The following is a 72,089-nucleotide window of genomic DNA, read 5'->3' on the forward strand; positions in this document are numbered from 1 at the left end:
GAGAAACGGTTGTAAACTGTAAGGTTACGACGGTAGTTGAATATGTTTATACCCGTAGGATTCGAGGGAAAATAGTAGTTTTGTGGGTTGTTTGAAATTTGATGGGTGCGACGGTTTGGATGTTTCTTTTGAATGTGAAACGCAACCCATGTGACTAATGGTTTATAGATTTAACTGCTTTAACTTAACGGGTGCTTTGAGAAGACACAACTGTTCAATTAGCGAATCGTGACCCAAGTTACTTTTTGTATATAGATATAATTTGGGTATTAACATCAAAGTTAGTTAATTTTATCAATATAATGACTAAAATACCCTTCCACTTTTTTTAAATTTTATCAATGTAACACCTTTGGGTACTAACACCTAATTTTATTTAAGTTTAAATCAATTTTACAAAATCTATTTATTATTATTTTTTATTATATCTCTTAACTAGGTTAGAACCCCGTGTATTACACGGGTTAAATAAATATAATTTTATATATTAAATAATAAAAAGTTATATCTTTATGAACCCCGTGTATTGTACGGGTTAAATAAATATAATTTTATATATCAAATAATAAAAAAAAGTTATATCTTTAAAAACCATGTGTATTACACAGATTAAATAAATGTAATTTTGTATACTAAATACTAAAAACGTCGTATCTTTAAAAACCCGTGTATAATCGGGTTGAATAAATCTACCAAATAATAAAAATTACATCATTAAAAACCCCGTATATTACACGTGTTGAATATATCTTAAAAAGAGTTATATCTTTAAAAACCATGTGTCTTACACAGATTAAATAAATATAATTTATATATTAAATACTAAAAACGTCGTATCCTTAAAAACCGTGTATAGTCAGGTTGAAAATCTACCAAATAATAAAAAAGTATATACTTAAAAAAACCACGTGTTGAATAAATCTAATTTTACATAGCAAATGATAAAAAAATACGTATATCTTTAAAAACTTCGTGTATTACACGAGTTATATAAATGTAACTTTGTATAGTAAATAATAAAAAATATATTTTTAAAAACCCCGCGTTTTACACGATTTGAATAAATATAATTTTCTATACCAAATAATAAAAAAGTTATATTTTTAATAAATTAAAATAACATTTAATATTAAGAGTAGGGTTCGCACGGAAAGTGTGTTTTCCTAGAAAGTCTAGGAAGCGATCTGGTCCATCCGATTGGTGTGTTTAAGGGTTGAGATTAAATCAATGGCAATCTTGTAATATTTGAGTTTAATTAATTGATTGTTTTAAATGAATAAGGGCAATTTTGTCAAATGGCCGTTTTTTTAAATCAATTAGATAACTGCAATCCCTACTTTCATGGGATTTTCCCTCTCTCTCTCTATTATTGATTTGATTTTCTCTCTTTCTCTCTCCAATCCAACCCTAAACATAATAAAACCTGCGATCTCTACTCCCCCTTGCTATTGGCGACGCAAACAGGACCCCAAAAGCATTCAGATTTCGGTTCCAAGGCTTGTTGATACCCCTTTTCTTCACTAGGTATTCATATCTTGTGTTGTGATTAACGTTCTTGAAGTGCATATACGTTTTCGGTCTTAATCTGCTTGTAACTTGGCTGTGTTTTTTCTGTTTTAATTGATGATTGTAGAGAGGCATGTAAAACACAGCGTCAAGAATCTGCTTGCTGTTAAAACACAGCGTCAAGAATCTGCTTGCTGTTAAAACACAGCGTCAAGAATCTGCTTGCTGTTAAAACACAGCGTCAAGAATCTGCTTGCTGTTAAAACACAGCGTCAAGAATCTGCTTGCTGTTAAAACACAGCGTCAAGAATCTGCTTGCTGTTAAAACACAGCGTCAAGAATCTGCTTGCTGTTAAAACACATTTGTATGAATCTGCTTGCTGTTAAAACACAGCTGTATGAATCTGAATTGCTGTTAAAACACAGTTGTATGAATCTGAATGATAAAACACATTTGTATGAATCTGCTTGCTGTTAAAACACAGTTGTATGAATCTGAATGCTAAAACACAACTGTATGAATCTGCTTGCTGTTAAAACACAACTGTATGAATCTGAATGCTAAAACACAACTGTATGCATCTGCTTGCTGTTAAAACACAACTGTATGAATCTGAATGCTAAAACACAACTGTATGAATCTGCTTGCTGTTAAAACACAGTTGTATGAATCTGAATGTTAAAACACAGTACCAAGAACATGCTGATAGATTCCAGCAAGAAATCGAAGGAATGATTGATATTAAGTGAGATCAAAAATCGAAAACAAAAAATTCCGAAATTTATGGATAGTTAGTTATTGAAGATAATTTCCTAAAATAAAAATAGATTGTGAAAGTACATAAATGCCCTTTTAGATAAAATCCTTCAATGTCACATGTCGCGTTCTTATTGCTTCCTAGACTTTCTAGGAAAAACACACTTTCCACCCAACTCGAGTAGGGTTCGCACGGAAAGTGTGTTTTTCCTAGAAAGTCTAGGAAGCGATCTGGTCCATCTGATTGGTGTGTTTAAGGGTTGAGATTAAATCAATGGCAATCTTGTAATATTTGAGTTTAATTAATTGATTGTTTTAAATGAATAAGGGCAATTTTGTCAAATGGCCGTTTTTTTAAATCAATTAGATAACTGCAATCCCTACTTTCATGGGATTTTCCCTCTCTCTCTCTATTATTGATTTGATTTTCTCTCTTTCTCTCTCCAATCCAACCCTAAACATAATAAAACCTGCGATCTCTACTCCCCCTTGCTATTGGCGACGCAAACAGGACCCCAAAAGCATTCAGATTTCGGTTCCAAGGCTTGTTGATACCCCTTTTCTTCACTAGGTATTCATATCTTGTGTTGTGATTAACGTTCTTGAAGTGCATATACGTTTTCGGTCTTAATCTGCTTGTAACTTGGCTGTGTTTTTTCTGTTTTAATTGATGATTGTAGAGAGGCATGTAAAACACAGCGTCAAGAATCTGCTTGCTGTTAAAACACAGCGTCAAGAATCTGCTTGCTGTTAAAACACAGCGTCAAGAATCTGCTTGCTGTTAAAACACAGCGTCAAGAATCTGCTTGCTGTTAAAACACAGCGTCAAGAATCTGCTTGCTGTTAAAACACAGCGTCAAGAATCTGCTTGCTGTTAAAACACAGCGTCAAGAATCTGCTTGCTGTTAAAACACATTTGTATGAATCTGCTTGCTGTTAAAACACAGCTGTATGAATCTGAATTGCTGTTAAAACACAGTTGTATGAATCTGAATGATAAAACACATTTGTATGAATCTGCTTGCTGTTAAAACACAGTTGTATGAATCTGAATGCTAAAACACAACTGTATGAATCTGCTTGCTGTTAAAACACAACTGTATGAATCTGAATGCTAAAACACAACTGTATGCATCTGCTTGCTGTTAAAACACAACTGTATGAATCTGAATGCTAAAACACAACTGTATGAATCTGCTTGCTGTTAAAACACAGTTGTATGAATCTGAATGTTAAAACACAGTACCAAGAACATGCTGATAGATTCCAGCAAGAAATCGAAGGAATGATTGATATTAAGTGAGATCAAAAATCGAAAACAAAAAATTCCGAAATTTATGGATAGTTAGTTATTGAAGATAATTTCCTAAAATAAAAATAGATTGTGAAAGTACATAAATGCCCTTTTAGATAAAATCCTTCAATGTCACATGTCGCGTTCTTATTGCTTCCTAGACTTTCTAGGAAAAACACACTTTCCACCCAACTCGAGTAGGGTTCGCACGGAAAGTGTGTTTTTCCTAGAAAGTCTAGGAAGCGACCTGGTCCATCTGATTGGTGTGTTTAAGGGTTGAGATTAAATCAATGGCAATCTTGTAATATTTGAGTTTAATTAATTGATTGTTTTAAATGAATAAGGGCAATTTTGTCAAATGGCCGTTTTTTTAAATCAATTAGATAACTGCAATCCCTACTTTCATGGGATTTTCCCTCTCTCTCTATTATTGATTTGATTTTCTCTCTTTCTCTCTCCAATCCAACCCTAAACATAATAAAACCTGCGATCTCTACTCCCCCTTGCTATTGGCGACGCAAACAGGACCCCAAAAGCATTCAGATTTCGGTTCCAAGGCTTGTTGATACCCCTTTTCTTCACTAGGTATTCATATCTTGTGTTGTGATTAACGTTCTTGAAGTGCATATACGTTTTCGGTCTTAATCTGCTTGTAACTTGGCTGTGTTTTTTCTGTTTTAATTGATGATTGTAGAGAGGCATGTAAAACACAGCGTCAAGAATCTGCTTGCTGTTAAAACACAGCGTCAAGAATCTGCTTGCTGTTAAAACACAGCGTCAAGAATCTGCTTGCTGTTAAAACACAGCTGTATGAATCTGAATGATAAAACACATTTGTATGAATCTGCTTGCTGTTAAAACACAGCTGTATGAATCTGAATTGCTGTTAAAACACAGTTGTATGAATCTGAATGATAAAACACATTTGTATGAATCTGCTTGCTGTTAAAACACAGTTGTATGAATCTGAATGCTAAAACACAACTGTATGAATCTGCTTGCTGTTAAAACACAACTGTATGAATCTGAATGCTAAAACACAACTGTATGCATCTGCTTGCTGTTAAAACACAACTGTATGAATCTGAATGCTAAAACACAACTGTATGAATCTGCTTGCTGTTAAAACACAGTTGTATGAATCTGAATGTTAAAACACAGTACCAAGAACATGCTGATAGATTCCAGCAAGAAATCGAAGGAATGATTGATATTAAGTGAGATCAAAAATCGAAAACAAAAAATTCCGAAATTTATGGATAGTTAGTTATTGAAGATAATTTCCTAAAATAAAAATAGATTGTGAAAGTACATAAATGCCCTTTTAGATAAAATCCTTCAATGTCACATGTCGCGTTCTTATTGCTTCCTAGACTTTCTAGGAAAAACACACTTTCCACCCAACTCCTACTCTTAATATTAATTTATTATTTATATATCTATACTATAAGATAAATAGGAAATAAAGGTAATTGTTTTAAAAATATATTAAATTAATATTTTAGATTTGAGAATAATATTTTATTAAAGTATGATAAGATTTAATATTAATTTATTTTTTATTATTTAGTTAATACCATTTGGTTATTGAGATAATTAGCCGTTACTATCTTTTGGTTCTAGGTGTTTATAATTGTGTTTATAATAGTTGGTTTACTAAGATTTAATAATAGTTGGTTTAATAGTAAGATTTAAAAGATCAGAGCTGGCTGGTTATATCTTATAATATAATATTAAATTAACAAAAATAATCAATAATTTGGTGTTTCGCTCAGTTACTTAAATATTTAAAAGAAGTCTCTTAACTATTTTATATATATATATATATATATATATATATAATTTAAGGTTGATAAGATTTATATTAATTTAATTGATATTTCATAATTTAAATTAAATAATAATTATCTACTATTAAGGATGGTTTAGAATAATGACAAGTGTCCCAAAGTTGCTTTCTTTTATTATATAGTATAGATTAACATAAAATCTATTTATTTTTTTATTTTCATATTTTTATTAAATTTCTTATTTAACATAAAATCTACTAGTTACACCAGTATTTTTTAAAGTAATTATTTAAAAAAAATACTGGTGTAACTAATTATTTAAAAAAATAATGTGTATTTAAAACTTTTTCCTATAATTTAAACCATTTTGACACCTACCTTATTACGTCACAAGGTTTTTAGTAGACCGTGTATTTAAAACTTTTTCCTATAATTTAAACCAATTTGACAATTACCTATAATTTTATTGAAGTTATATTTACGTGCTTTAATCAATATTTAAAGAAGGTTGGGTGAGTCACTAATTAATTTGGATATGTACCTCAATTCTTCAATAGTCTTATTCACGGCTTTGAGTTTAAACTTTTTATTTTACTCCGGTTATTAATTGTTACTTTATAAATAACCAGATATTAATTTTTTAGAATAACGGTTTAAAATTGATTAACTATCTGTTTTATGATTTCTGCTTCTATAAATAACTATCCACGTGTGTTTATTCCATGAAAATTTCATAGAATCCTATATAGTTGAAATTTGAATTTTAGTATGTAAAAAGTGTAATTAAACCTGGTTTAAATTATAGGAAAAAGTTTTTTTTTTTTTTAAATACTGCTTGACTTTAAACTAATTATTTAAAAAAATATTGGTGTAACTAGTAGATTTTATATTAAATAATAAATTTAATAAAAAAGTTCAAAATAAAAAAATAAATAGATTTTATGTTAATTAAGAAATATAATAAAAAATGAAAAAACTAGATAATCCTAAAGAAAACCGGAGGAAGTTGACATTAAGGCAACAAAGACACTGGTCTTGTCAGAAAACAGAACTACAACTCTACAAGTGCATAAGTGAATTCATCATCTGTTGTGTTCAATTAACACGACATCTAATATTCCTGTTAGAGAACCAATATAAAGAAAAAAATGAACGATATCATCAGATAGACGTTCCAGCTTCTTCGGTTTTCTTTGATAAACCACATTGTTCCTAAGTCTCCAAATTGCCCATCAACCAACAAAAATGATCGTACCCACCATGCCTTACTGATAGTTTTGAACAGTTCCGTTAAAAGGCAGGATTGTGAGTGACCAAAAAAGCAAGATTCAACCAATAAGGGTGAGCGGGGCACTTCTCGGGGAGGGTTGCGGTGAGGTGAGTCCCCGAGCGGGAACACCGTCGCCATCAACTCAGGGAGCCTAATCGGGGAATGGGAGCGGTGGGAGGTTACCGCATGAAGGGAGGGAGGGAGAGGGTGACCCACAAGCTTTTCAACCAATCAAATTATTTTCCTTTTTTTTTCTTTTTGAATAAAAAAACAAGTCCCCCAAGAGAGGAGTGTCGCCATCAAATTGAGGGTGTGGGGGGAGTTGACGTGACGCGTGTTGATTGAGTGTGTGTAAGAGAGGTCACTCCCCTAAGAGATGAGTGCCCCTCTCACCCTAAGCAATTCTATAACAAATACGACAAGTAGCATGAAATTCACTAAAGCTAGGCTATAGCTTAGTGGTAAAGAGAAATTATCTCTTGTGGGGACACTAAGGTTCAATCCTTGTGAGGTGTAAATGAGGTGTAAGTATTTAAGGGGAACGACAAAAAGAGAAGACACAACTGTTGTCTTTATATTAGGTTTCATCATTTTTTAATGGGTTATTGGATTTTAATAATTCTAAATTTTACTTATTGGCCAATAATAATCCAAACTTTAATAATCCCAAATAGGATCATTGGAGAGAATTTTTAAAGTTGAGATTATAATCGGTCAACAGATGAAACTTAGGATTACTAAAATCCTACCGTTTTTTAATTGTACATAACTTTTAAATAAACTAGTTATTTTCCGCCCACGCGTTGCGGCGGGACCCAATGACTACAAAAGGCGTGTCTGCAACGACAAACAGATACCGAATATCAAAACATAAATAAAATGACGTGGTAAAGATAGTCACTCCGTCATAAAAAAAAACGATTTTAAATAACCTAATATATAATAATAGGACCCACACGTCCTATACGTTGGAAATTCGGTTGTTTTCAGTTCAGTTATTACGGTGCTAACACGTTAAAATACGGATGAGCTCGGTACCAGTAACGGCAACGAAAGTACCGATCCGGAAAATCATCGATATTAGGTACCGGCACCGAAAATGCTCGGTACAATACGGTATGGTATTTGAAGGTAAAAATCAATAAATACAGGTATGGTGCTAGACCGGTGTCGAACCGAAAGTAACGATTTTGAAAACGCCAAAAGGTGGGTACCAAATTGGTACCGAAAATGATTTGTTATAGTAAATTTGGTACCGATACGATACCGGTTCGTTTACAGGATTTGATACGATTTGCTCATCAATATTCTAAATATCCAAGTTAATTTTACATGCTACAATTCATTCATTACAGCAAAAGACCAAAAAGAAAGCAAAATAAGTTGTGTATATAAAACCTCATTCAAACGAAATACAGTTTACTTACTGTGTGTATGAAAACTAATCTAAACGGTGCAATTACTTGCATTGTTGCGTTGCTACAGGATTTGATGAGTTCGGTACCAACCGGTACCGAAAATACCGTTACTGAAATCTCCAAAAGTGGGTACAGGTACCAAATATACCTAGTATGGTACGGTTCGGTACCGGTCGGTATCGGTACAGCACCGGTATTTGAGGGTAAAAACCGGTGAATACCTATGCAGAACCGGTACCGAAAATACACCGGTTTGGTAAATTTGAGACCGGTACCTATACCCGATACCATCTAATTTTAATTTAATAATAAATCACTGTTAATTCTAGATAACGGTTCGGTACCGGTCGGTACTGGTACAGCACCGGTATTTAAGGGTAAAAACCGGTGAATACATGTGTAGAACCAGTACCGAAAATACACCAATTTGGTAAATTTGAGACCGGTACCTATACCCGATACCATCTAATTTTAATTTAATAATAAATCACTGTTAATTCTAAATAATTATATTTCTAATTTTAATTTAATAATAATAAATCACTATTCATTCCCTTTTCTTTTTATCATATATAAATTCAATTTCACCCTCATATATACGTTAAATGTTATATCTTATTAACTTATTCAGTATTTTTCAATAATTTAATTTAATTTTCTCTAATAGTTTTCGCTCGTTAACGTTTATGAAAAAGTTTAATACGCATGTGTGTTTGATTTTTTCTCTCCACAATTTGGTATAAGTTATATTGAGAACGGGGTTATATTTAGAAAAAAAATTGGTGTCGTAAGTTATAGCGATTGTCGTTACCATACCGACATTGATATTATCAGAACTGGTACCAACATTCGTTTTTATGGTTTTCGATCAATTCAGGACTTTATTTTTTTGGTTTCATCTCTTAGTTGTTGCACTGACTACCAATACCGTAACAAACCAAATCGATACTGAATTCTCATGACATCCCAGAGTAATTCCAATGGTTTTAATTTATTGATGATGTTACAACATTATGAATTAATATCTGGTTAAAGCTCTACTTAGACTGTGTGTAACTGGATCACGCCCCTGCCATGATGGCGATGATCCGACGTTAAACACCGTTATGGTTGTCTGTTAAAGGGCGTTAAAGCATCTGGGTGTTTGCCCCTTAACCGTGCAACGCAACCATCGTTAAAGGGGACAGTGGGTGGGCCTCATACCCTAATGACCAATCAGATACTTTGTTTTTTTAATTTATTTGATTTATATATTATTTTAAAACTTATGAAATCATTACACACTAAGGGCATGTTTGGCTAAGCTTTTCAAAACAACTTATTAGCTTATTGACTTATCAAAAAGCCAATAAGTTGTTTTTGTATTTGGCTAAGCCAAAAGTCCTTTTAGAAATGGCTTTTTGCAAAGAAGAAAAATGAGGTTTCAAGAAGTCTTTTTGGCCAGCTTTTAACTTTTCAAACTACAAATTACCAATATACCCCTTCTTTACCCCATTATATCTAAAAGAATGTCCATTTTAGTCATTTTACATCAATAAGCTAATCAAAACACTTTTTTTAAAAACTCCTTTTCAAAAAGTCATTTTTTTCAAAAGTCCTTTTCTAAAAGTCCTTTTTAACTATAATAAGCTTAGCCAAATATGTGCTAAGAGTAAAAATGAAAAAAAATGAGTAAAAGCTTATAACTAGTGATTATGATCTTATTAGATAGATAGTAATCATAGTATTTTGAATTTTAATAGAAAAAACACTTAGGGGCTGTTTGGTAGCCTCTTAATGACCATTCAGATGCTACCTTTTAATGGTTTAAAACCTTTGAATGAATAAGAGGTAACCTCAAGTCTGAATGGTTAAGAGGTAACCTCTGAATGGCAAATCATCACATGTCACATTCTTCTACCTTCTCATTGGTAAAATTCTTAATGGTTCCATTAAGATGTAGCCTCTTAATGACCATTCAAAGGCTACCAAACAGCCCCTTATATGGATGTGATGGCAAAAATCTAAATTGTCGAAAAACGCGTGGATAGAAGCAAAGATCGTGGACCGTGGTTCTTCACTTGTTTATTCGCACGTTTCTGATGTTTTCTTTTTCAACTATTCAAGAGTGAGTACGTGTACTCCCCCACTATCCATTTTCTATACAACACTACTTACTATATTTAATAGGGCTGGCAATTTCATGACAAAAAATATGACACCACACTTAAGAGGTTTGTATTTGACGCTTAAAAAGTTTTGTATCTTAAACAGGTTGATACGATAAGATCTGTTAGTTTTCGGGTAGTGTTTACCTATTTTGTGTCCGTGTCTTATCGTGTTCATGTCTTAATAGGTTATGTTTATGTTTGTGTCTTAGCAGGTCGTGTTTGACACAATATGCCAGCCCTAGACTCCACAAACCGCCCCTCTAGGGAGAGTTCGTGTCTTAACAAATCATGCTCGTGTCTTAACAAGTCATATAATACGCTTGAAATTTTTTTCGTGTCTAAACAGGTCGTGTTCGTGTAACCTTTTTATTATCAGGTTCGTGTTCGTGTTTGGAAAAACTAACACGATAAGCTTTTGTGACGTGTTCGTGTTTACCTATTTTGTGTTCGTGTCTTAACAGGTTGTGCCTGACATGATATGTGAGCCTAATATTTACCTTCACTAAATACAATGGCTGGCTGTAGTTAATAATTTATTATTATATGTAATTAACGAGTCATTGGAGTTAAGGTGTTACTCTTTTTGAAACCAAATGTTTAAGTCCCGCTGAAAACGAATTTAATGTAATTTAAGCGATTAAAAAAAAAGTTACGGTTGTTGTTAGCAATATATTGATACATAAGGCTAGAGGGTGTGGGGGCTCCATCCCCACCACGTCACCACGTATAGATCCCATATGGGCTCCATCAATGTTTTAAAAACCGGTTTTTAGATCAAATAGGATTAGGCTAAAAAATGGTTCAACCGGTTGAACCAGGTTGTACCGAGCGGTTCAACCGGGTTGACTAGCTAACTCTATAATTTCATAAATTACAACATCAACTCAAAAGTTAATCCAAAAATGAATGATTACGTATTAAAAGATGATCCAAAAGTATATCAATAATAAAAAATAATCCAAAAGATAATCGAGAATCATTCAATTTTCCAAAAAGCTCTTTTAAATGAAAGTGTACGATATGTTTAAGCCATTTGAGTGTTGAATACATCGACTATTTTCGTTTCATACAATATTAAATAAGAACTTTTAGTTACGAATAATCATGATATATAAAAATCACATAAGATAAGTAACATATATATTGAAAATAAATATCAACTCAAACTAAAATAACCCTGTGCCGGTAACGGTATTACGTTTCAAACCGGTATAACGGATTTTACCGCCGGTACAAACCTTATGCCGTTTCACTTATTTACCGGGGTGTTTCGTACCGGATTTACATCTGGAAACGATAATACCGGTATAACCGGCCGGTATTTACCGGTTTTTAAAACATTGGGCTCCATCACCACACCCCCCAAGTGAAGAGGGGGGGGGGGGCCCATTGATGGGGCTCCATCATGGTAACACTCGGTAACGCCATGGCTTGGAGTTTGGACCAATCAAATGTTTTTTTTTAATTTTGTTTAATAGGGGCTCCATCCACACCATGTAAATTAAAGGAGAGCTCCATAGGTGAGGTGGATCCTAGGTGGACTTAATAAAATCCCATGAAACTCCATCCACACCTCATAGCCTAAGACCATGTGTAGTGGTGGAATAAAATAATGCCCCCACCATGGGGCATTATTCGACACGTGTCATCCCATTTAGCATGGGGCATTATTGCAAAAGTGGCGTAGTGGGGCATTATTCCAATAACGCCCATTCCAATCAATAAACAATTATTTTTTTATAGAGAAAAAGAAAAGAAATGGCACCTTACACTTGGACCACTCCCATTGGCCACATCCAATTTGCATTTGACCACTTTAGCGTTTTTTTAAAAAACGCCGGCTTGCAACATATTCAAATATTACGCCGGATAACGCCCGGTGTAATGGGGGGGAGGGGAGGGGTTTTGTGGCGTTTTTTTTCAATATTTTTTTTAAAAACCACGCCCCACTACAGTGATCTAAGAGTTATAGAGTAATTGTATATCTTACACATGTTAAACCTTCTAAATAAAAAACTATATCACTAAAGCACTTTTTCATTCCTTTTAATTATATATTGATCTAGGCATCTAGCTATGATTATAATAATATACAGATAGATGCACAGAAAACTATATTTGAGAGACCAAGAGGTTTGAAAAAAATAAGGGTTAAATCGTATTTTAGTTCATGTGGTTCGTGTTATTTTACCAGTTTAGTCTAAATGTTTTATTTTTTGCATGTGGGTTTAAAAAGGTTTCACTGCTGCCATTTTAGTCCACTGGGTTAACTTCATCCATTATTTCTGTTAATGAGAAGGGTGATTCGGTCATTTTATATGGCTGAATTGTCATTCTAGCTAACAGAATTACATATAAAATGACCGAATCGCCCTTCTAGTAAAAAAAAAAAATAGATGAAGTTAATCCAGTGGACTAAAATGGCAACGGTAAAACTTTTTGAACTCACAGGAGAAAAATGAAATCTTTGGACTATGATAAAATGACCCAAACCACAGGGACTAAAATGATATTTAACTCAAAAAGAAATTTTATTGGTGCTACGAGTTATGATATTCATTACTAAACATGCTTATAGTTATGTATATTTGTAAGTGGCGATTATTACCAAGCTGGCGAGAAGAGCAAAGATGATTGCTATTGCTACTTATATTAATGAGTAAACAAAAAGGTGATGAGAAGCTTATGGTGATTCCTTCAATATTGTAATAAGAAAGAAGTTATGGCGATCTCTAATCTTTTAGAAAGAAGTTTTTAGATGATAATATCTATTAAATTAGATAGAGGAATAGTAAAGAAGAACTATTGGTGTGAGACGTTTTCCAACTAGGGCTGTAAAAGAACCGAACGAACACAAACAAGTTGTTCATGTTCGTTCATTAAGAAAGGAATCTGTTCATGAATGCTTACCGAACGAGATTTCTTGTTCGTATTCGTTCATTAAGAAAATGGATGTGTTCATGAACACTTACCAAACGTAAACGAATACAAATGAACACAAGCAAATGTTGTTATGAACATACAGAAACACAAACGAACGTTTATGCACACAAACAAATACAAACGAAAATATATTCATTTAGAATAAATTCTCCATTTCTCATTACATAGATCATAAAGAATCCACCAAAAACATATAAGTACTTAATATAATTATCCAAACATAGTTGTCATAACCGACATAACTAATTAACAAAAAAATTAAGATGTTTCTCAAACTTTAACACAAACTAAAAGTGAAAAGGTTAAATGAGAGATATTGACAAAGACATATAATATAACTAAGATTTCAAAAATTTTTAAAAACTAAAATCAATAAAAGATATAAAATATAAAAACTTCTAAATGAATAAACACAAGAAGATAAATGAATACCACAAGACCAAACTTACAATACATACCACAAGACCATACGTGGACTTTTCTTTTCAATTAATCAACTAGTTATAAAAACTGTTGGCGCGTTGCGGGAAACTTATTTTGTTATTTAGTATGTGTTTACATGTGTTTGAAATCAATACAAGCGCGTTACACACGGAACCGCTGACAAGAATAAAAAGAAAATGTAGAAAAAACACTAAAAAATAACCGAAAGAAAATCTGCTAAAAAGTTGTATGGTAATGATGTTGTTCAGTAGAAACCCGTAGTCAGAGATAAGCAAATAGTAATGAGTACCGGTACCGAATTTCCTGAACCGAAAGATCCTAAGTACCAGTTCGGTACTGACGTTTGGCGTTCCTGGTACCGGTTCGCTACCAGTTTTTACATTCATAGACCGATACCGTAACCGGGGTATCAGTTGGAACCGAGCTCATCTCTACCCCTGAAACTAAAAAAAGGTGTACGATACCGTTGTTCGTACGGTACCGGTGATCAGGGATGAGCAAATGGTACTGGGTAGCAGTACCAGATTTCTCGAACTAAAAGACTATCAAACTCAATCCGGGACCAACTTTTAGCGTTGAGCCGGTATTTTCGATACAAGTATCGGTTGACACCAAACTTATCAAACTTAAAAAGTAAAGAGAATAACAATTATTATAATATATTATTATAATATAATATATAAAAAATACTGTTCAAAGCATTCCTTGTAGGAACCGTTCGCGTAAATAATTAAAATAAAACAAATTTTATTTAATTGATTACAATACAAAGAAATAAGAAAGCTGGAAAAACTATTACTATTACAACTGAAATAAGCAAAATACAAGAATGGGGTAGAAGCAGAGTTGGACTGAGGCACGTGTTCAACACGCTTCCCTTAAAACAAATTCCGAGTCTCCCAAGAGTACTCGTTTTGTTTCCCAGGGTACAACAGCCGGAGCAGTGGTACTGCCGGAATTCGCCTACAACCCGAAGGTTACCTTGAAAGCTGCAAGGAGAAGATGATTAGAAGTAGGAGGAATGTAGTTTTCATAAGCTGTTGTTGCTGGTGTACTTCTGAAGTGGGTACGGAGCTGTATTTATACAGCTCCTAGGTTGAAACAGTCAAAACGAATTAAATGAGAGGTTTAAATTGCATTAAACGTCTTCAATGCAATTTAATACGTCATTTAATTCTCAGTCAAAGCCTATTAACTCGTCAGTTACGAAGCTGGACTGAAACTGCCTAGTCATTCAATGCTGGAAGCTTCTGCGCGCGCGCCCATGCGCGGTGCGGCATCTTGGCTCACTGCCATGCGGCGTACGCCACGTCACCTGTGAGCCTATACGTGCGCGCCACACAGTCGCGCCGCATTGGCTCACTCTGGTGCGCCGCGCACGACACAGCAGGACCCATGCACCATGCGCCCAACCGCGCGCCTCGTGTACCCGCGCGCGCATGCGCCGCATCACCTACCACTTGGTCCTTGCAACCCTTGTGCTTTACCACGCGCGCGCGGTCAAAAATACAAAGGCGGCTCTCAAGCGGCTCGCGGCGATGCGAGCGTGCAAAGTGCGTCATCAAAGCGCCACATTGCGCCTCATCGCCCACGCCACGCGCGCGCGCGCGCGCGCGCGAGCGTGTGCGAGTGCGAGTGCGAGTTAGGGTGCTCCGCACCCTTCGCGAGGACACTAGTGTGTGCTTCCATGAAACAATAAGGATGGAGAGTTCCACCTTAAATACCCATTTAAGTTCCATCTCTCCTCCTATGTGGGACAAGGTGCTACTTTCCCTTTAGTTTCAACATTGAATGTTCCAAACACCCAACTTTGAGCATCGATATCTCATTCATCTTAGCTCGGTTTTGGACGTGGTTTAGTTCGTTGCGAAGCTCTTCCAACATAGAACACAAACCCATAAATAAATACATAAAACCCGCTCATTTTATTATATTTATTTCTAGTCCAAAATAGGAAAAAATCATTTTCCTATATTTGTGAAAATGCTATTTTCACTTATTTTCCAACAATCCCCCACATGAAAAATGCTATTTTCATCAAATTTCCAACAATCCCCCACATGTATGGAAATGGATCTTTTCCTTACACTTTTCAACGATAAACTTCGACAGTTGAGTATTGCAAGATAGGTAGGTTGAAGCCTTTGAACCTTCTTTTGTGAAGCGCACTTAGCTTACTAGCGGTGTGTAGACGCGATGTCCTTGAACATACCCCCATTTGTGTAAAAGACAATACACTTCACACAATACTCTCCCTGGTTTGGCCAACTTCTCATTGTCGTGTCCTATTATGGTCCTGGAACACTGGCCTGGTTCTGCGAGAGCTCTAGGATTTGCGCACCCCACAAATCCATTTGAAGCGACCCCACTTCTCTCTAACATAGGTGATTCCCATGAATCATTAAAAGCATCATGGTTAGTTGATTTTCCGAAATCATTAACCTTAATATGCTTAACCTCACTTCATGTCACTGATTGGAATGGACTAGGAAGTATATGTAACTCCCTTTTATTTAGTTTGGGGTACTCCCCCACAGTGACTCCGTTTTGGTAATATGATTAAGTTGTCCTATTGAACTTAGATCTTGGGATCTCCAGTCAACTAAGTTAGGTTTCCCTCATATTCCCATTTACCACGGGCTTTAGTCCCATTCCTCTTGACGACGTTTCTACTAACTCTCTGCTTAAGCCTTTTGTAAACGGGTCCGCAATGTTATCCGCTGATCTCACATAATCAATTGTGATAACACCCGTTGAGAGTAGTTGTCGTATCGTGTTATGTCTACGTCGCATATGCCTTGATCTGCCATTGTACATCAAGCTTTGAGCTCTACCAATCGCTGATTGGCTGTCACAATGTACACATATGGCTGGCAAAGGCTTTGGCCATCTTGGAATATCTTCCACGAATTGACGTAGCCATTCCGCCTCCTCGCCTGACTTATCCAAGGCGATAAATTCAGATTCCATTGTGGATCTCGCTATGACCGTTTGCTTAGAAGACTTCCAAGCAATAGCAGCTCCTCCAAGTGTAAACACGTAACCACTTGTTGATTTGGAATCTTTATCATCCGATATCCAGTTTGCATCAGTGTATCCTTCGATCACTGCTGGTTGTCGGGTATAATGCAGTCCATAGTCTCTTGTGTATCTTATGTATCTAAGCACCCTCGTGATAGCCTTCCAATGATCTGCGCACGGATTGCTGGTGTATCTACTTAGCCTACTCACCGCGTAAGCCAAGTCGGGTCTAGTACATGTCATTAGATACATTAGACTGCCTATAATTCTTGAATACTCTAACTGAGCAACTCCATCTCCTTTATTCTTCTTGAGATGTTGGGAGGTATCAACCGGAGTTCGAGCGACACTCGTATCTCCCGAGTTGAATTTTTCAAGAATTTTATCCACATAGTGAGATTGACTTAACACAAGACCTTCTTGGGTTCTTATGATCTTTACTCCAAGAATCACATCCGCTAAACCCATGTCTTTCATGTCAAATCTCGCTTTCAACATGCTTTTAGTAGCTTTGATAATTTTATCATTACTCCCAATGATAAGCATATCGTCTACATAAAGGCATAAAATGACATAACCTTCATTTGTGTCTTTGAACCTCGCAAGTTGGGGAGCGGATTCAGTTAAGAACCTCGCAAGGTTCATGGTGGTCAGGTAGAAGAACATCTTCTGCTGCCACCTCTTAAAGTGTTGACCCGAAAACTTCTCGGGTCGTTCAGCGTGATTGGCCACTGTGGACGCTCCCACAGTGGTGGCGTTAAGGGGGTTTCCCGTCACAACATTTGTGGTGTTGTTGACGTTGACAGTTTCGTTTGACATGCTGAAAAAATTAAAATATTAAAAGTTTAGTCAAAAAAATTCTGATTTACGCAAAAACCAGAAGTAAACAATTAAATTTTAATTTTTACCGCAAATTTACTGTTTAGGCTTCTAAGTCCAACTTTGAAGACCAAAACAGAAAATTTTAACAATTAGAACTTACTGATTGGCTTCTAAGTCCAACTTTGAAGACCAAGTCAGAAAGTTTTAGCAAATTTATAGGACAATTCTGATGTAAGCAAAATTGTTTTCAACCAAAGTCGCTCCTTTGAAGAAGAAAACAAAAAAAAAATCTGTTTTTAAAACACAAACTGAGTGAAATCAAAACTGGTTTGAATCACAAACAGAATGGTTTTGATTACACGAACGGTTTTTAAAAATTTGTTTTAAGATTGTAGGAACCGTTCGCGTAAATAATTAAAATAAAACAAATTTTATTTAATTGATTACAATACAAAGAAATAAGAAAGCTGGAAAAACTATTACTATTACAACTGAAATAAGCAAAATACAAGAATGGGGTAGAAGCAGAGTTGGACTGAGGCACGTGTTCAACACGCTTCCCTTAAAACAAATTCCGAGTCTCCCAAGAGTACTCGTTTTGTTTCCCAGGGTACAACAGCCGGAGCAGTGGTACTGCCGGAATTCGCCTACAACCCGAAGGTTACCTTGAAAGCTGCAAGGAGAAGATGATTAGAAGTAGGAGGAATGTAGTTTTCATAAGCTGTTGTTGCTGGTGTACTTCTGAAGTGGGTACGGAGCTGTATTTATACAGCTCCTAGGTTGAAACAGTCAAAACGAATTAAATGAGAGGTTTAAATTGCATTAAACGTCTTCAATGCAATTTAATACGTCATTTAATTCTCAGTCAAAGCCTATTAACTCGTCAGTTACGAAGCTGGACTGAAACTGCCTAGTCATTCAACGCTGGAAGCTTCTGCGCGCGCGCCCATGCGCGGTGCGGCATCTTGGCTCACTGCCATGCGGCGTGCGGCCTCTTGGCTCACTGCCATGCGGCGTGCGCCACGTCACCTGTGAGCCTATACGTGCGCGCCACACAGTCGCGCCGCATTGGCTCACTCTGTGCGCCGCGCACGACACAGCAGGACCCATGCACCATGCGCCCAACCGCGCGCCTCGTGTACCCGCGCGCGCATGCGCATGACTGCCACGTCATGCGCCGCATCACCTACCACTTGGTCCTTGCAACCCTTGTGCTTTACCACGCGCGCGCGGTCAAAAATACAAAGCCGCGCACGACACAGCAGGACCCATGCACCATGCGCCCAACCGCGCGCCTCGTGTACCCGCGCGCGCATGCGCATGACTGCCACGTCATGCGCCGCATCACCTACCACTTGGTCCTTGCAACCCTTGTGCTTTACCACGCTCGCGCGATCAATAATACAAAGGCGGCTCTCGGCGATGCGAGCGTGCGAAGTGCAAAGTGCGCCACATTGCGCCTCATCGCCCACGCCACGCGCGCGCGAGCGAGCGAGCGAGCGTGGGCGAGTGCGAGTGCGAGTTAGGGTGCTCCGCACCCTTCGCGAGGACACTAGTGTGTGCTTCCATGAAACAATAAGGATGGAGAGTTCCACCTTAAATACCCATTTAAGTTCCATCTCTCCTCCTATGTGGGACAAGGTGCTACTTTCCCTTTAGTTTCAACATTGAATGTTCCAAACACCCAACTTTGAGCATCGATATCTCATTCATCTTAGCTCGGTTTTGGACGTGGTTTAGTTCGTTGCGAAGCTCTTCCAACATAGAACACAAACCCATAAATAAATACATAAAACCCGCTCATTTTATTATATTTATTTCTAGTCCAAAATAGGAAAAAATCATTTTCCTATATTTGTGAAAATGCTATTTTCACTTATTTTCCAACATTCCTTTATTAATATATAGGGTGTAAAGAGAAAAACAATTATTATAATATTTTATTATAATATAATACAGTATATATAAAATATTGTTCAAAGCATTCCTTTATTAATATATAGGGTAATATATAGGGTAATGACACATGATTCACTTCACCATTCTCGTTTAAAATAAAATAGTAAAACAAAAAAGAAATGGTTGTTTATATTCATTATTTAATTTAGATTAAACTCACTGTATAGGGAGGTTTTGCATTATGTTTATCAAACTTTTATTATAATGCATATCATTAACAATTTCGCATCGTCAAAAAACGTGTCTTACTACCAAACATGTGTCATTATTTTAATATTATATTTTTGGAACAATTTCACTAAACGTCAAATTGGTGCGAACCTTTTGAGAATTTTAAAGTCAAACGCAGTTGGTAACTTAAAAAGATAAATTTATCAGTACGAATTTTAAAGAAAAGTTCAAATTATAACACTATTAATTTTCTGGCTAAACTTTTATCAAAATTACCGGAAAACTTTTCATTCAAGAAAAACAGTTTGTTCAAAGTTCAGTTAATTCCTATGCGTGTACCTGGATAATATTTGGTTTGTAAACGAGAAAATAAGTTATTCAAGATTGGTTCATTAAAAGTTGATTAATCATTACGAGTTTAAACAAACTCGAACCTAAATTGAAGTTAATATAATAAACAAACCCGAGCTTCACATTCTGAATTTGACTAACCTCGCGAGCTTAAACGAGTCTTGTATTTATATAAATATAATTGTTTTTATTTCATATGATAAAGTTATGTTAAAAATATCTTATAATGCATATGTTGTTATAAATGACTAATATCATTACCAATGCAAGGTGATAAATGCATTCACAAATGTGTCTACTCAGCTGTTATATCAGATTTTCACAAATATACTACATATTTTCTTCCCAATCCTACAAACATCTTTCCTAATTCTTATATTTCCACATCATCACCACTTTTAATTTATTTTTGATAATTAAGTTATTTCTATCAATTTACATTTTTTTATTTTCGCATTATTTATATCGAAAGTTATAAAAACAAAAAATTAAACTTCTAAACACGAACATTAATTTATACATATCTTAAACTTTTGTATTATTTTTTATTAAAGTCACCATCATCATACTCAGTAAATCCTACCAATAGCAAAGCAAAGGTAGGGTCTGAGAAGGGTAAGATGTAGACAGCCTTACCTCTACCCCGTAGGAATAGAGAGACTGCTTCCAGTGAGACCCCCGGCTCGATAGTAGTTTTGCATCAAGCCTTGGACATAAGGCACATAACACTCAGCAATTAGGACAAAGACCGATTAGAGCATGTACCCTTTTGTCTTTCAGCTATCAACACTACCACATGATGCATGATTAACCGTCCTCGGCTTTTAATGTTATTTTCACGAAATTAGTAAAATGACGTTAAAATTAGTGCACTTTCACTTTTGCCCCCCGATGGCCCACACATATATACATTATATGCGCATACCGCAAGCGGGGCGTTTTATTTTTTATTAAAGTAGCATAAATAAACTTATGTTTTAAAATATTTTTTTTTTGTTATTTTGCCCAATTACTGTATTTGAAATGAAAAAAAACGATATAAAAATCACTAAAGCTTACAGTGTACAGTTTATTTATGCATATTGAAATAAATTAAAACTAGAAAAGAATAAAATAAATACAAAACAAACATAGTGACCACCATCCCACCAAATACATCTTTCTTCTCTAAAATCGTTCCACTCAAATGCAAATCACTCTAATGCATTCCCCCTCAAATGCTAAATCCACAAAAGCCAAATATAAGCTAAATGCTTTGCATTGGCTATGGTCTAATAGACATTTAATAAATCACAAACGAGTCCAGCTTAATAATTAAAATTATTAACAAGTTAAGCTTAAACTTTATACATTAAGACTTGGTATTATTTAGTTATTTTGCATATTAAAATATCATCTATATGTTTTTCTTTGTCGAAAAACAACATACGATGAAAGTTCGATAACAAAAAGGCAAATTTATCATCATTTAAGATACTGCCAAATCTTAAACTAGGAAGGTGGCAAATTTTGATTTAACAATGATATAATGATCCTAGTGACGTTACCACTTATGGAATGAGATAAGTATACAAGCAAAATGCCTGATATATGGTGTAAGTGTAAACTACAAAATTATTTTCAAATGCTTTAGCCATAAAGAACAGTGTAGCTAGCCGTAATCACTAGAGTTTATGCAAAATTAAATGTGCACCAAATTGAGGTTGAAGACTGATGATAGTATACGGAGCATGTGAATACGAAGGCGAGAGCTCAAATGAGAAGCGTGACAGAATCATAACGAGCGACATTTTTGCTTCCAACATAGCAAAATTTTGTCCTATACATACACGTGGACCCCCTCCAAACGGGATAAACGCAGTTTGTCCCTTGGTCACCTTTGACACGCCTTGTGAAAATCTTTCTGGTTTGAACTCCTTTACATCGTCGCCCCATATAGTAGGATCATAATGTGTAAGCATTGTGTGCACTTGCATGAGTGTTCCGGCAGGTAAAGTGATGTTTCCTAGTTTGGTTTCTTTATGAATCATTCGGGCCATTCCTACCACCGGAGAGTATAACCTAAGAACCTCGAGGAAGATTATGTTGATCTATAAAACAAAATAGTAACATATTAAGGAAAGGAACATGCATGACATGAGAGTGTTTATTTTTCTACAAAAGGAAAAACTTACAATTTTAAGTTGATTCAACCCCTCAATATCTGGTTTTCTATCTCCAAAAACCTTTAAAACTTCTTCCCTAGCGCGATCTTGCCAATTTATGTGTTGGCCTAACAAAATCATAGTCCAAACAAGCAAATTTGCTGTAGTTTCTTGGCCTGCAAAATAGAAGAGTTTACATTCTTCAATGACATCATCAATACTGAGTCCAAATTTGTTATGTCCATGTTGCTTTATTTCTTTATTATTAGAGTCCAAGAGTATGCCCAAGAGGTCGTCCTTGCTATTTCCCCCCTCCGCCACTCGCTTATCAATAATATTCTTTACCAAACCCTTTACTTCGCGGGCAATTGCTTTCATCCTCTTGTTGCTTTTCGTTGGTAGAAATCTACATATAATTGTAAAGATGAAGAAAGAAACATTAGATGTGTTTTTTAAACTAAAAAAACTTTTTGGAAAAAATGTATATATACTAACCGTGATCCTGGAATATAAATAGACTGAAAAGCGGTTATAACTAGCTCGGATTGTTCATGTTGAAGTTCAAAAATCTTTCTTCCTTCTACATAGCTACTACCAAACGCTGTGCGTGAAATTACATCAGCGGCCATTGTTTGAAGATGCGGCCACACATCCATTTCACACGATCTTTTTCCGTTTAATGTTTCTTCCCATTTGCTAATCATCTCATCACAACTCACATAAAAAGCCGGCACCATATGCTATTATAACAAAACAATGAGATTAATCATCTAAGTTACTCTAACAATGAATATATAACAAAATAAGCAAAACCTTAAGCTTTTCGACATGAAAGGCGGGATTAATGATCTTTCTGTGTTTCACCCATTGATCACCCTCAACGTCCACCAGTCCTTTTGCTAGCAAACTCGTTAATGGGTTTCCGCCTCTTTGCTTTTGAAAGGCTTCATAGTTTCCTAAAATCTCCTTTATCATTGTTGGATCGGATATGTGTAGTATAGGCCTTGGTCCCATCCATGTAAAGCAATTCTTACCTATCCATAACATATTGACAAGTGAAATATAACCTTGGTTGGTTAACATAAAAGAATGATCAACTGAACTAACTTCCATGAGTGGTAACAACACTATGAAAAAATGACAAAACTCGGGGCACGATATCATCATTCAAGTTTATGGGCTTGCGATATGCTTCGGTTATCATTTTCACCATCTCCTTAACATCTCCATATAACAACTTGTAGGAGGTTCCCTTGAGTCCTTGGTCTCTTAGACACTTCTCCATCTTCTTTGGTTTCAACCACACCATATCGAAAACCCTCCATGAAAACACACCCACCACCACCACCACCGTTGCCACCGCCATCCCAACACCACTACACAGTCCAAACATGCTGCTTAGGCTTTTGAAAGATATAAGAATTTGTGGTTGTAATGAAGAATGGAATGACACTCTTTAATCTTTATTGATGGGTAATTTTCACTTTAAGTCCCTATGGTTTGAGGAATTAAGTTTTCTCATATTTTTGTTCGTTACTCAAAATTACCCAAACACCTAATGGTTTCGTATAAGGATTGGGACAGGGAAACCATGGTTGAGTACTGGAAAAAAAGTTTATGTTTTTTTTATCAACGGTAAATCTTACTTCTACACTACTTTAAACAATTTATTTAAATATCACTTATTGTCCCGATTTGAACCTAGGATCTCCCTTTAATTAAGCCATCCATCATATCGGCGTTATAGCATTATGACGCCCTTAAAAATCGTGCAATGGTTAAAACCTTTTAATGTCATTTCAACCATTACATTCTAATTTTATTTCTCTCTATTGAGCATTATACTAGAAACGCCCCTTCCCACTTCATGCCCCTATAACGCCCATGAGGGCGGTGTAGGGGGCGTTATCAATCCCCTCACGGCCCTATAATGCTCATTACGCATGGTCTTAAGGCCATGTGTAATGGGAAATTATAAGGGCGTGAAGAGGGTTGATAACGCCCCCAACACCAACCCTCCGGTTTGATTTTTAACACATTGGTTTTAACAATAAAAAGGTTCACTTCACTAAGCAACCGGCCTAGAAGATAACCTACAAAAAAGGTGACGACTGACGATCAATACGAAGCTAATAATATATACGCCGGAAAGAATCCACTAGTTCATCGAAGACAACCTACGTGGTTTAATTACAGGCATTTTCAAATATATATTCATACATCCACAGTGGCCAATTACATATTCCAAATGAAAGTATTTCAGTTTGCTATATTATATAAACAATCATTTATAGCTAGCAGTACAAACGACTATTATTTGTTTCCTGTAATTTGTTCGACATGTTTGTTTTATACCGGCCATTTAGTTTCGAATTTATTTAACTTGGATGTAATGATATAACTATTATTATATGAGTATAACTAGGTTATAATCCGTGTGTTAAAAGCTTAGACCATTTATTTTACACAAGTCATAAGGTTGAGTAATAAAGTCACGTACAACTACAATTGACAATGTGAAAAGACTGTTTGTTTCAAAAACAATATTCTTGTATCAATAAAGAGTGTTTGCTTTCATGGTGGGTCAGACTGTTTTAAAGGTTGCTTCGGACAAAGTGATCAAACACGAGAAGTGTGACTTGACCACCAGCATGTGTTTATCTTATTTGCTTTTGATACTTTTGGTTTCCTTGCATCAGAGGTTGTGGACTTACTTAGGCGAGTTCAAAAGGTCATGCATAGTAATGTTATGACCCCTAGATCTATGGACGTAGTTTTTAAAAGACTTAGTTTTGCTATTAAAAAATGGGAAGCGTCGTAGCGGCGCAGGTTGTTATCCATTTACCTTCTATCTTGATGTAAATTGACAAGGAAAAGTTGATCTATAGTTAAACTAATTAATAATTCCATTGGGTGTTAAGAAAATCAAAGAATTATAAAGTTAATGCAAATTATATGTCAATAAAGTATTTTTGTTTAAATACGTAATCAGTATAGTAACGATTAAAAATGCGAACATGTATGATGTACCATGTTAAACTTTTTATTTCTCAATCCTTTTGTCATACATCTACCGTCTTTTACTATAAATATGAAAAGTATTTTATTTTTTAATAAAACCTTTTATCTTTTTATACGAAGATGACAATGAAAATGAGTGATTGATGACCACCAAGAAAAATATTGCATTGTTTTTGCTATTCTTGATCACGTCATATGAGAAGAAAATTATAATGCTTGTTTAAGGTGAATGTGAGAAGAAAATTATAAGGCTTGCTTAAGGTGAAATATGATGAATCAATAAAAACATATTTGATGTAAAAGTAAACTTGAAGATGTAGCCTCTGATTTGGCTGACCCAATATGTTTGGGTCCAGCTCATGAATTTACAATGGGTTTAGTCCACCCCATCTCTTAAGGGAACCCAATTCCCGTTAGGAGGGCTTTTTTTTTTTTTTTTTAAATTATTTTTGCTTGTTCATTCTCACAAAAGAATTACTCCATGTACTTGTACTCTTCTACGACCTAAACTATCCGGTGAATGAGCGGGCGCACACCTTGAAGGAAGAATATTAGTGTATTTTTTGGACAAAAATCTTGATCGCACCCCTTGAAAATTCAGCTAAGCACCTCTGTTGCCTCTGATCCCCACTAATAGTGGGGAGCAGGGGCAACACTAAAAAATTGCATTATAAAAAATTTTCCGGTTAGCCAGTGATTGAAAGTTATACGCTTTAAGGGTTATTTTAACTTCCATGGAAAATTGAAGATAAACATGTAGTTTTAACTTCTGCTTTTCTTTATATAAAACAAAATGATACTCTCCTATCTACGTGTGTAAACCCATTAAAAAATGTACCATGTTTTTTCTTTAACTCAATTATATATAACTATACATAATAAGTGCAATTATTTGTTTATTAGTTGGTTTGATTAATAAGTTATATACAAGCTTTATTTTATAAATAGGTTTTTTTTTGTTATATTTCGGAATTTTTATACATAACTTTGTTTTATGCATAATAATTTCAACATTTCACTTGGGTGTTATCTTTCTTTTTGTATGTGACCCGAATCGATTCGACTCGACTCGACACGACTAAACCCGACCCGAAATGGATCAGAAGTTTTTATTAATATTTAACTATAGACAAACGACCCTTAAATGTTTTCGCCCCCTATAAAAAAAATTATGGGGGCGCCACTGCTCTCCAACCTCTCTATTTACTCTAAAATACTATGTATGTATGTTTATATTGATTATGATAAATGATGTATTGACTTGAGTGTCAGATGGTGGTCCAAAGACTCCGATCTCTGACCCCTTCTGATGAGTTCTCATTGACGTGTTCAGGTTCATGCAGATTGAAGAAGACTAAGTGTGCTCAGTCCATCTCCTAGGTTGCTATGATGCTCCAGGTAAACCTCTCAGTGGATTTTTGCAACTTCAAAACCAAAGAACGATATTTGGGGAACAAGCACCTAAGACTTCGCAACCTTAAATACTTCTTTAATATGTACATCGACGATGTGTAAAGTGCACACAGATCGAACATATGGTAACAAAATGTTGGGGAATTTTCAGATTACCGGATGATCAGTGAGGCGTGTCATCACTCTCAGATCAAATTATTTCGGTGGTTCACCCAAATAATTCAATTGGATACAACTCTGATTTTCGAGAATTAAACAAGGGTATGTTTTTGTCTGTGAATTGTCTGAACCAGGAATGCAACCAAAAAACTGTCTACGAATTTTGGGTTTTTTGGGATGTAAACTGGCTAATGGCAATTATCTCTATTTTCAGACAAAACTTGCCAAAAACTGCCATTTTTAATCATTTCGAAAATGTGACAATTTCCATAAAATAAATTTTTCTGATGCAGCTCGACCCCAGCCAAGGGCTCTGCCCCTTGGACCCCGCTAGGGGCTGCCGCCCCTTGGACCCTGCTCTCAGTGGCGCTGTCCCCGGACCCCCGCCAAGGGGCGTTGCCCCCTTAGAACCCCCGTAGAGTACGGGCTTCGCTCGTACACTTCGAATTATAATAACTCAAACAAACGTGCACTCCCATACCTCCTAACTTGCTTGATGTGTATTATTATTAGCTTTGATCACCAAGTCAATCCCGATTACACTAAAATATCTAACACAAAATGGATGTCAACCAATTACTATGTTGATTGGTGTGGCCAAAAAATATTTTATTAAATGAGTGTGGTTTTAAGAGTATCTACCAAAATTAGTTTTTTTTTTACAACTTATCATACTTTTTATTATGTTTTTATTTTCATTAGTCAACTCGTCATATATATTGTAGAAAGTGGAAGATAGGGGATGGTGAATAGGGTTTCTTTAAATTCCCTTGATTAAGAGCTAACTTTGAAGGATTAACACTTGTTTGAAACCCAACAATCAATTAACGCAAGTAAGCAAAGAGTTTAAGGAATGGATTATATAATGTTGCTCAACTAAACGTGTGTCTTGAACGAAAGATATCACCGATTTACAAACATTTCACTTAGCATGATTGTGATCATCTAACAGTGTTTAACTAATCCAAGGTAGTGATCACCTTCTTCATTTCACTAATCAAAGGTAGTGATCACCTTCTACGTTTCACTAAGTTTCACTAATCTGAAGAAGTAGTGATCACCTCTCTCACAAAATCACTAACTATAGTAATTACCGCTCACACATTACTTACTAATACAGTTGTATTGTTCACCAAACTATTACAAAACAAAGCTTGGATATTGGAAGTTGTAGCACAACTCTTCTATTTTGCTATTGATATTTGATCATGAACTAGCAGTAAGACACGCGCGCGTTGCGGCGCGATACATCATAAACATCGAATAGATTAGTACAAACGTTATGTGATGCGTTAACCATATGAAAACACGTGTTTCGACGTATTTGATTGAACTCAACGCCACCTATAAAAATAGGCACGTAAAAATGTTTTTTTTAAACGAAAACATATTATATTTGACCTAACTCGTTTCCAGAAAAAGTTTACGTCAACACGTAGAGAAAATCGAATTTATATAGGCATGTACATCAAACTATGCACGTGAAAAAAAAATAGTTTTCTTAAGTAAAGGAGGTATAACGGTAAACTCGAAACAAATTATTAGTAAAAAAACTTAATAGGTTAAATACGTTAGTAAAATTGTGCCAAGTAGCACTAATGCAAAACCACTGCCAACGAACACCAACATCAGAAGAGCTTGTAAATAAAATAAAAAAAAAGTAAAAAATAACACCGAACAAAAAACATACGTAAAATCGTTGCACCACGCACCTCAATCGCGGCGTGTTAATGCGAAGAAATTATATAGAAACGTAAAACGTAAAAAAAATAACTAAGTCGATCTAGGATTCGCGCGTTGTGATGAACTTTTAAACGTGGGAAAAATAGACGCGCTGCGACTGGACTGTCAAACAGGGAAAACAGACGACAAAACGTTACACCCTACACGCACGTTGTTGCGTGTTGACTCGCAAAATTTAGAACGAAACGTAAAACGAAAAACTTGCGAAAGATAAAAAGTATAAGAGACCAAAGTTGAAAATAAGAAAGTGTTGGGGTTATATTGAAAAGTTGAAAAACTTTGGGTTAAAACTAAAAATGTCAAAGGGTTTAAAATGAGAAACACAAAAACTTTTGGGTTAAAAGTTAAAAATGCAAAATTTTTTTTGAAAAACACCCAATACACATCTTACAACTATTAAAGCAACAAAACTTTGGTAATTTATAGTTTGGAAATTTCTCTTCAATTTGATGTTTGAATATCAAGGGAACTAAAGAAATACGTACTAGGTATGTATATGAAAGTGTTTAGAGCAAAACGAGTTAGTTACAATGGATTGAGAGGCTTCTATTTGTAGGCACAACACAAAAACAAGACAAGGGTCTTTTGACCTCTAGACGGTTGTTCCCATGGTTGATTAATCGTTGTCGAATGCCAAGGCAACCTTGTTTTGTTTGTTTGTTTGTTTGTATTGTGATAGTTATGTATAGCCATATTCATCCATCCTAACCCGTTTTCTCACTTTTCCATTAGATTTTGAAGCTCAACAAAAGTCCAATTGACTTGGTTGCTTTGGATTAAGTTTAGCATGGTAAAATTTACTTTTGTAATTTGTAAAGGGTGTATATGTTTTCCCAGATTGTTTTGTCTTTAACCATTTAAAATCTATTTTTGTTTTCAATGAGGATTCAATTGAAAGCACTCTCCATTTAATACATTCCATCAACTAGATTTCAAAATTCAAAAGCATTTTATAAAACTTTGTGACATTTTGCTTTTTGTAAAAATACAATCAAGGTTTATAAAATATCTTCGGAAATCATCATGAATATTTTTCAATCCAATCTCATATTATTTAAAAACCAAATTTATGATCACTTTAGATTCTCAATTAATCTGATTTACAATTAGGCTTTAATCTTCATGTTTCATTGTCGGTTTTCACAACTCCAGACATGTAGGCTTGATTTTTACCATTATTGTTGTATGTGATTTTTAATCTTTATTCGTAGTGACCCAGTAAGTGTATTGGGATATGTATATGGTACATGTACATCCTTAATCAACAATTTAATTTCACAACACATTAATTTCAATAAGTATCAAAACTAGGGAGTTAGAAATGATTATATTTTACAATTAACACTAACCCATTGTTATCCCAACATTTATCTTTTAACTAATTCATTATACATTTTTATTTTAAAATAATTCTTCAACCAACTGATTATACTCGTATTTTCTTAACTAACTCATTATCTTCGTTTTTATTTTTTTTTCACACCCTTTGAACTACATAAGAACACGTAAAATACAAACTAAAAGAATTTTTCCAAATAACTTATAAAGGGAATAAGAAATTTGAAAATATAAAAAAACATTAAAAACTTGCCCTATTTCCGATCTTAATAACAAATATGAACCAAGAAAAATGTTAAATAAACTCAACTTGCTGCCGATCTAAATATCAAATACAAACCATGTCAAACAAACTTATTCCGTTACACGTCTCAATATCAAATACAAATTAAAATAAGAATACTAAAATAAAAATTTTAAGATGCAATCGTTTTAGTTTACAAGCCTAATTCTTGCCTCATACAATATCCCTAGAGCTTATCTGGAAAGTAATCGATTCGGATTTTGATGAATATTTTTTCAATCACACTCATTTGGCTAAAGCCTTTGCCGTGCTTACTTGGTTGTATCATAGGTTTATAACGATGATGAGGAAACATCATCTAAAGTGTAATCAGTTTTGAACAACCTGATATTTATATTATCTTTATATAATCAAGGCTGTAGAGTGATATAGCTCAACATAAATAGTTGTTGATTGACATTGTTTTCAATATCGAGATAAAGACCATATCCCTTCTAGCAATAAGGGTGTAAGGGGTGCTCACCTAATAGGTGAGTCCCCCCTCTTACACACAACCAATCACATGGTGCCATGTCAACTCCCCTAATACACTCCCCTAATACCGATTTTTAATGGCGGCACTCCCCTATTAGGTGAGTTCAAAATTAATTTTTTTTTTTGGTAAAATTATGGATGTTTAAAAATTATATAAAAGACATTTCATTAAATTTAAAAAAAAAAAATACATCGTCACTAGAAAAAAAAAACACATTCAAACTAGAAAAAAAACACATTCAAAGTAGAAAATAAAAATTACATTAAAACTAGAAAATTAAAATTTTAGAAATCGCATGGCCACCCGTACTTGTTAGCGATTTCTCGCTTTCGGGCGAGGATGATCGGCAACATACTTGGCGGAACATCGTCGTGCGGCTTAAGGAAGGTTTTCATATCTCGATCGTAATTGTAGTTTTTCATCGTCTCGAGTTGTGCCGATATGAGCTCGCGAGCCTTCGACTCTCTTTTTTTCCTCAATTCGATCGCCTCCAATTCTACCGCTTGCTTCGCTTCTTTCATGGCGGTGTACACTTTGAATTGTGCCGCCAACTCGGCCGAGCTTCCCTCGGACGATGTAGCTTGACGCTTGTCTCGCCGTTGTGCTCTTTGTGGCGAGGGATCTTCGTTCATATCCGGTATTGAAAAGTCTACGTCAACGGGCTTTCTTTTATGTGCCGAACCTTCACCTTCCTCGCCCATCAATGGGACTTGGGCCCATTTCTCGTGTTTTCGAACGACCTCCCACGCCTCGATGTGTTGAAAACCGCTTGGAAATCTTTCCTTAAATTCTTTTAACGCGATTTTCATCACGTCGAGATCTTGACATCCGCTTGCTCGTGTGCGATCCTACATGTTATAAAATAAAAAAAATTATAAAGTGTTAAAAAAGTATGAACTTAGAAAAAAAATAAAAAATATGCAATGTTAAAAAAAATATAATTTTTACCGCTTGTTGGTATAGGCCGTTGAAAAAGTTTATTTTCGAATGCATCGGGTTCCATTTAGACCGTACTTGATGAACGGTCCGGTTACTTCCACCGATAGTTTTGTTAAAGTGCTCTAAAATTTTACCCCAAAAACTTTCGCGACTTTGTTGATTGCCCTTTTTTTTGTTGGTAGAACAATGTACCCACGCCTTCGCCAACGCCTCTTCTTGTTCTTTTGTCCATTTTTCGCTCACCGTTTTCCCTTTTTTTTCTCGAGCCTCGTCTTCTTCGTTACCCGCGTCTTCGTCCACATTATATTCATATTCCTCGTCGTCGTCGCCCAAATTTTGAGTTTCGGGCACTACCTCATCGTCCTCGTCAATAGGTAGAGGACGTTCGACATTTCCTCGTGTAGAAGGAACTTGTGGAGAACGATAAGCATATGGGTCGAAGGCGGGGGATTGAGGAGGAGCGTCCATTGATAGCAAATTTTGAAAATAGCCGAAATTGGGTTGTTGGGTGTTGTAAAACGAGGGGTGTGGAGGTTGTGGGAAAAAAAACGGGGGTTGTGAAGTGTATCCGAAAGGGGGTTGTGGTTGAGCATTTGCACCGCTCGAACCATCTCGAGACGGTTTCGAGACCTGTCCCTTAGTTTTTTTCTTGGCCTCGCGGGGTCGGTTCTCCATTGCTCGGTGTATAAAAAATAAAAAGTGGAGGGGGTTTGGTTGGAGAGTATAAAAAATAAAAAGTGAAATGGTTGTGGTTGGAGAGTTTAAAAAAATATAGAGAATGAGATGGGTTGTGTATAAAAAAAGGGTGAGAATGAGTTGGGTATTTATATTAGTTTAAAAAAAGTGATTTTTTTTTATTAAAAAGTCGACCGTTCAACGGTCATCTCCTCGATCCACGCAAAATTTACATCGGTGAACCACCACCCAAAATCAACCCCGATTCGGGACCCCGCAGGGATGGCGGCGGTGTTCCCGATCGGGGAAAGCCTTCACCGAACACCCTCACCGAAGACGCCCCGTACACCCTAAGTATAGTGTCAGCAAGTCTAAGGGTGTAAGGGGTGCTCACCTCTTAGGTGAGTCCCCCCTCTTACACACAACCAACCACAAAGTGCCATGTCAACTCCCCTCTAACACTCCCCTAATACCCATTTTTGATGGCGGCACTCCCCTATTAGACAATGTGTAGTGGGGCATTATGGGGCATTATAACAAAAAAAAAAAACGCCCACTCTTCCATTACATAGGGCATTATGGGGCATTATGGGGGAAAAAAATTTGCTTGGGCATTATAATTATAACGCCATTTTGCACTTGTTAGAGGTATGACTTGAGTTGACCCACCAATGAGAAATCACTTTGTTTTTTTGTTTTTTTTTTAAGGATTGAAAGGGGCATTATCCCCACTACACCACTTTATGCTATAATGCCCCATGCTGACTGGGTTGCCACGTGTCGGATAATGCCCCATGGTGTGGGCATTATAACAAGTTACCACTACACATGGTCTTAGGTGAATTGGTTTTTTTAAAAAAAAAAAAAAAGAAAGAAAAGCTGTGATTGGACCGCTCCTCTCTCTCTCCTCCCTCTCTCTTCGGTGAGCCGCCACCGTTCCTCTCTCCTCTCTCTACTCACCGCGTCGATGGCGGTGTTCTCGCCGACCGGGATCTTGGGTCACCGATGGGGGTCACCGATGACACCCCGTATACCCTAACCACTTATAATCATTATCTTCTAATATTCCGATATGTGTAAGTCGTTTATAAAGTAACATGACTAAAATATAAGATGTTGATTGGCGTTATCTAAAGTGGATATAAATTTGCATGCATTATTTTCATGTAACTTTGAAAATTTGTTTAGAATAAAATGCCTAGATGGTCTATGTGGTTTTGTAAAGTAACACCTATAGTCCCCAACTGTTGGAAATTACACCGGTGGTCCATGTGGTTTGACAGTTTGTTACTCGGGTAGTCCCTGGAGTGGATGGAGGTTAGTTTTCTCTGTTAAGTCCATCTGAAATTACTTATTTACCCCTAGATGTAAAAAATAAAAAAAACCAATATGGATTATTAAAAATATGGGCCCACTTTATTCACCCATCCCTTATAAACAACCGGCCACCACCATCGTTTCCCCTCCACCACCGAACACCCACCACCATTTCTTTATGATGTAATGTGGCACGCGAACTAAACACGGACAAAAATGCCACAAATTCCTTAAAATTCAACACACCCCATCAATCATCCTTAGCAACTGATGAGAGAACAAACATACAAACCAAATCATTAACAGACTTAGCTTTTGATGATCATACATGATTCAAGATGAAAACCAACAACTATATAGTGTAATAATGCACAATTGTTAGGCTTAGAATTGAAAGGAAAAAAAAACTAGATAGAAAAGTTAAACGAATAAAGCCTTTGAAAAATTCCTTATCTGTACATAAAACCAAATAGTTGTGCATCCCACATCACCACCACCTCCATCAAACGCTGCCATCACTACCTGCCTCCACCCCCCGTAACCACACCAGTTGTCACCATCCCCAACGCCACAATACCAACCACCATCAAACCGACAACGAATCCCTATTTCCTTCCATGAAATCAAACCAACGAAACCCTAGTTTTTAAAAATCAAATCGATTTGGGGCAACAAACAAAACCCGGTGGTTAACAGTGACACACAACAAGATAAGCCAATGAATCTGCATTGTTTAGGTTCCACCCCACATATCTCTTCTCTACGGTAGTGACGGTGGGTGGCGAAGGTAGGGAAGGGGAGGTGGATGACGATGGTGGAGAAGGGGATGTGGTAAACGGTGGTAGTTGTGGTGGGAGGTGGTTGTAACGGTGGTGGTGGAAGGTGGTGATGACAGTGGTTGGTGGAGGTGATGGTGATGCCACGGTGGTGTTGGCAGTGGTAATGGCTTTCTGTAAATAAAGAAAGGGAGAGAGAAAAATGCGTAAGTGTGTATATTTTATGTGTGTGTGAGGGTAATTTTGTCATTTAACATAGATTTAACGAAGAAAACTAACGGGCATCCACTCCAGGGACTATCCGAGTAACAAACTGTCAAACCACATGGAACGCCGGTGTAATTTCCAAAAGTTGGGGACTATAGGTGCATTTTACTCATTTGTTTAATTTTTAATCAAACACTAGGGGTGTGCAATAACCGAACCGTTAACCGAAACCGAACCGAAAACCGACAAAACCGAACCGAAATTAACCGAAACCCAATTAACCGAAAGTCGGTTAACGAATATTTTTTTACCATCGGTTAACCGAAATTAACCGAACCAAACCGAATCATTTATTTTTTTCTATATTTCTAGCTTTTATACCTCTATTTCATGTATTTCATGGTTTATACTTTCATTTCATGTAATAATACCTCTATTTCATTTATTTATGCTTCAATTTCATTTATTTATACCTTCATTTCATTTATTTATATCTCCATTTTATGTATTTAAACATCTATTCATGCATTTATACCTCCATTTCATTTATTTATACATCCATTTCATGTATTTATACATCTATTTCATGTATTTATACCTCAATTACATGTATTTCTAAGCAAGAAAACTAGCCCTTCTTTGAATTGGTTATTAACCGAAATTAACCGAACCGAACCGAAAACCAAAAAATTAACCGAATTAACCGAACCGATTAATAGATGACTTCGGTTACGGTTACGATAATGCTAATAACCGAACCGAATTGAACCGTGCACACCCCTATCAAACACTATGAAAAAATAATTTCATACATAATTAAATTGGAAAACATTGTATGAATGTAACGGTACGTGTGTAAAATGCAAGCTATAAAATTAATGGGCTATAGACCTTATTCATAGTAACATGTTCAACTTCTATTTTTAGCTTAGCCAAATTCTCCATGATTGTACAAAAACAAACCATATGTATTACCATGATTCCTTAATAAAAGGGCAGGACATATGTTGACATGCGAACAAAAGGGTCACACTCTAGTGAATGTCGTATTAAACATGCATTTACATGTGTATTAATGTAAAAAGGTATATTAGAGAAGTAAAATTAGATACATGACCAAGGGTTCGTGTGTCCCATGATCATAGACGTGGTTGTTGCCACATAGGAACATTACACATAAGAAAATGACTATTTTGACGAGTTTCTATTGATAATGATATCCCCAAAATGATATTTTGATATAAATTAATTGTACACATTTGTTTAGATTTACAACATATATACTTAACCATACGTTATTTTTAGGATATCATGTTGTGTAATCAAATATCTTTTACACAATGTATAATGAGTGTATATACAAACACATACATCTAAAATCTACACGAGATTAGACTCGCATGAAGCCCTACCTTGCTTTCAAATATCAACAACAAACATCTTAGCACATGTCTATTTTGTCACTGTCTTGTCGTTTAAACGTCCCATAGACATCCCTAACTTAAAAACGACACGCCAAACACAAATTCAAGATCTTCTTAAACAACTTACTCAAAACCTAAAACACCCATATAAACATATCACACAATTGGATATATCATGCAATAAGTAGATCCCTATTCTTAGGTCACAACTTTAGTTTGTACATTTAAATCCTTCCTATATTTGGTATAGACAAAAGAAATGTTTTCTCAAACAACAAAAGGTATACAAAACCACCCCAAACTATGAAAGCAATCAATGCAATGAATTGATATTTCTATCAAACAACATAGGGTAAACAAACGTAACTATGTGATATTAAAAGGGCGTAAAGTGAAACATATTCACGAAGCAATGATATGAAAGAGGCGCCGGCCGGAACCATCTAGGGCAAACTTCTGCAACAACAATTTCTGGTGTTGACACAACATGCAATTAACACTCTAACTCAACAACAGTGATTCAATCAAGCTCATACGCCGTCGTATTATGCCATCAATGGCTGCCGAAAACAACTCTAACGTTTCATTGGCTGAACAAATCAAACAACAAGCTAATGAAGCCTTCAAAGGTAATCCATCCATAACTTATTAATCGATCTATACATACATACATATATACATACACTTAGTTCGTTAGTTAGTTACATGTGGACTCATATATGTGTAATCGACCTATACATACAGTTAGTTAGTTTACATGTAGACTCACTCGTATATTTGTAATCGATCTATATATATACATACGGTTAGTTAGTTAGTTACATGTGTGTTGTAATTGATTTTAACAGCTAATAGGTTTTCACAAGCGATTGATTTGTATACAAAAGCGATTGAATTGAACGGTGAGAATGCGGTATATTGGGCGAATCGTGCGTTTTCGCATACGAAGTTGGAGGAATATGGAAGTGCGATACAGGATGCGTCTAAGGCTGTTGAGATTGATCCTAAGTATTCAAAGGCATGTTGATTTGTGTTTGTTGTAAGTAGAGCGGTTAGAGGTGTGTTTTTTGAATGTTTTTGATGAAGTTTTTGGTGGTTTTTAGGGCTATTATCGGCGCGGTGCTGCTTATCTTGCAATGGGGAAGTTTAAAGAAGCACTCAAGGATTTTCAACAGGTTTGTGTTGTTTTTGATTGTTTTGATTATGATGGAGAATGTTGTAACGTGTATGTAGGTATGTATGATTTTTACGGAAATAGTGTTTGTGATCGCTTGAAGATGATTTTTTTTTACTGCTGGTTGAGTAGTTAAGTTATTTTTGTTAGTGATGTTTGAGTCGCACCGGTTTGTATTTGTGCTTTTGCTGGGCAGATAGTGTTTTCTTGGTTAGTTTACATTATTAGGCCACTTTACTCTTTTAATTGTGAATGAATATTATAAATACCTTCTTAAGTTTACTTGGTTGTTTACTTGGTTTAACTTAAATGGTTAATTACATAATCTTTATGTTATTTTCTTTTCTGAGAAGTTTCTGTGTAGTACCTTAGAAAATAATTTAGGATTAATTTTATAGAAAACGCTGTCTGTTTGTTTTGAAGTCTATTATTAGGAGACGGTATCTAGATAAAAATCAGGATTTTACATATTAGAGTCATATTAGAATTATGGTTTAAGTCTGTTATCTAATTAGTAAAGACACGTTTGTATGCAACTCTGTTTAATAGTTATGTTCCTTTTCTTTTTTATCAACACAGAAACACATCTGTTGTTCGCTTTCGTGACCAACTGTTGCTAACCTCAGGTTCACTAGCATTTGCTAATAATCTGTTCACAAGATGCGCTGGGAGATTGTGAATGAATTACAGCTGTGGTTCATCCCACCGAAGAAATCGTTGTTATTTATTTATTTTTTTTAAATTATGAGTGAATGAGAGCTCCATATCTATGTGCTCAAAAGGCAAGCATGAAGCATGCAAGAGATTGGATTAAACTAACGAACATAAGTTTTACAATCATTTGTTTTGCAAGAAAAGTTCTAATAATGGTATGGTTATTAACAATGATCAGTATAATCAACCAAACTAATCTCTTTGGCTTTTGGTGTGTGTTCATGACGGTAAAAGTAAAGAAAAAATATACAAGTCCTCACTAGCAGTGGAAATTATTTGGTATAACTTAGATAATCTGTCATCATTTTGTTACCCTTGTCTTTTAATTTTTAAAGGCTTTCTTTTGGCGCTAAAAATGTATGCAAGTATATTGTACCCATTTATTTTATGCAGAAAGTATTCTCAGTTGACAACTAACCAATGTTGCTTTTGCTGTATATGTTATATATGAAACTAGGTGAAAAGAATATGTCCAAATGATCCAGATGCTTCAAAAAAATTAAAGGAATGCGAAAAGGCTGTTATGAAGCTCAAGTTTGAAGAAGCGATTTCTGCACCTACTTCTAAACAACAGTCAGTAGCTGAGACCATCGATCTCCGAACCATAGGTATCATTTTTCTTACAATTATCGAATATCGGTCTTTTATAAAGGTTTACGGTTTTCCTATTTTAATTTAGGTGTTTTTCTTTCAACGTTTTTAATTTTCACAAATGTATGGTTCTTTTCTATGGTATATCAGTTGTGGCCATCAGCAGATTAATAACTGTTTTGTATAATATTATAGTATTATACCCTTGTGAAGAGATTGATGCATCTGACATTGATATGAAAGCTTCTTCTTGAATAAATTCTACAACATAATAGTTCGTAGGTGCACCGCAGCGTTCACCATAATCATTTCACAATTGAATAAAAAGTAATAGAACATATAATTCAAAGTACAATAACAAGAAGTTTACAATATCCCATGACTAATGAAATCTAAGATAATGTACAATCCTTGTGTCAAAAGTTAATGGTGCTCTCCCTATTTTTATCGTTTTAGGGACGGGCACAGACTCATCTTATCATTCCCCTCGGTTTACTGCTACATCAGTGGCAGTTGCAGTAGCATTAGTGGCTATATTGATGATGGTGGTGGGGCCCATTGTAGCCATCGTAGTGGCATCTGCAGCATCGGCATTGTTTTTCGTGGTCAAAAAGACTGGTTGGTTGGCTGGTTACACTGGTGGTTTCTTTACCAAGGGTCAATAGCTAACATAGGTTTGAACTTAGTAACGACCATAAGAAATCACACAACTAATTAAATTGTAACATAGAAGTTATTAGACCATGAAAAATTACATTGTTACAAGTTAAGAACAAGCAAGCAAACATAATTTGTTTTTGAGGTACGAGTTGTGGTAAAATTGTGTGCATTTTGGTGCTTCAGCTGAATGTACTTATGCATTGCATACATTAAAAGATGTGCTATGATGAGGTTTTTTATATGTTTTTATTTAAATACAGACGTGGAGCCACAATATGCTGGTGCAAGAATAGAGGGAGATGTAGTAACTTTAGAGTTTGTGAAGAAAATGATGGATGACTTCAAGAATCAGAAAATGTTACATAAACGGTATGTGTAGCTAGGAGGTTCTTTAATCAATGCCTTATTTTGTGTTGTTATTATTGTTAGAGTAATATGCCATTTTTGTCCCTGAGATTTGGCCACTTTTACGACTTTTGTTGAAAGGTTTGTTTTTCTGCATCTGGATCCAAAAGGTTTGAAATCATGCCATTTTCATCCGGCTCATTAACTCCATCCATTTTTCTCCGTTAAATGAGGGGCATTTCCGTCTTTTTAGACATTTTTATTAAAATAAAAATAATTAATACTATAATAAATAAAGATCCACCTTTGTTGACTTTCTTTCCACCCAAACCCTTTAATCATCACAAAAAAAATGTCTAAAAAAGACGAAAATACCGTTGACTTGGCGTTAAAAATGGATGGAGTTAACGAGTTAGATGAAAATGACAAGATTTCAAACGTTTTGGATCCAGATGCGGAAAAACAAACATTTGGACGAAAGTCGCAAAGCTGGCCAAACCTAAACCTCAGGGACGAAAATGGCATTTTAATCTTATTTTTATTATAATTAATATTACTGTTGTCACAAATACCAACTTTTCTGACATTTTTTTTGTGCTATAGATATGCCTTTGAGATTGTTCTACGGACAAGAGAAATCTTAATGGCCTTGCCATCTCTGGTTGACGTAAACGTTCCAAATGGAAAGCACTTCACCGTTTGTGGTGATGTGCATGGTCAGGTAATTCAAAGCATGAAACTTTACGGTTTATCATCGTTTTGCACTCATTTGTCTAATCCTTTATTGTTTCTTATTAATCGACTTTGTATGGATGCAGTTCTATGATCTTCTAAATATCTTTGAGCTCAACGGTCTCCCTTCCGAAGACAATCCTTATTTGTTTAATGGCGACTTTGTTGACCGTGGTTCCTTTTCTGTGGAGGTTATTCTAACATTGTTTGCGTTCAAGTGTATGTCTCCATCAGGTAATAAGGCTACATTGTGTTTTGTATTTCGCTGTTTATTACGTTTTTGCCCTTTTAAATACTCAGCTTAATTTCTTAATTTGTTCTAGCTATACATCTTTCTCGTGGAAATCATGAGAGCAAAAGCATGAACAAGATTTACGGGTTTGAGGGTGAGGTCCGGTCTAAGCTGAGTGATAAATTCGTGGAGCTATTTGCAGAAGTTTTTTGCTATTTACCTTTAGCTCATGTTATAAACGAGAAGGTATTTGTTGTTCATGGTGGACTTTTTAGCACTGATGGCGTAAAGCTCTCTGACATCAGGGCCATTGATCGGTTTTGCGAGCCCCCAGAGGAAGGTATATTTTGCTAATAAATATTTGTACTTAAGTTGGATAACAAGCTGCTAATACGAGTTTTAGAGGGTGCATAAATTTTTATAATTATTTTTTTATTTTAGGGTTGATGTGTGAGATATTATGGAGTGATCCTCAACCTAATCCCGGTAGAGGACCAAGCAAGCGTGGTGTAGGGCTCTCTTTTGGTGGAGACGTAACAAAACGGTTTCTGAAGGATAATAATTTAGGTAATGTTATTATTTTATCATTCTCATAAAATTGTATCATGTTTTATGCATTTGTGACAGTTTTATGAAATGAATAAGCTAGGTGTTTTGATGATATGAATTCATATACCTCACACGTTCTCATTGTTTTTTGTGATTTGTTTTTCAGATTTAGTTGTGCGATCTCATGAGGTCAAAGATGAAGGCTATGAAATCGAACATGATGGTAAACTCATCACTGTATTCTCTGCTCCAAACTACTGTGACCAGGTAATTTGATGTTGGTTTTTATGTTTTGTGGAGTTCTGTTATAAGTGGGGTGCACATGAGCCAAGCGGCTCGCTAGCTGCTTGAGAAAAGGCTCGAAACGAGTCGAGCCTTATCGATCTCGAGCTAAGTTTGAGCCTAAAATAAAGCTTGTTTATTTATCAAGCCTGAGCTTGAGCTTGACATGTGAAGCCCGTCAGGCTCGTTGAGCCTTAGTTTAATATTAGTTTTTATTAATATTTAATAACATTTACCCCTTGTTTAAAGATGTCGAGTAAACGAGCCGAGCCGAGCTTATATAAACTTGTTTACGCGCCTAGCCCGAACCTAAAAATAAGCTTGTTTAGTAAACGAGCCCGAGCTCGAGCTTGAGCTCTCATAAGTTAATCAAGATCGAGCGCGAGCCTGGTCGAGCTCGGACTCGGCCCGTTTGCACAAACTTTTAGGGTTTGATTTCTCATTATTTATATAAAAAAATATGGTTGTTGCAGATGGGTAACAAGGGTGCTTTCATCCGATTTGAGGCCCCCACAATGGAGCCCAAAATTGTCACATTTTCAGCAGTGGTTAGTCCTTTTTTTGCATTTTCTATCTCTATTAATATTATTTGAACTCTTTATAACTATCTTATATCCATGTTCAGCCACATCCCGATGTGAAGCCAATGGCGTATGCCAGCAATTTCCTCCGCATGTTCAATTAGTGTTTGTTTGCTGACTTGGGTGATACGATTGCTGAATATGGTGGATTTCGGTTTGGTTTCTCTAATCTACAACTGCACATATCGCATGAAACTCCCGAGACACGTGTGGTATTACTTTCTTGCAACAGTTTACCTATTTTTCAATAGTTTATTATGTAACCGAAAGCCAAAAACACACAGTGGCCTGAATTAGGGTCCGCTTTTTAATCTATTGCCCTTTCGGTTAACTATGTATCTATCATTTTCTTAGAAAATTTGCTTTGTATCCTTTTTAAAGCTCAAGATTTCTATTGAATTGTCAAGAACAATAAAGAATTTATCTGCTCTCTCACTGAAACACTTGTTAAGTACGTGGCTATCATTATGTCACATGCACAAAGCTCATCATCTTTCTAGTAAAAATGTTTAAGAGATGAAATAATGTGCAGATTTCCTGTATAGTTTGCTTCATTAACGTTGGTGTGTTTTTTAATGCTTTTTTACTAGACGTATTTGGTGAAAGATTATTTAAATATTTAAAAGAATAGATTGGGTTATAATCGGTAATTAAAAAGATATCTACTTTATACTTCAATGTGTCTACTTATCGTAGCTTATTCAAGTGTTCATCTTGGGAACTCGAAACAAAGTCGAAATGGCTAGAACTCGAGTTGTAACCAAAAGCTTCCCGAATTCAATAATCAGAATTAAACGATCTCATGCGAATCGGATCAAGAAACACGGAAAATAATTGTTCAAACCACCCAACCAGTAAGCAGGAGTTCAAAAGGTAACATTTTAAACCCAATAATAATGCTGGAGAACAAGAGTCTTTTGATGCGAGAAAATAAATTAACTAGGCTGAAACGTGCAAACCATAGATTGATGCGAGATAAAGGTTGCTAACACCGCTGCACCAATGCCATCAGTTCTGCCAGCCCAGTTTCGGGCGTGAGAGGGGAGAAGAGAGAGAGGCCCACCATTTTATACCAATGGGGCGGTGGTCCATTGGCAAAGGCAAAGCCTTTAAAACACCTAGGTTGGGAAGGGGAAGGTCTTGGGTTCAAGTCCCACAGACGACAGGGGATTAAAGAAATTAGCCGTTCAAAAAAAAAAAAAAAAAAAAACCAAATAAGGGGTGTTAAAGGGTGGAGCGTGTTAAAGCCCTCGGTCTACATGGCACAACGTGACATCTTAACTAAGGGGCTTTATTCCACCCACTTGTCTTAGGGATATAAACTTTTGGAGACGACATGAAGAAAAAACTTCGGCGCTCCCACAAGCCACATAAACAAAGGAGCGATGACATGTGGGCGGTTGGTTCAAAGACACAATTTTTGGGTGCATGATTGGAGTGTTCTGAACATGGTGGTGAATGCGGTGAGTCGGTGAGATAAGGGGATCACTAAAAAAATACTCATAGGTGCTCATGAAAGCGAATAGGGTACTCATGAACTCAAGATGAAAAGATTGTGTACCATGTAATGAGAGATTGAAAAGATTTCTTTTTGATACTTTAACAAGAAAGTATAATACATGGAGAGATAAACTTAAAGTTGATAAAACCCCACACCCATTGGGCATTTCATAAGCATAATCACATTAACAATATCACTCGACATCTAACGAGGGTGAATATATGTGACCTACCTATGTATGTTGTCATATAAATATAAGTTGGTGTTCTTATATGTTAAAAGGATAACTGGATTAATAAAAAAACGAACATGATATATGGGGTGTGTTCAATACAAAACCTAATAAACATATGTACATAGATATGATGTGGTGAGAGAAAGAAAATAGGTGTTTATAAAACCATCTTATTTTCATATTGAAAGCCACATGTATAACTTTCAATCTCACATAAACATCCCTTTAAAAGCTATATAACGTGATGTGATGTTTCATTTTTCATGTCACCGTAGTAGAACCATTTTCGGTAAAATACAAACATGTGTTACCTCAGTTCATATACCACCATGGTCCTCCTTTGTGGTCCAAAAAAACCACATTCATTATTTAAACACTCTTAACAACAATGGCGAAATAAAAGGAAATTTAACTTTATTTCACAGTTTACTTTAACTTTTTGCATAAAAAACTATGAAAACACATTGAACAAATAAGATCGACCACTTCTAGTTCTGCTCATTCAGCGATGCTAAGGGGCTGTTTGGCAACTTCTGAATGGTTGAATGCTGAACCAGTAAGATGTCTGAACCATTAAGTGCTGAACTAGTAAGATGTCTGAACCATTAAGAGGCAATATAATACTTAACCCTTCATAGGCAAATGTCTGACCAATTCAGATTAGAGGTCTTAACCATTCATACTCTGTATAATACTTAATCATTCAGAGGCAAATGTCTGAACCATTCAGACATCTGCTCACGAAACAAACAGTCTGAACCATTATGAGGCTGATTAAGAGGTAAACAAACAACCCCTAAGACTATGTGTTATGGTTTCACTAAAAAGTGAGAAAGTGACTTCACAAATCATCAATGTATATTAACTAATATTTAAAAAAAAATAACTATCATTTTTCTTTTGAAACAAACAAACATTCAAACAACATACACATTATATTGTTTTTTAGCCGTTACAGACTCAACATGTTTCCTTTGTAATTAAGCCATTTGTAGTACCTTTTTATATAAAAACAATATGCACTCTCATTGTATTCTTCAAGCATTCACGAGATCTGAGACACCCTTCTTCTGATGGGATATAACTCCACACAACAAGCAAACTCCAACTTCTTGTGATTGAATTTTACAACTTTCACCAAAACACACACACACATCATTCCCATAATGCTTACTTTCCTCCTACTCATCCTTCTAACATGCACCCACCATCATATCTCCACACAAACTCACCCACAACCACCACTCACCATGGACCCAACCGAGCTACAAACCCTCTACAACATCATGGAAACCCTATCTTCTGACCGAGAGTGGCGAACCACTTACCCTAACCCATGTGAACCTTCCACTTCATGGGTTGGAATTGAATGCAAACCAGGTGTTTCAGACTCACACCTTCATGTCACAAGGCTTGACTTTGGCACCCCACCAAACCCTACTTGCAAAAACACTTCCACTTTCCCTTCACAAATCTTCCAACTTCCATACCTTCAATCCATTTTCTTTTTTAACTGTTTCACCAAAACCAAAACAACTATTTCTATCTCCAAAACCAAAACTAGACCTTCTTGTTTGCAACAACTAAGTCTTAGATCAAACCCTAGTCTTGTTGGCTCTATCCCTTCAGAACTATTCTTGGCTTTATCTTCTCTTCAGATACTTACAGTATCTCAAAGCGAGATATCTGGCGCGATCGCGCCAGAGATCTCAAACTTGAACTCACTTGTTCATCTTGACTTGACCTATAACCAACTCGGCGGGAGCATTCCCGCCGAGTTGGGTAAGCTCAAGAATCTAGTGGGACTGGACCTGAGCTATAACGCGCTTACAGGTCCAGTCCCACACACGATTGGACAAATGGGTATGCTTCAAAAGCTCGACTTGAGCTCGAACTTGCTCACAGGAAATGTTCCAAACAGCATTGGGGAACTGAGTTCATTGGTGTTTATGGCACTTAGCAACAATGGGCTTCATGGGAAACTGCCTGTTGGATTTGGGGATTTGAAAGAACTAGAGTATTTAATAATGGACAATAATCCGATGTCGATCGAACTCCCAACGGAGTTCGGTCGACTTCTGAAGCTACGAGAGCTTCGGCTTGCCAACTCTGACTACTCCGGCGAAATTCCGGCCAGCTTTTCTCAACTGTTGAACTTAACTACATTGTCTCTTGAAAACAACCGGTTGACCGGAAACATTCCGGTGGGTATTGCGAATCTTTCGCATATTTATCACTTGAATTTGAGCAAGAACTTCTTGAGCGGAGAGATACCGTTTGATTCAAGTTTCTTGAAGAGAGTGGGTGAGAATTTGGACTTAAGTGAGAATAGTGAGTTGTGTTTGAATCCAATGCAAGCATATGAGTGTGCAAAGCTTGGAGTTGATGTGTGTAATAGAAGCAATAGACGTGTGGGCAATAGCGGTTCTGGGGTGAAGCCATTGAAGACATCTGAAGGTCGAGTAGTTGAAGTTAGTAGGAAACATTTATTCTTTGTTTTTCTTGTTTTTTGGTGTCTTGGATTTTATCACTAATCTATTTATAATATAAACTTGATTTAGTCGTGTTTTTTCTAACTATGGCTTGATGAAATTCTCGGTTTTAGTTTTTCCCACATGACTATGTGGTTTTCATGTCTTGTAATTCCCACGTTGCTGATCGTGTTAGTTTTTACTCTTTGGTATTTTAGTCATTTTATTCATTTTACATGTAAGATCATTCACATCCACTCTATCATATTTTCACCTTAAATTACACTAAAAAACACTAAATTTTCTCTCTTCTTTTCAATTAAATAATATATTTTTATACCTTTATCATTACCTTTTCTCACTCCTCTACTCACAACCACTTTCAAAATATATTAAAAAATTATAGGGGGTGAACAGTGTCCCCCCAAATATACAGATGAACAGTAATATTTTCTCTATCCTCCACTCATAACCACTTTTTATACTCTTTATAATATAAAAACTCTACACACAGATTTTGATGGAATAGTGCTCTAACCATGTAATTGAAGAAACATCAAATTAGTCTGGTGATTAGTTTGTGGGTTGTGTCTCGACAAATAAGGGTTAATCTTCTTTGTCTCGTCTAAGCTGCTATAATGATTACCCTGCACAACAATAACACACCGTAAGCTCGTTACAAGGAGGAGAATATGAGGGTTCTCCTTGTAACCACCATCCGGCGTGAGAATAAGTATCTCTTTTGAAGATAATAGTGTGTGTATAAAGTGAGATAACAAGAGGGTATAGGATCTCAATTATTTGATTATTATCTTTGTTTTCTTTGATTGATCTACTTCCATGTTTAGAGGAATTATTTACGAGATGTTAGTTAGTGGCCATCCCTATTTATTCCCTTGTAATTCCTTTTGATGATATATAAAAAACTGAGATCTTCCCTTCCTTCTTGTAAATCCTAATATGGTATCAGAGCAGGTTTCTCAAACCTAGCTCTAGCCGATCCTATTCAAGAAGGATGACAGGAGACGACAACCAAAACAAAACCAAGGATGGGGAAGGATCTAGCGGTGGGATAACACACGACTCACCCTATTACCTTCATCCATCCGACTACCCCAAATAACTACACGTAAATGAAGTTCTTACCGACAACAACTTTGCTGATTGGAGTCAAGAGATGACAAACTTCCTATTTGCAAAAAATAAAATAGAGTTTGTCGATGGGACGATCAAGAAACCGGAGAAAACTTCCAAGGACTACATGCCATGGATGCGTGCTGATGCTATGTTAAAGGGTTGGTTAACAACCGCTATGGAGAAGAGCATATGGAACAACGTTAAATATGCAGGAACCACAACAGAGATTTGGGCAGATCTGAATGAACGGTTTAGAAAAGAAAGTGCATCTAGAGCGTATGAGTTATAACAAAAGATTGCTTCCACTCGACAAAACGGCGCTTCCGTGTCAATATATTTCACCCAGCTTCGGTCCATATGGGATGAGGCCCAATCTGTAAGTCATTTTCCTGTATGTTCTTGCAGCAAGTGTGAGTGCGATATTGGCAAGAAGATTAACGAACATCAAGAAAAGGAACGTCTCTATGAATTTCTGATGGTTCTGGATGCAGAATTTACGGTGATTAGGACCCAAATTCTGGCCACTAAACCGGTTCCTTCACTCGGTGCCGCGTACCATCTGGTAGCGGAGGATGAGTGACAAAGAAACATCACTAATGATGGTAGGACGCAGCCAGAACACGCTGCGTTCAAGGCTGCACAGAAAAGAGAATTTTCTGCTCGCAACAAGGAGAAAAGTGGTTCGAAGGTGGCAAAGGAGGGTAACGAACATTGCATCTTTTGTGACAAAGATGGTCACAAACGAGAAGGCTGCTTCAAATTAGTCGGGTATCCAGAATGGTGGCCTGGGAAGAAAGGAGAAAAGGTGAAAGTCAAGGCAGCATGTGTTGAGTCAGAATCGAGCCCTATTCCAGGTTTGACGAACGAAGATTATCAGTTATTCTTGAAGCATTTTTCTGGAACAGGTAAAAGCAAAGGTACTAAATCAGTAGCAAACATGGCCTGTAAGGAAGATGAAGGAGGTGAGTGGATTTTTAATTCGGGTTGCACCGAATACATCACTTACTTATCAAACATTCTTGTGAACAAAAAGGACACCCCACTCGAAGCTCCTGTTGTTATTCCTAATGGGGATTCCATTCCGGTTAAAGGAAAAGGGGACTATGTTCTTCCAGGAGGAGCGAAAGTGAACAGAGTTCTTTATGTTCCGGATTTTAAATGCAATCTTCTTTTAGTTAGTCGCCTTAGTCGCGACCTTAGTGTTCCATATCATTTTCCCTGATTTTTGCGTTATGCAGGGGCTACAGATGAGGAACTTGACTGGTGCGGGTAGATGCCAAGGGGGACTTTACCGGATGGAGATGATTCAAGAAAGAAAGGCCATGGCTGCTACAATTGAGACATGGCACAAAAGACTTGGACACGCTTCAAAAGGAAAACTTGCCAAAATAGATTTTCTCAAAACTAGTATTGTTGATTTAGGTAATTTTTGTGATTTTTGTGCTAGGGTGAAACATACTCGGTTATCTTTTCCTTCCAGTTTTATTAAAACTAGTGCCCCTTTTGATTTAATTCATTGTGATATTTGGGGAGGGTATCGAGTACCATCATACACGAAAGCCAACTATTTTCTTACAATAGTTGATGACTTTAGTAGAGCCGTATGGACGTTTCTTCTCAAACACAAAAGTGAGGCTAGTCAATGCCTCAAAATTTTTCACAAAATGGTTGAGGTACAATTTGAGAAACCAACTAAAAGGGTTAGGTGTGATAATGGTGGAGAATTTACATCCCACAACATGCTCGAATTTTACAATGAAAAGGGAATTTTGCTAGAAACCTCGTGTCCTCACACCCCTCAACAAAATGGCGTTGTTGAGAGAAAGCATAGGCACCTACTTGAAACGACTCGTGCCTTAAGGTTTGGTGCAAATCTTCCTAACCGATTTTGGGGTGAGTGCATTTTGACCGCCGCTTACGTAATCAATCGACTTCCATCAAAGGTCATTAAAAACAAGACTCCTTTTGAATTGATTTGGAATGAAAAACCCGATTCTGACCTTCTCAAGGTCTTTGGGTGTCTAGTCTACTTTAGAAACACCGACACAAAAGTAGATAAATTTGAAGAATGGGGGAAACTAGGGGTCTTTTTCGGTTACCCCCCCCCCCCCCCCAGAACCAAAGGCTATTAAATTGTTGATCTCAAAACCAGAAAAATAGTCATTAGTAGAGATGTTAATTTTCATGAAGAAAACTTTCCTTTTAAAAACGTTCAAGGAAGTGATGAGAATGGAACACAAGAGCCGACAATATATCATGATTGTCATTGTCATGATGAGCCAATTTTGACTCAAACCGATGAACAAAGCCCAACAATGTCAGACCCGCAAACGGATTGTACCAAGTCCAGTAACAATGAGCCTAACAATGAAGTGAGCGGCCCACATGAAGTTGTTGAAATGGGCCAAATTGATGATGAAGAACAACCTGTTTACAGTGAAGACACGGAGCCCCAAACTGAGGTCAGACCTACTCGGATAAGGACTCAACCTTCTAGGTTCGAAGACTTTGTTGTGCAAGTTCCCCCTTCGGTCAAACACCCAACATCAACATCCAATCAAGTTGCCTCCATGGTATGTCATCCCATCTCTAATTTTGTCTCTTCTGATAAATTTTCAATTAAGCACAAAGCCTTTTTGACGGCCATCACTAACAATGATGAGCCGAAGTGTTTCAAGCAAGCTTCACAGGATGTTCCTTGGCGTGAAGCTATGCAAAAGGAAATCAAGGCTCTAGAGAACAATGGAACTTGGACCTTAGAAGATTTACCTCAAGGGAAAAGAGCTATAGACTCGAAATGGGTTTATAAGATCAAGTACAAACCTAATGGTGAAGTAGAAAGATATAAGGCTCGTCTGGTTGCTAAAGGATTCAATCAAATGGAAGGGGTCGATTATCACGATACATTTGCACCGGTGGCCAAGCTCGTTACGGTTCGTACATTACTGGCAGTAGCCGTAAAAAGGGATTGGGTCATTCATCAACTTGATGTGAACAATGCCTTTTTACATGGGGACCTAGACGAGGAAATTTACATGAAAATTCCTCAAGGTTTCTCTAAAGACAAAGAGACTCGAGTATGTCGCTTAAGAAAGTCCTTATATGGGTTAATGCAAGCTTCCCGCAACTGGTATCACAAGTTCACTGCTTTTCTCTTGGGCTTAAGTTTCAGACATTCTAAGGCTGATCATTCCTTGTTTATCTATGAGGCCAATGAGATCACGGTTGTAGTTCTTATTTACGTGGACGATGTCATCATTACTGGGGACTGCCTCAACAAAATACAAGAAATTAAGTCACAACTTGACAACGAGTTTAGTGTCAAAGATCTTGGTCCATTAAAATACTTCCTTGGTATAGAAGTGGCTAAAACGAAGGACGGTCTTGTTCTAAGTCAACAGAAATATACCTTGGACATTTTAAGGGACAGCGGGAAATTGGGTTGTAAACCAAGTTCTTTTCCTATTGAACAAGGTTTGAAACTGGATAAAGGAGAAAATGAGCCGAAGGTTGATGCGAACCAATATCGTCGTCTGATTGGGCGGCTTTTGTACCTTCAAGCCACAAGATCGGATATTACCAACTCTGTCAATGTCTTGAGTCAGTTTGTTGCTGATCCAAAGAGCAATCATTTGGAAGCGGCAAATCGTGTTCTTAGGTACTTGAAGGCCACACCGGGTCAAGGTATCTTACTCTCTCGGGCAGGGGATGCTGTTTTAACAGCTTACTGTGACTCTGACTGGTTAGGTTGTCCCTACACGAGACGTTCGCGTACTAGCTACTTCCTTTTACTAGGTGCTACTCCCATTTCTTGGAAGACAAAAAAGCAGTCAGTTGTCTCGCGCTCTTCAGCCGAAGCCGAATACAGGGCAATGACCTCCACGGTCAGTGAAGTTATTTGGGTCCGTTGGCTTCTCAGTGAGCTCCAAGTGCATCTTCGGTTTCCTACGCCTCTGTTCTGTGATAATCAAGCAGCTCGTCACATAGCAAACAACTCGGTCTTTCATGAGAGAACCAAACATGTCGAGATGGACTGTCATTTTGTCCGAGAGCGAGTTGAGTCCAAGGAGATAATTCCCATGAACATCAGTAGCAAAATGCAAGTGGCAGATTTACTCACTAAAGGCCTCACTGCACAGCAACTTCAATTTTTCTTGGCAAGATTGGCATTGCAAATTTGCATGCTTCATCTTGAGGGGGAATATAGGATCTCAATTATTTGATTATTATCTTTGTTTTCTTTGATTGATCTACTTCCATATTTAGAGGAACTATTTACGGGATGTTAGTTAGTGGCCATCCCTATTTATTCCCTTGTAATTCCTTTTGCTGATATATAGAAAATTGAGATCTTCCCTTCCTTCTTGTAAATCCCAATAGAGGGCGATCCTTAAACCTGAAGGTGAAGTTCACTATTTATAGTAGAGGTGGTTTGTGAAGGAGATGGGCTGATGGGTCTTGGGCCTGTAGTCGAAAACAAGGAATATCCATTCTGTCTCCTCTGCCACGATCGTTGGTGCTTCTAGGGGAGAGGGTAGTTGGCGCACGCTGAATGCATCCACATGTCCTGACGGTTATTCTTGTTGTCTGGTCTGTCATCAGCAGCTAAGTGGAGATCGTGGAGTAATGGTCGGCGCATGCTGATTGGTGCCACGTGTGCATCCTTGTGTACCTTTTTGTCCCCTATACGATTGTCCTTCGTGCAGCATGATCGAATACAGCCTGTTGGACCCTCATTGGTCCACTGCTCTGCCACTTGTACCATTGGTACTTGTCCTAGGTTTACCTGCGCTTCCTACCTCCGCGCGACCCCCGGACTTATCCTGTGTATCCGGCGCAAGGTCTAGGAAGTCTGGTTTTTAATCCAAGTAGTTAAGTGTCAAATCTGATTCTGTGTTAGCCCTGACCTCACGCGCGACTTAGATTACACCTGATTAGTTGGCGCGAAGTCGGGGAAGCTACCAAATTGGCTTGATATGAGTATGGTCCCGCGCGCGACCTGAGTATTCAGCGCATGATTTGGGGCAATACATCTTTAGTAACTTTTTATGATAATTTAATACCTTGAGGACTATTTACATAACTCACTAAAAAAGGAGAAAAAGAAAGCCAGAAACTAACCCGCCTCGTTACATCCTACCCACCCCTTGCCGAATTAATTTCTAGTGATTTTGATCACTTTGAACAAATTATCTCCCTCCCAGAAAGCATACACTCAAAATCACCAACGCCCCGTATGCTAGCAAGGGTTTTACAAATACAGTTGTTTCGGTATCACAACCCCCCTTGCTATGTCCTCCCAACATTTTTATTTTTCCAGGAAAAAGGTGTTTGAATCGAGTTCACACACTCTTTCTGTTGCTCAATCTCTTTACTTCCAACCGGAATTCGAAATTCCAGACGATTTTCCAACAATTTCAGTCAACTAAACACTATGTAATGCTAAAATGAAAGAAAACAAATCGTGCCTCCACATATAAAGACGAGGATCGGTAAAAGGAGCATGTATCAGCTTTAAGCATTGATTATCTATACGAGGATTGAGGATCGATAATATCATGGGTATTTTGGCAAATTTATAAAAGAGTAGAGTGCAATTTGTGTCCCTGTGGCTTGGTGGCGGGATCAACATGCCACCCTCATACTTATTTTTCGTTGCCTGAGTACTCGTGGTTTCAAAATGGAACACTCTACACCCTAATTGATATCTATTGAACAGGGCCGGCCCTGAGAATTCGTGTACCCTGTTCGTGTCACACCCCGATTTCCACGTGTATCGCCGATGGGCCCGGTGGGGGATTACCGTGACGTAGTTGGCAACAATATAGTTGGTACGTGCGTGACTACACATATTTTTACAATGAAATTACACACGAATTGGTTTTAAATTTATAAAAGTTATTATTACTTTTACATCAAAACACACACGAAAGGGCAAGTGTACCCCGTCATATATGTAGTAAAGTATCGGTAAGAACCAAGTATCGATCCACGGAAATGGGCGGAGAAATAGTACTAGACCTTTGCCACTAAATTACCGGTAAAAACATACGTTGTTTTGGTTTTAATTAATCTAAAGTAAGCATAAATAAATACTTATAAAACATAGTAAATTATATATAAATAGCCTTGCTTAATACACAACCAAAGCATGTCAACTAAGTCGGTTTTGGCACTAGAAGCATTCGGTCAATTTTCCATTTCGAGACAATTAGTATCCCTTTCGGGAATCCTAACGTGACAATCATTCGGAAAGTTAAAACGATAAACACACTTTAACCACCTAAAATTGTTCTTTAACGTGCAATTGATAAATGTCTACAAAAATCTCCTAAAAATAAGTTAGTCATCCGTTAGGAGTTTTCTAACCTCACTTAATCAAGGAAAGCAACACCGATAAACACAATGCAACCACCGAGACAAGCATAAACTAGATTAAATCACAACCGAGTTCATTTTACAAATCTTGCACATAAATTCACCAAGATAGCAATTTTGGCCGAAACTACTAACTAAGCTAACAAATCATGGCAAGAATTCATAACAACACCATCTAACCCGTTAGAGTCCTTCCGTGAAGGCAAGCTTTCTTGATTAACAATAATTACATTCTATTAAACCACTAACCCGTTAGAGTATCATGGTGCCCACATTTTGACCAAGTTAAACTAGTTAACCAAATTAAAAGTGTACTAATACATGATTAAATAAGCTTCATTTTGCAACTATCTTACCTAACCAAGCACCAATCATCCAACACAATTACTTATAATCAAGAAATCAATATCAATAACAAGGTTGCAAACTAATCATCAAAGATAATCATAGAAAATACTTCAAAGTTTCATTACAAACATAGATTAACATACTAATGGTTATAATCAAGCAAGGGATTGTTGTGTTTTTGCCCAAAGGCTACAATAATACATAAATATTAATCTAAATGCTTGAAAGATTAACAAAATTATGGAAAGATTAGAAAACCCAACCATAAACAAGCACAAGATTAAGAATCCGGATAGTAAATGAGCAAAACCGGGCAATGTGGCTTGAATCCGAGTGAAAGCAGAAGCCTTCGGAGCCTCAAAATCGCCTGCAGAGCTCCCAAAATGTCCAGAGTTACTAATAGAATGGTTCTGTTCTGTTTTTATGCTTTTTCGAAGTTGCACGGTCGTTCTTGGTTTGGCACGGCCGTGCACTTTAAACAATTATTGGTGGTGGTCCACCATACCGCATGACGTCATCAGATCGTTGAACAGATTCAAAATCGCATGACCGTTCTTTGGATGGAACGGTCGTTCAGTTCCGGTTTGTTGTTGCACGCTGAGTCGCACTGACCGTTCATCACCGAGACTCTGTTGGTTCATCGGATACGCACGGTGGTTCTTCATATGGAACGACCGTTCTTCACCGAGCCGCCTTGTTTTCCTAGAACGCCCAGTCGCACTGACCGTTCATCACCGAGTTAATCAATTTTGTCGGAGATGCACAACCGTGCATCAGGTGGAACGGTCGTTCCACAGGCCCAGTTCAGAATCCTTAACAGAATGTCCGCAGCTTTGTCGTTTTGTCCAGAAAGTCCTCGTTTTCGCTATCATCTTGTCTGGTATGCTGTTTTAGGCCTGTAAACAAAAAATGTAGATAACTAAGTATCCGAATGACCGTTTTACGGCCAAAAACGCATAAAATAGGGGTAAAACGGGGGACTAAAGTATGTGTAAATTAGCGAATATCAAATCTCCCCACACTTGAACCTTGCTTGTCCTCAAGCAAGCTGAACTAAAAAGCAATAAAAGACGGAAACAAACAAGAACGATAATTTACACACTATTTTATTGAAAACTACTATAAACGGTTAGCCGGTTTGTCGAAAGACAACATCAAAAGACTCAAACCCAACAAGCATATGCAATTATAAAGTGACAACCAAAAAGCCGTGACTTCACATTTAATCGACTCAACATGTTAATCTTCACGTGACTCACAATGTTCACACACCCTCGGTTTTATTTATGAAACATACATATAATGTGTATGTGCAAACACTCAATGCCTCGTCAATGAAACATGCAATATCATAAGCTTGTCATAAGATCTCGTCTCACCAACTAACATGCAAATAAGTGTAAATCAAGAGGTCTTTACGGGTTGTAACGTTAGGCTTGGGCGAAGGGTATGGAAGTAGACATATAAATTGGCGAAAATGGTTAAAACTCGGTAGTAGCATTTAACTAGCAACAACGTATACAACTATACATACAAATGCCTTAAAAAGGCGACTATTGCGCAATCGAGCTTATCTACGAAATTTTAACATTTAAGTGTTCAAAATTGCTCGATTTTATCAACTTCACCCTAGTTTAGGGTGTTTTATTTTCTGTGGTTTTTTTTTTATTAAGCAAACTATACAATAAACTGAAACAAACGCTAGTTAAACGATTATTTTGACCGAGTTTCAACACTAAAAAGGGTTTAAAACATACAAAGGCTAAATTTGGCTAAGTGGGCGATACTGTGGGTAAACAAAGGTAAACGGGAAGGCTCGACATGGTTAATCCTAAAGGGTAATATAAGGTGAACGGGAAGCACAACACAAAGAACAAGGTTTACAACAAAGGGGTAATCTAAGTGCCTCTATCACTTTTACACAAATTCACAAGTTCATGGTTTTAACAAGCATACTAGTGACAAGTTCTATATTACATATAACATCCGGCTCACTCCTATATCCGAAATGAACAAATATATAACAATAGGCTCAAATATGCTCACGTAACGGATGGAATGGGTAAAAGTGTGAAAACTATCATGTAAGTCTTTCTTTATTTGTCACGCTTTCCGGTTTCCTTTTTCAAAAATATTTTGCTTGTCGAGTTTTTTATCAAGTCCGATGCTTTCTAAAACACAATCAACCGGTTTATTTACTAAAATATATACAAAATACAGGTATTTTTGAATGATTTTTCTGATTTTCTGATTTTTTTTATATATATAAATACGAGGACAAACAAAGTTAACAAAGTTAACCCCTCCCCACACTTGAACTTCGCATTGTCCCCAATGCGAAACCCGAAATATAGAGAAAAAGGATAATAGTACTCCCCTCAAGATGATATCTGATGAATTGAGACTTCCAAAGCTGCGTCTGTCATATGCTCCGGTCAAAGACTTGATAGCCAAAATCTGCAAGTATGTCATATGGCACAGCAAAACAGAACAGTAACAGAATAAACCCAAATAAACCATAATGTAAATAAATACTACTAGTCCAAACAAAGACACAACATAAAGTAAAGTGTTTTAAAATACAATACAATCCGAGGGTGTTCGACATACTAAGCAAAAAGAACACCCGAAATGACAAGTACTAAAATAATAATAAAAACCACCAACGAACATCACCACCAACTCCTACTCGTCATCACCGTCATCGTCTCTCATGAAAGATGGGCCCGCACCGCCATAACCAGGTGGGTTCCACGGTGGGAACTGTGGAGGGTGCTGAAAGTAGTCGGGATATGCATGGTGCATCTCCCCGAATAGGTACGAGAATCCGGCACTCACCCCCTGGTATAAGCTCTCCTGGCTATGCCTCAGCTGATCCTGCGTGGCCCTGAGCTGATCCTGACTAGCCCGGATCTGGTCCTGGCTGGTCCTAATCTGATCGATGTACGTACCATGTTGTTCCTGCGTGACACGCATCTGCTGGAACTGCTGATAAAATTTAGGCCAATCCTGATGCTGGTAGTACTCATGGTGCTGCGCTTGGTGTGGCGGTGTGTGGTGCGGTGGTGTGTGCGGTCCATGCTGCTCCTGCATCTCTACATCTTCTTCCTCTTCCTTTTCTGGGAGTGGGGGCAGCGGGTCCCAGACCTCGTTGTTGAGCCCCCTCAACCTATCCCCGTGATCAGTCTCAACAATTACCCCCATCGCCTTCAGTGACCTGATGTCAACATGAACCCCCTCGGTTATCAGAGTGAGACCCTGAAGTACCTCCTCAGTCATAAGGTGTTCGTTGTACGCAATTTCGGTCACATACTGACCGCCATGTATCTGACTGTTAGAAGTCCTCCCTGAGCACTTCACAAAGTATTCAGCCATTCGCGCCGCTAAGTTGATGGGCGCCTTCTCCACCAATGCGTAAAGAAAAATCAAATCTGGTGTTGGACAGTTACTAAGACTGTCCATGCGACCGCATATAGTGTGGCTAAACACATGGTGCATCACTCGCACCAGAGGGTCTTTAAGTCGTGAGGCCTTTGACATCCTTGGGTTGTATGGGTCCCCAACGGCATTTGCTGCCCAAAACTCATCCCGTGCTGCATCAGACGGGAAGGTGAACTGATCTGTGAAGACATCGGGATCATCCATGTCTTCCCTAGTGTAGATCCCGAGTCTCCTTCCCAAACGACCAACCGACCACCGGTGCCATCTACCACACAATCTGAAAGCTATCCGCTCTTTGTGGCGGAATTTGGATCGTCGAGCAGCAACCGGCTTTTCGTAAGCATATGATGCAAAGAACTCTATGGTTAGCTCCAAGTAAACAGGTCGGTTGCAACCGACCAGATTTGTAAGTGGCCGACTCATCATGTTTTCCAGTCGATCATACTGATTTAGTTCTTGCATTACTTCCCAATCCAGCCATCTAGGGACTCCGAACTGCCCCCTCCGGGCCCATAATGCGTCTCTTTTTGGAATGCATAAAGCTTCACGCTCGTTGTTGGGGTCGAACTGTAGGAAGGGATGATTCATCTGTAATGGGGAACATTGTTAGAAAGACAGAAACAGGAGAAAATGGAATTGAAAACAGCCGAGCAGCAAATTATGAAGCTTCTGTCAAACTGATCTGGGCGAACGGCACGGGCGTGCGGCCTGACGCACGGCCGTGCATCACCGAGATCGAGGAGATGTGGCCGGCTAATGCCGTATCTGCACGACGTGCGACCAACGGCACGACCGTGCAACACCGAACCAACATCAGAAGCAGTGAACACCTAGCAATGCACGACCGTTCCATACAGGAACGACCGTGCAACACCGATTCTGCAGTATTTCGAACCCCTGATCTAATAACAGCCTGACTTTTGCAAATTTCAACAAGTATTGGGCCAACAGGGGTCGGAATCATAATCGGGTGTTCACGATACTTCGATTCAACAAGGGTTAGGGTTTCGATTTGTTTATGAAGAGAACCCTAAAAATTTCCTTGAAGAATGTAACACCCTTGAATTTATACTAAAATTAATAGCTAATTTATATCAAAAGATAATAGCTTAACATAAGTTTCAATAATGTTACACATCTTAGTCTACTAAGGACTAAGGTAGAACATACTAAGTCGTTTAAGAATTTGTTTACAACCAAAGAACAACAATTTAACAAGTTCAAAACATAGCGGAAGCTTCGAAGTGGAGTGTTCGGTTCATCAACAAAATCACTTGATCGCCATCCATGTGACCCACCTAATTACCTATGATCAACCAATAAATCATTAGCTTTGACGTTTGTAAATAATAAGATATCAAGGTTTAACATCATATTGAGAATAACAAAAATATAAAAGTTTTCCAGGCTCCACCGTAACTTACGGTGCCACCATAAGTTACGGTGAGTGCTGGAAATTCTTGGATCCACCGTAATACAGTAGAAAACCACCGTAAATCATTAATCTCTACCGTAAATTACGATGACACCGTAATTTACGGTAGCACCTGGGAATTCATGTTTTTGTTTGGTTTAAGCATTTCAACCAAAATTTCAACTCCCGGATTTCAGTATTCTGCATTATCAATGTAATAAAAGTCTGATGTTTCTAGCACGTCATAATATAACCAACTACATACAACAATCTATCATATTCCGGAATGTAGATCATGTTTTACTTGATTATTTGACCCGTTTGGCTTGTCTATGGAATCCCTTCCTTTGTGACAACTACCAACGAGTTTAGTTTAATCTTTCAACCAAGTATTCGATACAACAATGCCATCGCTTCAATTCATAATAACTAGTAATTTTGATAATCAACTACAATGATCTAATTTCACATAATGTAACGAGTCATGTTACATACCTTAGCGCACGCCCTTCAAACGAGAATCACCACCGGCTTGTCCGCTCGACGTCCCGGTATCTTGTCCTATAGAGTTCATTTTCAAGACATGTTAGAACCCTCTTTAGACATCATTTCGCATAATATACCGAAACATCTTAATTAGGCGTTAAAGCTTCAAATTTCTATTTATCAGCCTTCTTTGAGGCATTTCTACAAACACCTTGAGGGCAGAATTTTCATATCATTATATTCAAGTTCTAGCTCATTTTTTTTTGGCTAACTCACCATCAACGAAACTCTCATAAAGCATGTATATATCATACTCTTACTGGAAATTATCTTCTATGATCAATTTACACTAGGATAGCCATCTAAACCCTAGTGTCCATCATCATCATGTAAAACCCATAACCCACCTTCAAGGTGTTCATGGAATTTTCCTGAATTTGGTCATGGTTTAGCATGAAATCAGTTAGGTTTCACTTCTAGACACCTTATCAATTCTAATTAAACCCAATAACACACATGCAACATCAATTTTCAGATTTTCTAAAATCATGAGAATTTCAAACGAAGAATTAACACGAGTTTTTACATACCTTGGAATCCTCTCGTGATGAGGATCACTAATCTATGTTTAGATTTCGTTTTTGATCAGATTTGAGCTTTCAATTTGATTGTTTTTGTGAGTTTAGGGTTTTGGAATGGGGGTGTCGCCCCCTGCTGCTTTCTGGTCGACCAACACTCCAATTTTGGAGTGTTTGGTTACTAATTGTGACTTAGTTTTAGTTTTTGACAATTCAGGCCCCTCTACTTTGTTCTACACATTATTTAGTAGGCTTTAACCCTTCATGAGCTATTTCTAGTCTATCAACTAACTAGGTTAGAAGTTTCTAGTTAGTAAATTTCCGTTTATTTATAATTTATAATTTTAACATAAAGTTTTATATTTTCGGGGTGTTACAAGTCCACCCCCCTTAAAAGGGTTTCGTCCCCGAAACCGAATTACGTACCAAATAATGTAGGGTGGAGTCGTCGCATCTCTTCTTCGGACTCCCATGTAGTGTCTGACCCTTTTCTGTGCTCCCATTTGACTTTGACTCGGCTTATTATCTTGTTCCTCAAACTTTTCTCCTTACGATCTAAAATCGCAATTGGTTTTACCGCATAGTTGAGGCTGTTATCCACCTCGATGTCATCGTAGTGGATATGAGCAGTTTCGTCGGCCAAACATTTTCGAAGATGTGATACGTGGAATGTGCTATGAATTCCACTCAACTCTTCGGGTAATTCAAGTCGATAAGCCACTTTACCAACCCGTTCAGTGATTCTAAATGGCCCAATAAATCTCGGGCTTAACTTTCCCCTTTTTCTGAATCTAATAATACCCTTCCATGGGGAAACCTTTAGCATGACCATATCGCCAACCTGAAACTCAATCGGCCTATTTCTTTTATCTGCGTATGCCTTTTGCCGGTCTTGAGCCGCTTTCAAGTGTGCCCGAACTATGTCGATTTTCGCATTTGTAGCTCGGATTACATCAGTTGGTGCTAGCCCTCGCGGACCCACTTCTCCCCAACATACTGGAGTCCGACACTTTCTGCCATATAATAGCTCATACGGGGCCATTTTAATACTCGCGTGATAGCTATTGTTATATGCAAACTCGACCAAGGGTAAATGGACATCCCAACTACCCCCAAAGTCAATAATGCAAGCCCGTAGCATATCACCCAATGTTTGTATTGTTCTTTCGCTCTGCCCATCCGTTTGTGGATGGTAAGCAGTGCTAAGGAACAATTTAGTTCCCATCTGTTCTTGGAATTCACGCCAGAATTTCGAAGTAAACCGGGTATCTCTGTCTGACACAATGGATATCGGTACCCCATGCCTAGCTATGATTTCATTGGTGTAAACCTCCGACATTTTCTCAGATGTATAAGTCTCACGAATGGGAATAAAGTGAGCGCTTTTAGTTAACCTATCCACGACTACCCAAATAGCATCAAAACCACGACTTGTTTTAGGCAGTTTGGTCAATAGGTCCATCGTAATTTGCTCCCATTTCCAAACCGGAATTTCTAACGGTTGAAGTTTACCATATGGTTTTTGGTGTTCCGCCTTGACTTGTAGGCACGTCAAACACTTTTCCACGTATTTCACGGTGTCCCGCTTCATTCCGGGCCACCAATAGTTTTGCTTCAAGTCATGATACATCTTGGTCGCTCCCGGGTGAATAGAATAACGGGATTTATGAGCTTCATCAAGTAGAAGCTTCTTAACCCCACATGTGTTAGGGACCCAGATTCTATTAAAACGAGTCTTTAGGCCGTGACTGCCTACCTCTAGGTCTTTAACTTGGCCGATAATTCTTTCCTTTTTCCAGTTTTCTGCCTTTACAGCTTCATCTTGTGCTTCTCGAAATCGTTCTAGCAAGCTTGAAGTCACAACCAGTTGCATTGATCGTACCCGTATTGGGGTATAATCTGTTTTGCGGCTCAGCGCATCGGCCACTACATTAGCCTTTCCTGGGTGATAACGTATTTCACAATTGTAGTCTTTCACCGTTTCCAGCCATCTTCTTTGTCGCATGTTTAACTCCTTCTGGTCGAAGAAGTATTTCAAACTCTTGTGGTCGGTAAATATGGTGCACTTTACCCCATACAAGTAGTGCCTCCATATTTTTAATGCAAACACTACCGCCGCCAACTCGAGATCGTGTGTGGGATATTTCTTCTCGTGTATCTTCAATTGCCTCGAGGCATAGGCTATTACCTTGCCCCGTTGCATCAACATGCAACCGAGTCCTGATAGTGAAGCATCCGAATAACCCTCCATGTCTTCGACTCCGTCCGACAATGTTAGTACCGGAGCTTGAGTTAACTTTTCTTTTAGCGTTTGAAACGCTTTCTTTTGGTCAACACCCCAAATGAACCTCTCTTTCTTTCGTGTTAGCTTTGTTAGTGGTGACGCAATCTTGGAGAAATCTTGGATGAATCTCCTGTAATACCCCGCAAGCCCCAAGAAACTTCTAATTTCTGAAGGGTTCTTCGGGGGATTCCATTTTGACACGACCTCTATCTTTGACGGATCCACCAGTACTCCGTCGGCACTTATAACATGGCCAAGAAATTGTACCTCTCGTAACCAAAAGGCACATTTAGAGAATTTTGCGTAAAGCTTCTCTCGTCTAAGGGTTTCTAACACTTCTCGTAAGTGATGTGCGTGTTCAGCTTCACTTTTCGAATATACCAATATATCATCGATAAACACGATGACCGACTTATCCAGCATTGGTTTGCAAACCCGGTTCATGAGGTCCATGAAAGCCGCGGGTGCGTTTGTTAGCCCGAATAACATCACGAGGAATTCGTAATGTCCGTATCTCGTGCGGAAAGCCGTTTTCGGCACATCTTCTTCTTTGACCTTTAATTGATGATACCCCGATCTAAGGTCAATTTTAGAAAACCAGCTCGCACCTTGTAGTTGGTCGAATAAATCGTCTATCCTCGGGAGCGGGTATCGGTTCTTTACCGTGAGTTTGTTTAACTCCCGGTAATCGATACACATGCGCATACTCCCATCTTTCTTTCTCACGAACAATACCGGTGCGCCCCAAGGAGACACACTCGGCCTTATGAATCCCTTGTCGAGCAGGTCTTGGATTTGGGACATCAATTCTTGTAATTCTGACGGCGCAAGTCGGTACGGGGCTTTTGCTACGGGTTTCGCGCCCGGAATCAATTCGATCCCGAACTCTACTTCCCGTTCGGGCGGTATCCCCGGTAAATCTTCCGGAAAAACATCTTCATAATCTCGTACTACCGGTACATCCCCAATCTTTCGTGATTCTTTTTCGGGTTCATTAGCGTATATCATAAATGCCTTGCATCCTTGCTTCATTAGCTTATGTGCTTTCAACATTGAGTATACTATGGGATTGCCTCCTTTTTCGCCATAGATGGTGACGTGTTTCCCGCTCGGAGATGTCAGTTTTATCTCTTTACGGAAACACACGACCTTTGCATGGTGTCGAGATAGCCAATCCATCCCATCGACGACTTGAAATTCTCCCATCGACATCGGGATTAGATTTATCAAATATTCTTCATCGTCAATGCTCAGTTTGCAATTTTCACATACATCGCAAACAATAAAACTTTTATTATTACCTATCTCTACTTCTAAGGGCACAGGTAATTTAGTTAGAACAAATGAAGGATGTCGAATAAATCCATATGAAACAAAGGATTTATTCGCACCCGTATCAAATAACACATGTGCAGGAATCGAGTTTACAGTAAATATACCTGAGACCACGTCAGGTTCAATCTTTGCTTCTGCGGCGGTTAATTGAAAAGATCTTGCCTTTGCTTTAGGGGCTTCACCCTTCTGTTCCTGCCCATCCTTCTTTTCAACCAATTCCGGGCATTCAGATTTCTTATGACCCGTTCGATAACAATTGTAACAAACCGTCACCTTCTCCGGGCATGATATGGCTATATGTCCCGTTTTCTTACATATAGGACAAGGCTTATCCTTGTAACGACATTCGCCTCTATGGCCCTTCCCGCAAATTTTGCAACTCAGTGACCCGCCTTTCGTATCAGGTTTCCTTGAGCTCTCACTTGTTCGTGCCTTTTTAGTAGGGCTGGGATTTACATCATGTGCTCTCCGTTCACCCCTTTCGATACTCTTTTTCAGCTCGATTTCCCTTTCCCGAGCAGCATTTATAATCTCGGTAAGGGTCTCGTATTTGGAAGGGGTGATAAACTCCCTATATTCGGCACTCAACATGTTATGATAGTAGTATATCTTTTGTTCTTCGTTTGTCACTAGATCGTCACAAAACTTCATTTTGTCCATAAACGTTGCCGTGATCTTGTCTATGGTCTCGTTTTTGTGCCTGAGCTGCATGAACTCTTCCTTGATTTTATTCATAACCGCTTTGGGGCTATGATGCTTCAGAAATGGCGTCTTGAATTCATCCCAAGTCATGAACTTAACAGCTTCAATACCGATCTCTCTCTTCTTGTTATCCCACCAATCTTTTGCTTGATTTCTTAGTTGACCCGTACCATAGGCTACATAGTCATCTACATCACAATGGGTCCTCTCGAATACCCCTTCGATATCACTTAGCCATCTTTGGCACACTATCGGGTCAACCTCCCCATTGTATATCGGTGGTTTACAGGCCATGAATTCCTTGTATGAACAAGGTTTCCGTCCTCCATGTTTTTCCTTTTCAAGTTTTGAGTCATCTTCTAATTTCTTGATTCTATCTTCTACCATTGATAGAACTGTGTTTTGAATTCTATCAATGAAGCTTGTCAGACTGTTTTCGATTGCCTTTCCAACCTCTTCGGCAATCACTTCTCTCACTTGTTCGGTGACTCTTGGCACCGCATCATCATTACCTTTATCAGCCATCTCCGTTTCTGAAATGTTTACACAAGTTGTTAAAACATTCCATTTATAACACATGCTGTTCTTGTTTGATTCAATCAAGTTCATAACTTGATTTAGTCGTTCTTGCTTTTGATTCAATCAAGTTCACAACTTGATTTGATCGTTCTTGCTTTTGATTCAATCAAGTTCACAACTTGATTTAATCGTTCTTGCTTTTGATTCAATCAAGTTCACAACTTGATTTAATCGTTCTTGCTTTTGATTCAATCAAGTTCACAACTTGATTTGATCGTTCTTGCTTTTGATTTCTTGTATTTAAATGAGCCTACTTGCTCTTTTCATGCATATTTGTTCATTTCTCATTCTTTACGTAATATAAAATTTATTAACAGAAGTTAGTTCTTACCGGATGGTCGATCAAGCTTGAACCGAACACTTATTGATAACCTGAGGCTCTGATTACCAACTTGTAACACCCTTGAATTTATACTAAAATTAATAGCTAATTTATATCAAAAGATAATAGCTTAACATAAGTTTCAATAATGTTACACATCTTAGTCTACTAAGGACTAAGGTAGAACATACTAAGTCGTTTAAGAATTTGTTTACAACCAAAGAACAACAATTTAACAAGTTCAAAACATAGCGGAAGCTTCGAAGTGGAGTGTTCGGTTCATCATCAAAATCAGTTGATCGCCATCCATGTGACCCACCTAATTACCTATGATCAACCAATAAATCATTAGCTTTGACGTTTGTAAATAATAAGATATCAAGGTTTAACATCATATTGAGAATAACAAAAATATAAAAGTTTTCCAGGCTCCACCGTAACTTACGGTGCCACCGTAAGTTACGGTGAGTGCTGGAAATTCTTGGATCCACCGTAATACAGTAGAAAACCACCGTAAATCATTAATCTCTACCGTAAATTACGGTGACACCGTAATTTACGGTAGCACCTGGGAATTCATGTTTTTGTTTGGTTTAAGCATTTCAACCAAAATTTCAACTCCCGGATTTCAGTATTCTGCATTATCAATGTAATAAAAGTCTGATGTTTCTAGCACGTCATAATATAACCAACTACATACAACAATCTATCATATTCCGGAATGTAGATCATGTTTTACTTGATTATTTGACCCGTTTGGCTTGTCTATGGAATCCCTTCCTTTGTGACAACTACCAACGAGTTTAGTTTAATCTTTCAACCAAGTATTCAATACAACAATGCCATCGCTTCAATTCATAATAACTAGTAATTTTGATAATCAACTACAATGATCTAATTTCACATAATGTAACGAGTCATGTTACATACCTTAGCGCACGCCCTTCAAACGAGAATCACCACCGGCTTGTCCGCTCGACGTCCCGGTATCTTGTCCTATAGAGTTCATTTTCAAGACATGTTTAGAACCCTCTTTAGACATCATTTCGCATAATATACCGAAACATCTTAATTAGGCGTTAAAGCTTCAAATTTCTATTTATCAGCCTTCTTTGAGGCATTTCTACAAACACCTTGAGGGCAGAATTTTCATATCATTATATTCAAGTTCTAGCTCATTTTTTTTTGGCTAACTCACCATCAACGAAACTCTCATAAAGGATGTATATATCATACTCTTACTGGAAATTATCTTCTATGATCAATTTACACTAGGATAGCCATCTAAACCCTAGTGTTCATCATCATCATGTAAAACCCATAACCCACCTTCAAGGTGTTCATGGAATTTTCCTGAATTTGGTCATGGTTTAGCATGAAATCAGTTAGGTTTCACTTCTAGACACCTTATCAATTCTAATTAAACCCAATAACACACATGCAACATCAATTTTCAGATTTTCTAAAATCATGAGAATTTCAAACGAAGAATTAACACGAGTTTTTACATACCTTGGAATCCTCTCGTGATGAGGATCACTAATCTATGTTTAGATTTCGTTTTTGATCAGATTTGAGCTTTCAATTTGATTGTTTTTGTGAGTTTAGGGTTTTGGAATGGGGGTGTCGCCCCTGCTGCTTTCTGGTCGACCAACACTCCAATTTTGGAGTGTTTGGTTACTAATTGTGACTTAGTTTTAGTTTTTGACAATTCAGGCCCCTCTACTATGTTCTACACATTATTTAGTAGGCTTTAACCCTTCATGAGCTATTTCTAGTCTATCAACTAACTAGGTTAGAAGTTTCTAGTTAGTAAATTTCCGTTTATTTATAATTTATAATTTTAACATAAAGTTTTATATTTTCGGGGTGTTACAAAGAATCGGAAGAAATCTAACCTAGAAAGCAAGAAAACAAGAAATCTAACACTAGAGACGTACCGCGCGAAGTTGGGTGCGAGATCGTGCGAAAAACCGTGCGATTTGGTGTAAAAACCGCTCTGGAACGGATGCAGTTGCTAGGGTTCGCGAATGAGGGATTTCGCAGCAGATGAGGGTATATATAATGTGCAAAATGACAAAAATGCCCTCAGCCTGACGCACGGTCGTTCGCCGTTTGGCACGGTCGTGCGAATCCGACGACTTTCATTTTTCTCGGTGATGCACCGAGGGTGCGATCCACTGTGCCAGGTGCTCGGAAACGCACGGTCGTGCGGATCCTTGCATGGTCGTGCATCAGCTGCAGATCAGAATTTTCTGCAGAAGCCATTTCCAGCAACTGTTTTGGCCGTTTTTCGCCATTTTTTCAACACGCCAACTGTTCTAACAATATTGCAACATAGAACCTTCGCTCGGCACGAATAGAAACTGTACAAACTAACGGAAACTACCTATCTAACCTAAATTACGCTAAAACTATAAAAACATAAAAACGGACAATTTTGCCCCTATAGCGCCAAAGACGCTCTTGCTACATTTTTGTCGGCGAGTCAGTAGCGTAGACTCATGCTAAATTTTTGTCGACGAGTCGATAGCAAGACTCCAAGCTAAAACTAGAAAATAAATCCTAAATGACTGAACTACCCCTAAAGCGCAAAATACGCTCTTGCTGCATTTTTGATCCACGAGTCAGCAGCGTAGACTCTCTCCTCCCCACACTTATGATGTGTGCGGGGTTTGGAGCTCAATGACCTCCATCACCGACTCTGTCGGCCCGGCAACGTATAACTTCAAGCGATGCCCATTTACTTTGAAAATAACGCCGTCCGCGTTCTCTATTGCAACAGTCCCATACGGAAATACCTCTTTAACCGTGTATGGGCCCGTCCAACGTGAATGAAGCTTCCCGGGAAATAAGCGCAACCGCGAGTTGTAAAGAAGAACAAGATCGCCCGCTTGGAATTCTTTGTGGTCCTTCAAGCGTTTATCGTGCAATCTCTTCGTGCGCTCCTTGTACAACACCGAGCTCTCATAAGCGCGTTGTCGCAACTCTTCCAACTCATGAATCTGGAGAAACCGGGCTTCACCTCCGGCTTTTAGGTCCAGATTTGCGGTTTTTAGCGCCCACATCGCTTTATGCTCCAACTCAACCGGTAAATGGCATGCCTTTCCATATACAAGCCTAAAGGGAGTAGTCCCGATAGGCGTCTTGTAAGCCGTACGGAAAGCCCACAACGCTTCATCAAGCTTATCCGACCAATCCTTGCGGTTTGCACCTACCGACCGCTCAAGGATTCTTTTCAGCCCCCGGTTTGTGACTTCCACCTGCCCGCTTGTCTGTGGATGATAGGGCATGGATAGACGGTGATGCACACAGTAACGGGACAAAGCTCTCTCGAGCTGAGTATTGCAAAAATGCGTCCCTCTGTCACTGATAAGCGCTTTCGGAGCGCCGAACCGGGCAAATAAGCTTTTCAAAAATCTCACGACCACCCTGGCATCATTGGTGGGTAAGGCTTGTGCCTCTGCCCACTTCGATACATAGTCAACCGCGACCAGGATGTACTTATTACCTCGTGAGGGGGGAAATGGTCCAATGAAGTCTATCCCCCAGATATCAAATACTTCACAAACCTGAATCCAGGTCTGAGGCATTTCATCACGTGCCGATATATTTGTCGCCCTCTGGCAAGCATCGCACGCTCTAACCCAACTCTGCGCATCACGAAATATAGTCGGCCAATAAAACCCGGAGTCCAACACTTTCTTGGCGGTAAAGTTGTCTCCATGGTGGCCTCCGGTAGGTCCCTCGTGACAGTGGCGCAGAATATCGGTCGCCTCTTTCCCTGAAACACATCTCCTGATCACCTGATCAGCACCAACCCGAAACAAGTAAGGGTCATCCCAAATGTAGTGCTTGACGTCCGAAAAGAATTTCCTCTTTTGCTGGTGAGTCAACCCTTTAATCAGAATCCCGCAAGCAAGGTAGTTCGCAAGGTCGGCGAACCATGGCGACTCATCGCATATCTCAACACTCATCAAAGACTCGTGTGGGAAGTTGTCATTTATGGAATCCCAACGCGCGTCCACGATGTCTCCATGCTCTAACCGAGATAGATGGTCAGCCGCTACATTCAACGCACCCTTTTTATCTTGAATTTCGATATCGAACTCTTGCAGCAACAAGATCCACCTGATCAGACGTGGCTTAGCGTCCTCTTTGCTGAAGAGATATCGGATGGCAGCGTGATCAGTATATACAACGGTTTTCGAAAGCACCAAGTACGATCTAAATTTGTCAAATGCGAAAACGACCGCCAAGAGCTCTTTTTCTATCGTGGTATAATGCTCCTGAGCGTCGTGAAGAGTTTTGCTCGCATAATAGATCTGGTGAAAGTGCTTTTCTCTCTTTTGGCCAAGAACGACCCCTATAGCGTAATCACTCGCGTCGCACGTAATCTCAAACGGCAGACTCCAGTCCGGTGCAACTAAAATAGGGGCCTCAATCAACTTTTGCTTGAGAAGGTCAAAGGCTCTCAAGCAATCATCTCCGAATATGAACGGAGCGTCTTTCTCCAACAAACGGGTCATGGGTCTGGCGATTTTTGAAAAATCTTTGATGAATCGCCGATAGAACCCGGCATGACCGAGAAAGCTCCGTATAGCTCTAACAGAGGTGGGGGGCGGAAGTCGTGAAATGATATCCACTTTGGCTGGATCGACCTCCATACCAGCATGCGAAATCTTATGTCCCAGAACTATGCCCTCCTTCACCATGAAGTGGCATTTCTCCCAGTTCAGGACCAGATTCGTATTCTCACACCTCTTCAACATTTTTCTCAAATTTTCCAAGCAATGATCGAAGGAATCCCCAAATACCGAAAAATCATCCATGAATACCTCCATGGAATCCTCGATCATGTCATGGAAAATTGCAACCATGCATCTCTGGAAGGTCGCTGGTGCATTACATAACCCGAAAGGCATCCGCCGGTAGGCGAATGTGCCGAAGGGGCATGTAAAGGTAGTCTTCTCCTGATCCTCAGGAGCGATAGGAATCTGAAAGTACCCAGAGAATCCGTCTAGGAAACAGTAATACAACTTCCCCGACAGACGTTCCAACATCTGGTCGATGAATGGAAGCGGGAAGTGATCCTTGCGAGTAGCATCATTGAGCTTGCGGTAGTCAATGTAAACTCGCCACCCAGTGACGGTACGGGTAGAAATTAGCTCATTCCTATCATTTGAAACTACAGTCATACCACCTTTCTTAGGTACAACCTGCACCGGACTCACCCACACAGAGTCCGAAATAGGATAAATCATGCCGGCATCCAACAACTTAATCACCTCCTTCTTCACCACGTCCTGCATATTTGGATTTAAACGCCTCTGATGCTGTGCACATGGTTTGTACTCGTCTTCCATCAGAATCTTGTGAGTATAAAAAGAAGGATTGATGCCCTTGATATCCATGATTTTCCATGCGATGGCTCTCTTATGAAGTCTCAGAACCTCGAGAAGCTGATTTTTCTCATCCTTTTCCAATGATGCCGAAATTATGACTGGTAGGCGACGCTCCTCGTCCAGAAATGCATACTCGAGATGTGGTGGGAGTTCTTTCAACTCCAAAGGCGTTGGATCTTCAACCGAAGGCTCTGCTTCCTCCTTTTTCACATGGTCAATTTCAAGAAATCTCTCCGGACTCTGGGAACCATCGTCACCAATCTGATAGACTGCCTGCTCGAAATCGTGGCCCTCCTGCGTAATGCCAATCAGGTCACCACACGACAAACGTGTGTCCGAATCAATCTCGTCAAGAGTACCTTGAAAATGAGAGCACACACATGCATCGACAATGTCTACGTAATAAAGCTTGTCATCGTGACATTGCGGATGCTGCATCGATCTTTTGATATCGAATGTCACGTGCTCATCATTCACTCGGAGCGTGATTTGGCCAGCTGCCACATCAACAATCGTCCTCGCTGTATTGAGGAAAGGACGTCCAAGTATCAAAGGTACCCTTGAATCTTCGTCCATGTCAAGGATAACAAAGTCCACGGGGAAAACAAATTTATCGATTTTTACAAGCATGTTTTCCACAAATCCGCGCGGATACTTTATTGAGCGATCTGCCAACCGAATGCTCATCCTAGTGGGTGACGGCTCACCCAGATCCAGTTTAGTAAAAACCTTATACGGCATAAGGTTAATACTCGCTCCCAAGTCAGCCAATGCATGGCTAGCAGACATGTTTCCAATCAAACACGGGAGCGTAAAGCTACCAGGATCTCCCATTTTCGTGGGCAGACGGTTTTGCAGAACGGCGGAACAAGTTTCATTCATCACCACACATGATATATCCTCGAGCTTCTGTTTATTCGAGAGGATATCCTTAAGGAATTTCGCATACTTTGGCATCTGGGCCAAGGCTTCAACAAACGGTATATTGATGTGTAGTTGCTTAAACAACTCAAGGAACTTACCGTATTGTTCTTCATTCTTCTGCTTCTTCAGCCTGCCTGGATAAGGTACTGGAGGAGTGTAATCTTTGACCGGCTCCTGGACTTGTGCTGTACTTACTGGGCGTAGCCTGGCTTGCACCTCGTCCGGTGTGTCAGTCGGGACCGCTTCAGTGATCGGTGCTGAGTCCGATATGACGGGTCCGGTAGTTTTTCCACTCCCGGTCATGACAGCATTCACATCCCTGTGTCCGCCCGGGTTTGGTTCTGTATTACCCGGAAGACCGCCTGGGGGTCTTTTGGGCATCATCTGTGCCAGCTGACCAACCTTATTCTCGATATTCTGAATCGAGGCCTTCTGACTCCTCATTTCTCCCTCGTTAGCTAGAAAACGATCTTCGCTTTGTTGGTATCGTTTTTCAGAGCTAGAGAGAAGCTGAGCCATCATATCCTCCAGCTTGGAACTAGACTGAGGGGCCTGCTGCTGGGAGCTACTCCCAGTGCCCTGATTCTGGTATGAATATGGACGCTGCTGGTAGGGTTGGTTGTACTGCTGGTACTGCTGACCCTGCTGAGGCGCTGGAGCACGCTGAGTGAACCCCAATGGGTTCTGATTTCCTGCGTTCGCTCGCCACCCAAAATTTGGGTGATTTCTCCAACCGGGATTATAGATGTTGCTGTACGGGTTGTTCTGCGGCCTTACCTGATTACTCACGAAATCTACTTCTTCGTGGCCCTCATATACGACTCCCTGAAAACATGCCCAGGCTCGTGTGACACTCCG

General features: G+C 38.1%; 3 protein-coding genes across 4 annotated transcripts; 2 read left to right on the forward strand and 1 right to left on the reverse strand.

Moving 5' to 3' along the window:
- Window positions 1-21,463: 21,463 nt before the first annotated feature.
- Window positions 21,464-23,439, reverse strand: LOC110923822 (cytochrome P450 CYP72A219). Its single transcript, XM_022167878.2, has 5 exons — window positions 23,148-23,439; window positions 22,854-23,074; window positions 22,536-22,780; window positions 22,071-22,446; window positions 21,464-21,986 (listed from the first exon to the last, which is right to left on the reverse strand). Exons 1-5 carry the CDS (start codon window positions 23,431-23,433, stop codon window positions 21,561-21,563), a joined length of 1,554 nt encoding a protein of 517 aa, XP_022023570.2. The 5' UTR covers window positions 23,434-23,439; the 3' UTR covers window positions 21,464-21,560.
- Window positions 23,440-36,208: 12,769 nt separating this feature from the next.
- On the forward strand, window positions 36,209-42,126 carry LOC110923531 (serine/threonine-protein phosphatase 5). Of its 2 annotated transcripts, XM_022167610.2 has the most exons (13): window positions 36,219-36,460; window positions 36,680-36,849; window positions 36,935-37,006; window positions 38,177-38,327; window positions 38,767-38,928; window positions 39,231-39,339; window positions 39,919-40,036; window positions 40,134-40,281; window positions 40,371-40,619; window positions 40,721-40,846; window positions 40,995-41,095; window positions 41,584-41,658; window positions 41,736-42,126. In XM_022167610.2, the coding sequence occupies exons 1-13, from the start codon at window positions 36,379-36,381 to the stop codon at window positions 41,793-41,795; spliced, it is 1,623 nt and encodes a 540-aa protein (XP_022023302.1). In that variant the 5' UTR covers window positions 36,219-36,378; the 3' UTR covers window positions 41,796-42,126. The 2 variants fall into 2 exon arrangements, with proteins under 2 accessions (XP_022023304.1, XP_022023302.1); XM_022167612.2 differs by lacking the exon at window positions 38,767-38,928 and having other exon boundaries at window positions 36,209-36,460.
- Window positions 42,127-44,416: 2,290 nt separating this feature from the next.
- On the forward strand, window positions 44,417-46,003 carry LOC110923532 (receptor like protein 29). The gene has a single exon (XM_022167613.2). It carries the CDS (start codon window positions 44,594-44,596, stop codon window positions 45,959-45,961), a length of 1,368 nt encoding a protein of 455 aa, XP_022023305.1. The 5' UTR covers window positions 44,417-44,593; the 3' UTR covers window positions 45,962-46,003.
- Window positions 46,004-72,089: the final 26,086 nt, after the last annotated feature.

This window comes from Helianthus annuus, chromosome 17 (genome assembly GCF_002127325.2).
Source record: "Helianthus annuus cultivar XRQ/B chromosome 17, HanXRQr2.0-SUNRISE, whole genome shotgun sequence".
NCBI lineage: Eukaryota > Viridiplantae > Streptophyta > Magnoliopsida > Asterales > Asteraceae > Helianthus > Helianthus annuus.

What these genes read in the sequence shown, in the direction of transcription:
- LOC110923531 (XM_022167610.2), top strand. Translation starts at nt 36,379, where the DNA reads ATGCCATCAATGGCTGCCGAAAACAACTCTAACGTTTCATTGGCTGAA. An exon ending in AGCTAATGAAGCCTTCAAAG is followed by an intron (nt 36,461 to 36,679) that starts GTAATCCATCCA and finishes TGATTTTAACAG; the next exon opens with CTAATAGGTTTTCACAAGCG. An exon ending in TTTCGTGGTCAAAAAGACTG is followed by an intron (nt 38,929 to 39,230) that starts GTTGGTTGGCTG and finishes ATTTAAATACAG; the next exon opens with ACGTGGAGCCACAATATGCT.
- LOC110923532 (XM_022167613.2), top strand. Translation starts at nt 44,594, where the DNA reads ATGCTTACTTTCCTCCTACTCATCCTTCTAACATGCACCCACCATCAT.
- LOC110923822 (XM_022167878.2), bottom strand. Translation starts at nt 23,433, where the DNA reads ATGTTTGGACTGTGTAGTGGTGTTGGGATGGCGGTGGCAACGGTGGTG. An exon ending in TGTTGTTACCACTCATGGAA is followed by an intron (nt 23,075 to 23,147) that starts GTTAGTTCAGTT and finishes TGTTATGGATAG; the next exon opens with GTAAGAATTGCTTTACATGG. An exon ending in TTCATGTCGAAAAGCTTAAG is followed by an intron (nt 22,781 to 22,853) that starts GTTTTGCTTATT and finishes TTGTTATAATAG; the next exon opens with CATATGGTGCCGGCTTTTTA.